Below are 72,089 nucleotides of genomic sequence, written 5' to 3'. Positions count from 1 at the left end.
GCAAGTTCTCCCTGTGTCTGCGTGGGTTTCCCCCGGGTGCTCCGGTTTCCTCCCACATGCCAAAAGACTTGCAGGTTGATAGGTTAATTGGCCATTATAAATTGCCCCTAGTATAGGTAGGTGGTAGGGAAATATAGGGACAGGTGTGGTGGGAATATGGAATTAGTGTAGGATTAGTATAAATGGGTGGTTGATGGTCGGCACAGACTCGGTGGGCCGAAGGGCCTGTTTCAGTGCTGTATCTCTAAACTAAACTAAACTAAACTACAATTTAAGCTCAGGCTTGTGATATTGGCTTGACTGGGCTTTTGGTGCTACAGTGATTCTAACCACAACAGTGCCAGGGTTTCTGAGAATGTCCAGCAGAATAGTTCCCAAGAGTCAAATTAGGAACAGAAGTAGGCCATTCAGCCCCTTGAGCCTGTTCCGCCATTTAGTGAGGTCATGACTGATCTGCATCCTAACTCCATCCAGCTGCCTTGACTCCATATCCCTTAATTAAGCTCATATATAATGTTTTTTGTGGGAGGGACTTCTACCACCTTTTGTGTGAAGGGGTGTTTCCTAACTTTTCACCTGAATGGCCTGGTTCTGAATTTAAAGTTATATCCCGTTGTCCTAGATTCTCCCACCAATGGAAACTGTTTTCTCAAACTACCCTGTGAATTCCTTTCAAAATATTAAAAACCTCACTGCAATCACCCCTTAACCTTTTATATGCCAGGGAATGGAAGCCTAGTTTATGCAAATTCTCCTCATAATTTAACCCGTGGAGCTCTGGTAACATCTGGTTTGAATGTGCTGCATTCCTTCCGAGGCCAATGTATTCTTTCTTTGGTGCCCTCATCTGTACCTAGTCCTCCAGATGTAGTCTAACCAGGGCTTTGCATAGCTGTAGCAAAGCTGCTTCTCCTTTTATATTGTAGACTTCTAGATATAAAATGATTTTTTTTTTAAATACCTGGCCATTGCATTTTAGTGCTCTTTGTACATGGACCCCTAAATCTGTTAGGACCTCCACTGTTCTTGGCTTTTCCCCATTAAAAAAAATACTTGGATATATCCCTTTTGGTGCATAATTGATGACCTGCCACTTGCCCGTGTTGAGCTCCATCTGCCATAGTTTTTCCCACACACTTAAATCTATTAATGTCTCTTAATTTTATGCTCCTGTCTACTCTTAATTTGCCACTAATCTTTTTGTCATAGGCAAACTTGGACATGTAACTCTGTTGTGTTAACAAAGTTATTAAGAAGTATAGGGAATAATAGAGGCCCCAGCACAGACCCCTGAATCACTTTCTTCTGATTTGAGTAGATGCCCATTATCCCTACTCTCTGTCTACTTCTGCCTAACCAGGTCAATGATTTGCTTTCAATTCCATGCGCTTTAATTTTAGCTAATAGTCTCTTATGTGGAACCTTATCAAATGCCTTAGGAGGAACTGTTGGTGCAATGCAGGGGGCTGGGGTTGTGGCAAGTGATAATTCAACAGAACTGTTCACAATTTGGTACTGTAAAACTGGAAGCATTGCTGGCCCTTGGTCATTCTCTTTATCTTGCTTTTCAATTTCTTCTTTCTAATGTGGCACTGGGCTTTGCACCATTTGCAGGTCGAAATTATGGAGAATGCAACATACCACAATAAATCTGGAGACATTCTCTGAAGCATCTTGAAGGGTGCCTCCAGATCTATCCATGCAGCAGAACCTCTGCTTTGGAATGCCAATAGTTTGCTTTGACAAAGCTCTGGGTGAGCTGTGGCATTGATTGCAGCACTGTTCAGTGTCGGTGCTGGGGTTCCTGACAGGAGTCATAAGCCAAATGGTCAGAGTTACCTTGTCCACAGGCAGTCAGCCTGACACCGAACAGACTGGATTGAAGAGAGGGGGATTGAGCATTGGTACAGGATAAATGCATTATGACCACTGCCAAGAAACCTGCCACAGACATGCACAATCCTCTGCCTGTGTTCACATACAAACTGCACATTCAAGGAGTGGAAGCCTTTACTGCTAACAGATGGTCCAGGGTCATTGCATGGAGCATACAAGCCAAAATCTGTGCAGTCAATAATGCCCTGGACTTGAGAAGTAATTCCGGCGAGGCTCAGCTCTTTCTTCTTGTTAAGCTGTAAGCATTGGAAAGGTGATAAATTGGTTGTGCTTTTCCAAGAGGGCATCTGTGACATGCGGAATGTATCAATACACAGCAAATTTTCTGGCACTTCTAAAGTCACCTGGAACAGGCTGGATTGTCCCAGAGATGTAGCAATTAAGGGCACAGTAACCTTGGCAACCATAGGAAGTGATGTGTTTGACCTGATGCTGGGCTGCAACAGATGGCATAGCTCACTGCCAGACACGGCTTCTCATTTCAGTTGAGGTAGCAAATTCTATTGCCAACATCCTGCATGGTGTAAGGCCTCCTCTCTTTTGTCCTCTTGTACTAGCAGCTGCAGGTTTCTGTGCTCTTGACACTCATCTAACCCCAATAACACTTATTTCATCAATATGCAATGAAATAGGGCTGAAGCTCCTAAAAGTCAGTTGACTTCAAGATGTGGAAATCACGACAGCCATAAAAAAGGCTTACAAGCACACCAACAGTTGAAAAAGACTAACCAGAGACATAGATGTGGTCAACCCACAGCTTAAGAGTATGCAAGGAGAGGGAATGGGTGATCGCCAGACAGTCGAGAAGAAACAGGCAGGTAGTGCAGGAGACCCCTGACTGCATCTCACTCACCAACAGGCATTCAATTCTGAATACCGAGGAAGGTGATGGTTCATCTGGAGAGTGCAGCCAGAGCAAAGGCCATGGCACCATGGGTAGCTCAGCTGCACAGGGGTGGGGAGCACAAGGAAGACTGAAAGAGCGATAGTGATAGGAGATAGGAACAGACAGGCATTTCTATGGCCGCAGATGTGAATCCAGGATGGCGTGTTGTCTCCCTGGTGCCAGGGTCAAACATGTCACTGAATGGCTGCAGTGCATCGTGAGTGGGCAATGTGAACAGCCAGCAGTCTGTTGGTACCAACGAGTTAGGAAGAAAAAGAGATGTGGTCCTGCAGAAAGACTTTACTGAGCTAGTTAAGAAGTTAACAAGCAGGACTTCAGAAGTAGTAATCTCTGGATTACTCCCAGTGCCAGGCGCAAGTGAGTATAGAACTAGAAGAATAAGACAGATGAGTGCGTGGCTGGAAAGTTGGTGCAGGAGGGAGGGCTTTAGATTCTTGGGACATTGGGACCTGAATAGGCCGGATGGGTTGCATGTGAACAGAGCCAGGACTGAGTTCCTTGCAGGATGTTTTGCTAGTGCTGTTGGGGAGGGGTTAAACTAGTTTGGCAGAGGGATGGGGACCTGAGGGTAGACTCAGTTGGGACAAAATCAGAAACGAAAATGGAAGGCAGAAAATTAATGGATGAGTCTGGAAGGCAGAAAAGACAAAGGTTAGAAGATTTTTTAAAAAAAGTTTGGCTGAGCTCAAGGGTATCTACTTCAATGCAAGGAGTATAGCAAATAAAGTAGATGAGCTGAGGGCACAGATAGACACATGGCAGTATGATATAGCTATATAGCAAGATCAAAGCACATGGAATTGGGGGTAACATACTAGCATAGATTGAGGATTGGGTAACAGACAGAAAACAGAGAGTAGGAATAAATGGGTCATTCTCAGGTTGGCAGGCTGTGACCAATGGGGTGCTGCAAGGATCAGTGCTTGGTCCCCAGCTCTTCACAATCTATATCAATGATTTGGATGTGGGGACCAATTGTAATATTGCCAAATTTGCAGATGACACAAAACTTGGTGGGAATGTGTGTTGTGAGGAGAATGCAAAGAGGCTGCAAGGGGTTTTGGACATGCTGAGTGAGTGGGCAAGAACATGGCAGATGGAATATAATGTGGATAAGTGTGAGATTATCCACTTTAGTAGGAGGAACGGAGGTGCAGAATATTTCTTAAATGGTGAGAGATTGGAAAGTGTTGATGTCCAAAGAGCACTAGGTGTCCTTGTTCATAAGTCACTGAAAGCTAGCATGCAGGTGCAGCAAACAATTAGGAAGTCAAATGGTATGTTGGCCTTTATCGCAAGAGGATTTGAGTACAGGAGCAAAGAAGTCTTGCTGCAATTGTATAGAGCATTGATGAGGCTATACCTGGAATATTGTGTGCAGTTCTGGTCCCCTTGCCTGAGGAAGGATATACTTCCCATAGAGGGACTGTAGCGGAGGTTCACCAGACTAATTCCTGGGATGGTGGGGATTGTCCAATGAGGAGAGATGGAGGAGACTGGGCCTGTATTCTGCAGAGTTTAGAAGAATGAGAGGCAATCTCATAAAACAAAATTCTTAAAGGGATAGGGTAGGTGCAGAAAGGTTGTTTTCCCTGGCTGTGGGGTCTAGAACCAGGGGCACAATCTCAGAATAAAGGGCAAGCCATTTAGGACTAAGATGAGGAAGAACTTCTTCACTCAGAGGGTTGTGAATCTTTGGAATTCTCTGCCCCAGAGGGTGGTGGCAGGTCAGTCACTGAGTAAGTTCAAGACAGAGATTGATCGATTTCTAGTTGTTAATGATGTCAAGGGATATGGGGATAGTGCAGGAATATGGCGTTGAGGTAGGCGTTCAGCCCTGATCTAGAATGACAGAGCAAGCTCGAAGGGCTGAATGGTCTATCCTACTCTTATGTTCCTATGTTCCTCCCTTTGTTCCTAGAAGAGCAGATACGTAGGCAAATGCCTGAGAAGTGCAAAAACAATAGGGCACTAATAGGGGATTTTAACTACCCCAATATTAACTGGGATAGTTTTAGTGTGAGAGGAATTGAGAGAGCAGAATTCTTGAGGTGCATTCAGTAGAATCTTTTTGGCCAATATGTAGCAAGAGAGGGTGCAATTTTAGACTTAATTTTAGGAAATGAAGGCGAGCAGGTAGAAGGAGTGGCAATGGGAGAGCATTTAGGTGGCAGTGATCATAATTCAGTTAGTTTTAACATAATTATGGAAAGGGACAAGGATAGAACAGGAATTAGAGTTTGAAATTGGGACAAGGCCAATTTTACTAAGCTGAGGAGTGATTTAGTGAAAGTGGACTGGAAACAGCAACTTGAAGGTAAATCAGTGTCAGAGCAGTGGGAGAGATTCAAGGGGTTCAGAGTAAACATGTTCACACAAAGAAAAAGGGTGCGACGGCCAAATCTAGTGCCCCACGGATGTCAAAGAGTTTACAGGGTAAGATAAGGCAGAAAAGGAAAGCTTATGTCCAACACCGAGAACGCAATTCTACAGAAAGCTGAGGAATATAGAAAGTGGAGGGGTGAAATCAAAAAGGAAATTAGGAAAGCTAAGGGAGGGCATGAAAGAATATTGGCAAGCAAAATCAAGGTGAACTCAAAGATGTTTTATCAATACATTAAGAGTAAGAGGATAACTAAGGAAAGAGTAAGGCCCATAAAAGGCCAAAAAGGTAACCTATGTGTAGGGATGGAAGATGTTGGCATTGTTCTTAATGAATACTCTGTGTCTGTCTTCACAAAAGAGGGGGACGATGCAGATATTGCAGTTAAAGGAGAGGGGTGTGAAGTATTGGCTGTGAGGGAGAGAGGAAGTATTAATGGAATTAGCATCCTTGAAAGTTGATAAATCACCAAGGCAGGATGAAATGTACCCCAGGCTGTTAAAAGAAACAAGAGAGGAAATAACGGAAGGTCTGACCATTATTTTCCAGTCCTCTCTGGATACAGCTGTGGTGCTGAAGAATTGGAGGACTGCTAACATTGTACCCCTGTTTAAAAAGGGACCAAGGGATAGACCGAATAATTACAGGCCAGTCAGTCTAACCGCAGTAGTGGGCAAATTATTGGAATCAATTCTGCGAGACAGGATACACTGTCACTTAGAAGATTACAGATTAATCAAGGATCGTCAGCTTGGATTTGTTAAGGGAATATCTTGTCTGACCAACTTGATTGAATTTTTTGAGGAAGTAACAAGGAAGGTTGATGAAGGTTGATGTGGTCTACGTGAATTTTAGCAAGGCTTTTGACAAGGTCCCACATGGCAGACTGGTTAAACAAATTAAAGCTCATGGGATCCAGGGAAATGTAATAAGGTGAATACAAAATTGGCTTAGTGGCAGGAAACAAAGGGTAATTGTTGACGGATGTTTTTGCGACTGGAGGGCTGTTTCCACTGGCATTGTGCAGAACTCAGTACTGGGTCCCCTGCTTTTTGTGATATATATTAATGATTTGGACGTAACTGTAGGGGGCATGATCAAGTAATTTGCAGATGACACAAATATTGGCTGTGTGGTTGATAGCGAAGAGTATAGCTGTAGGCTGCAGGAAGATAGCGATGGATTGATCAGGAGGGCAGAAACGTGCCAAAATGCTTTCAACCCACAGAAATATGAGGTGATGCATTTGGGGAGGTCAAACAAAGCAAAGGAATACACGAATAATGGGAGAATACTGAGAGGTGTAGAGGAAGTGAGGGGCCTTGGAGTAAACGTCCACAGATCCCTGAAGGTAGCAGGACAGGTCGCTAAGGTATTTAAGAAGGCATATTGAATCCTTTCCTTTATTAGCTGAGGTATAGAATGTAAGAGTAGGGAGATTATGCTGGAACTGTATAATTCATTGGTTAGGCCACAACTTGAGTGCTATGTGCAGTTCTGGTCACCTCATTACAGAAAGGATGTATTTGACTGGAGAGGGTACAGAGGAGATTTTCAAGGATGTCGCTGGGGCTGGAAAAATGCAGCAATGAGGAGAGATTGGATAGACTGGGGTCGTTCTCCTTGGAACATAGAAGGCTGAGTGGAGATCTGTTTGAAATGTACAAAATTGTGAGGGGTCTGGATAGAGTGGATGTGAAGGACCTATTTACATGAGCAGAGAGGTCAATGCCTAGGGGGCATAGACTTGAAGTGATTGGTAGAAAGATTGGAAGGGAGATGAGGAAATCTTTTTCAGCCAGAGGATGCTGGGGCTCTGGAACTCACTGCCTGAAAGGGTAGTAGAAAGCCAGAAACTCTCAACTCATTTAAAAGGTGTCTGGATATGCACCTCAAGTGCCATAACCTGTAGGGCTACAGACCAAATGCTGGAAGGTGGGATTAGACTGGGAGGCACGTTTTTTGGCCAGCGCAGACATGATGGGCCAAGTGGCCTCTTTCTGTGCCATAAACATTCTATGATTAACTGAATCCAGCTTAGGATCGATTTGAATATTATTGATACAGCCTATTTGTCTACTGTTGGTACCAAAAACGTAAAGGTGAGGTTAAGAATCCATGAGTTCGGCACTCCCACCATTTAATTTGGGGAAAAGGTTCTCCAACAGGCAACAGATCCTTATTCAATGAAGGTCCCATTGCTTACAGGCAGCCACCCGGATGACTAAAAGTCATCTGACCCAATATGACACCTTGGGGAATTCGGGGATGGACATCACAACCAAAAGTTATCCCCCAGACTATTAATTTTACAACCAAAAATTGGCAGAGCACTGTTAAATTTCTCCCTTACACAATCTCTTTATAATTTATTAAGATCTGGAGAGATTGCAGTTATAAACTAATTCCACTTCTAATAGTTAAAAGTAGTAGTGATCAACATCATGAGAAGGGTTTAATTACTTTGACATTGTTGTTATGACACAAACACACAAACTTAATTGTGAAAAGATATAATCAGGTTCTAACTTGTAGTAGATTGCTTGGATGTTTGCTGTGTAGTTTAAAATTTAAACCAAAAATAGACCTCATTTTAAAAGAGAACTACCTCTATACCAATGACATAGGTAGGAAGAGAGATGAGGTCCTGAAAGCAGATTTTAGGGAGTTAGGAAGGAAATTAAAAAGCAGACATCCAAAGCAGTAATCTCAGGATTACTCCCAGTGCCACGTGCTAGTGAGCATAGGAATAGGAGGACTGAATGATTGAACACGTGGCTGGTGAATTGGTGTAGGAGGGAGGGCATCAGATTTCTGAGGCATTGGGAGCGGTTCTAGGGCAAATGGGACCTGTACAAGATGGACGGGCTACACCTTAACAGGACCAGAACTAACATCCTCGCAGGGAGATTTGCTTGTGCTGTTGGGGAGGGTTTAAACTAGCTTATTAGGGGGATGGGAACATGAGGGGTAGCTCAAACTGGAAGGAAGTAAAGCTGGTAACAGGAGGTAGAAAAGTAACAAGTGACATTAGAGGGCAGGTGAAACAAAGGCGAGCATCAACTAGGCTTAGAATGCAGAATGTCAAGAAGACAAGGTTAAGGGCACTCCACCTGAATGCATGCAGCATTTGCAATAAGATAGATGATTTAAAGGCACAAATAGAGGTAAATGGGTATGATCTAATTGCCATAAACGAAACGTGGCTAAAGGGTGACCAAGACTGGGAACTGAATATTCAAGTATATTTGACATTTAGGAAGGACAGGCAAAAAGGAAAATGAGTGGTGTTGTGCAGATAATAAAGGATGGGATCAGTACATTAGTAAGTGAGGATCTCAGATTGGAAGACCAAATTTGGAACCTGTTTGGGTGGAGCTAAGAAACAAATAGGGGCAGCAAACATTGGTAGGGGTTGTTTATAGGCCACCAAACAGTAGTGGTAGTGTGGGGCATGGCATTAGCATGGGTAATACAGTAATCATGGGTGACTTCAATCTGCATATAGACTGGGTAAACCTAATGAGCACTAATGCTGTGGAGACGAGTTTCTGGAGTGTGTTAGAGATGGTTTTCTAGAGCAGTATATTGAGGAACCGACTAGAGAACAGGCTATTTTAGATCTAATATTATGTAATGAGAAAGGGCTAATTAATAATCTTGTTGTAAAAGATCCTTTAGGATGAGTGACCATAATATGACAGAATTTTACATTATGTTTGAAAGTGAGGTAGTTCAATCTGAAGCCAGGGTGTTAAATTTGAACAAAGGAAATTATGAAGGTATGAGGGGCAAATTGGCTGAGGTGGATTGGGAAAATAAATTCAAAGGTATGACAGTACATAGACAATGAATAGTCTTTAAAGAAATATTACATAGTTTACAGCAACTATGCATTCCTTCAAGTCACAAAAACCCTAAAAGTAAAGGCAGTCAACCATGGATAACAAAGGAAGTTAAGGATTGTATAAGATTAAAAGAAAAGGCCTATAAAGTTGCCAGAAATAATAGTAAACCTGAGGATTGGGAGGATTTTAGAATACAGCAAAGGAAGATGAAAAAAGTGATAAAGAAAGGGAGAATAGAATATGAAAGTAAGCTAGCAAAAAATATAAAAATGGACTGCAAAAGCTTCTATAGGTACATAAAAAGGAAATGTTTGGCTAAGACAAATGTGGGTCCATTACAGGCAGAGTCAGGAGAAATTTTAATGGGGAATAGAGAAATGGCAGAGTGGCTAAATGATTGCTTTGTGTCTATCTTCACTGAGGAAGATACAAGAAATCTCCCAGAATTAGAGATCCAAGGGATTAGGGAGAATGAGGAATTGAAGAAAATTATTATTAGTAAGAAGGTTGTATTGGAGAAATTAGTGGGGCTGAAGATTGATAAGTCCCCAGGACCTGATATTCTACACCCCAGAGTGTTGAAAGAAGTAGCTATGGAAATAGTAGATGCATTGGTCATCATCTTCCAAAATTCTATAGATTCTGGAATGGTTCCTGCAGATTGGAAGATTGCAAATGTCACCTCACTATTTAAGAAGGGAGGGAGAGAGCAAACAGGGAATTACAGAACTTTGAGCCTTACATCAGTCATTGGGAAAATGCTAGAATCTATTCTAAAGGATGTGATAAATGGACATTGGATAAAAATGATCTATTTGGGCATAGTCAACATGGATTTATGAATGGGAAATCATGTTTGATGAACCTGTTGGAGTTTTTTGACAATGTTACTAACAGAATTGATAAAGGGGTCGGTGGACGTGGTATACTTGGATTTTCGAAAGGCTTTTGACAAAGTCCCCACAGGAGGTTGGTTAGCAAAATTAAAGCACGTGATAGGAGGTAATATATTGGCATGGATTAAGGATTGGTTAACAGACAGAAAACAGAGAGCAGGAATAAATGGTTCATTCTCGCGTTGAGAGGCTGGGACTAGTGGGGTACCACAAGGATTTGTGCATGTTCACAGATATATCAATGATTTGGATGTGGGGACCAAATGTATTATTTCCAAGTTCACAGATGACACAAAATTAGGTGGGAATATGTGTTGTGAGGAAGATGCAAAGCGGCTTCACGGGGATTTGGAAAGACTTAGTGAGTGGGCAAAAACATGGCAGATGGAATATAATGTGGAAAAATGTGAGGTTGTCCACTTCGGTAGGAGGAATAAATGTGCAGAGTATTTCTTAAATGTTAAGAGATTAGAAAGTGTGGATGTACAAAGGGACCTGGGTGTCCTTGTCAATAAGTCACTGAAAGCTAACATGCAGGTTCAGCAAGCAAATAAGAAGGCTAATGGTATGTTAGCCTTTATTGCAAGAGGATTTGAGTATAGAAGTAGTGAAGTCTTGCTTCAATTGTATAGAGCCTTGGTTAGACCGCACCTGGAGTACTGTGTGCAGTTTTGGTTCCCTTACCTTAGGAAGGATATTATTGCCATAGAGGAAGTGCAATGAAGGTTCACCAGACTTGTTCCCAGGATGGCAGGACTGTCCTATGAAGAGAGATTGGGGAAACTGGGCCTGTATTCTCTAGAATTTCAAAAAATGAGAGGTAATCTCATTGAAACCTACAAAATACTTAAAATGATAGACAGGATAGATGCAGGAAATATGTTTCCCCTAGTTGGGGAGTTTAGAACCAGGGGACACAATTTCAAAATAAGGGGGAAGCCATTTAGGACAGAGATGAGGAGAAATTTCTTTAATCAGAGGGTTGTGAATCTTTGGAATTCTCTACCCCAGAGGGCTGTGGAAGCTCAGTCATTGAATATGTTTAAAGCAGAGATTGACAGATTTCTAAACTCAAATGACATAAGGGGATATGAGGATAGTGTGGGAAAAAGGCATTGAAGTGGATGATCGGCCATGATCGTATTGAATAGTGGAGCAGGTTCGATAGGCTGAATGGCCTACTCCTGCTTCTATGTTTCTATGTCCCTATATATCTATCTAGATTGTCTCTAAACATCAGAGGTATTTCACTAATCTGTTGTGAGTAAGGGTACAAATTTCAACACTATTCCAATACAGAATTCAAAAAGTAATTGTAAATAGATTAAGAAAAATTTGTTGGTCATTTTTTCATTGTGTGGAACAGTGATTTATAAGATAATCAAGGTTGTAATTCACTATATTTGATTTATTTCATGGGTTCAGTATCTCTTGTTAAGATTCCTTCAAGTCATGGTCTTTGCTGATAATTTTACTTTGCAACACTACCCATTTCAAATAGGGTCTGCAACAACTTGTATTTATCTAGCACCTTTAATGTAATAAAATGTACCAAGGTGCTTCAGAGGCACCTTCCAAACCCACAACCTCTACCACTGAGAAGGACAAGGGCAGCAGTTGCAAGGGCACACCACTACCTGCAAGTACCCTTCGAAGCCACACACCATCCTGTCTTGGAAATATATCGCCGTTCCTTCACTGCTGCTGGGTCAAAATCCTGGAACTCTCTTCCTCACAGCACTGTGTACCTACCCCACATTGACTGCAGCGGTTCAAGAAGGCGGCTCTCCACCACATTCTCAAGGGCAATTAGGGGTGGGCAATAAATGCTGTCCTAGCCAGCGATGCCCACATCCCATGAATAAATCGAATAAAAGAACAAAATCTGACTCCGAGCCATATAATGCGATATTAAGGCAAATGACCAAAAGCCTGGTTGAAGACGTAGGTTTTAAGGACTATCTTAAAGGAGGAAAGTGAGTTAGAGAAGCATAGAGGTTTAGGAAGAGTATTCCAGAGTTTAGGGACTAGGCAGCTGAAGACACAGCCACCAATGGTGGAACAATTAAAATCTCCAGAATTAGAGGGGCGCAGGGATCTTGGAGGCATTACGATTACGACCGCAGAACAAGACACACACACACACACACACACACACACACACAGAGCGTGGGGAGAGCAGAGCGAGAGATCAAGGTCTCCTTATGCAAGCAAAAACAATGCCAGGTATGTCACTAAATCAGTTTTCAACATAGTGACAAGAAAGTAAGTCAATAAATTAGTCTTCTCATTTAAAGCTTCTTCACAAAATGCACATTTGTTGTTGCTTTTATTAGCAAGATAAATGTTTAATGCCTTTATCTTTTGAAATTTGCCCATCGGCCCCCTGGACCGAGCAAAAGTCGGAATGCAGTCCTCTGCCTGAAAATGTTGGACAACTCTGGATTAGATAGAATGGAACCAGAGGAGTACAATCCCACCCAACTGGATGATAGTGCAGAGACATTGGAGGAGGATGGTGTGATCAACTATGTCAAAGGCTGCAGACAGGTCAAGATGAACTAGTAGGGTTAGTTTGCCTTTGTCACAGTCACATAGGGTGTCATTTGTGACTGATAGAAGTTGTTTCGGTACTGTGGCAAGGCTGAAAACTGATTGGAGGATTCAAACATGGAGTTCTGGAAAAGATGGACATGAATTTGGGAGGTGACATCACATTCAAGGATTTTGAAGAGGAAAGGGAAGTTAGAGATGCCTACTGTTTAGGAGAGGTTTACAGATTTGTTTAAATAGCTTTTTCCAGAACAAAATGCATTCATAATTGAATTGCTCCAACTTTGCTTAGTTCTGACTGATTAATCATAAATGAATGATTATTTCATAGTCATTCCACCCTCACCTCCAATAGTGTCCATTTTTTCCTTACAACTGAAACACTGGGACATTTTTTCTATGTTAAAGGTGCTACATAAATGAAAGTAGTTAGTTATGACTACTTTCAATTATCAGTACAATACACACTTAGACATATTCAAAATTTAAAATGAATCATTTGTGGAATGAATAGAATAGCAGTTTTTATTTGTTCATGGGATTTGGGCATCACTGGCAAGACCAGCATTTATTGCCCATCCCTAATTGCCCTTGAGAAGGTGATGGTGAGTTGCCTTCTTGAACTGCTGCAGTCCATATGATGTAGGTACATTACAGTGCTGTTAGAGAGGGAATTCCAGGATTGTAAACCCATCGACGATGAAAGAACAGCGATATATTTCCAAGTTAATATGATGTATGACTTGGATGGGAATTTGCAGGGTAGGTGTTGTTCCCATGCACCTGTTGCCCTTGTTCTTCTACGTGCTCGAGGTTATGCATTTGGAAGGTGCTGTTGAAGAAACCTTTGTGAGTTGCTACAGTGCATCTTGTAGATGGTACATACTGCAGCTGTGGTGTGCCTGTGGTGGAGGGAGTGAATATTTAAGGTCACTAATAATTTGTTAGTGTTACATTTTTAGGTAAGATTGCCATAATCTATCTGTGGCCATGACACACAAAACGTCTCAGTGATGTGAAAGACCTGCATTGTGGTGAAATTGGTGCAATATCATACATATATCACAAGCTGATAACATGTATCTTTATATTCCAAAGGAGAGATTAAGCTATTCACCAAATTTGAATCAACCAATTGTCAAAAAAGATCTATCTGGAAAGATGGAGCATTTTTGGATATAGTTAATTACTTATCAAAAACAACCGTCATTGGCTTTCAATTACAAATTGACATAACAGGTTGGTTTAAATTAAGTTCTCTTTTCCTAATGTTAAGATATCCCTGAACCAATGCCCCTAAGAAAGTGGTTCATATTCATTAAGATACTCTGCTCGATTGTAGTACACTTAAATAGGAAATCTGTCAAAAAGCTATCCTGAATAGTACATTGAAGCAGCAGTATGTAGCACTGAGGAGTGATGGGATGTGGGTTCATTCCTACAGTCCCATAACTCAACCATATCCGTTGGGAAGCTGAAAGTGGAGACCAGGTATTGGAAAACAAGAGCAGACATCATTCCAGGCCTCCCTTGCACACGTAAATGGTTGTTTCATCGCATTGTTGCCCTGGGAATAGATCACCCACACGTACTCTTGGCTAGTAATGGGCATATCCAGGAAACGAGGAAAGCAACTAAACTGAAAAGGATTTCATACGCTCACAAAAAATATTTAAATAGCAAGTTGAGGCTTGATAGTTTTTGCAAGAAATTTATTTCCAGTAGGTCTTCATTCACATATTAAATACATCTCAGACCCCAGGCAGTCTACCTATTTGCAGTGCTCATATTAGTTCAAGTAATTGATACAGTAAAGGCACTACTACTGTTGCATTGAAACCAATGGATGAATATGTTGCAAATTTATATGGTACTTCAATCTCCAATCTTTTCTTAGCTTCCATATCGTGGCTTGGAATGTCAAACCAAGCATACAGCACTTTGAGGGAAAGAGTTTTGATAACTTGGCGAGTGGCAACAAGAATGACAATTCCAATGAGAAAGCGTGCAATGGCCAATGACACAACTTCCAGTGTTATAGAAGGTATTTCAAATGGGAGAGTTCCTGTAGGCTCATATGTTCGACCATACTGATAATTCATCCAAAAGCCGACTGTACATCCTGATGCAACACCCAGGATAATGGTGGTGTCTCCTCTGGTTGGGCTGTAATGATCTAATGCTGGATAGGTATAACTCATGAAAAAGGGCACAGCTACTGCAATGATGGGTGTTAAAGGACTGGTTAACTGGAAATTGTCAAGAATGTTCCAGAAAGGATACATAAGAGCCATAAGCACTGCAGTCATAAGGACTCCACAGATTACATCCTGAAAATTGAAATAAACAACATTAGAATACATTAACAGAGCAAATTTGTTAATAAAGTTACTTCAGTGGTATATTTTTTAAAAACTCAATAATAAAATTAACACATTTCTGAGTTGTTAGGTACAGAATGCAATAAAATCTTTACAACTAAAGTTAGCAATCATTGAGGTGCAGTTCTGGTATTGTTCTTTCCTGAATTTTATTCCCCCTTTTCTTTTAAAGTTGCTGATACTTTTTGAACCACAACTTCTAGATTGGGCAGTTTAGCAGGGTTGCTGGTAATCATCATGTATGACCACGGATGCTTTAAATGTTGGTGGGTTATATGGCAAGGGATGGCATTACAGCTAAACCTAATCCTATTCTTGCTTGAAAATGCACATATGTGCGCTTTCTGACAATGTTAATGGATAAGCAATCAACAGTGGGAACCTTAGGTAACATTTCCCCCATCTAGACTAGGGACACTGAGGTCAATTGCTATTCTGTCTGAGATCAGCTAATTCAGCATAGATTGGGAATCAAACCTGTGAGCTAGTTTCTGTGGCTTACTGCTATACCAAGCACTACCTTTTACCCAGTAGATTACTGGGGAGCAGAATTCAACTTTCTTTGGATGCAAATATCTGGCTCAGAATGCCTTTTAATAGAGAATATGATAAAAGTGCTTTAATATGCATTGATAACAGAATTTGCCCAGAGTTAAAAAGTATAATCACTGTACTAGTCAAAATAAAACTTGTTTTCAAATTATTTTTTGTCCTTTGACATACAATATCATCTTTTGGCCTTCTGTGCTTCTCTTAGTTTTTTTCATCTAGTGAGAGCTAACTTGGTAATAAAGGGAATTTATCTCTTACCAGCACAGTGTGCATTCCTGTGTAGAGCCTGCTGAGTGAGACCAGAGTAGACAGCATTGTAGAAGCCATTAGTCCTAATGCAACTGAATACTGTAAATCAGGCAAATCAAATCACTATTAATGGAATTGATTAATTATTCAGAACAGCAAGTTTCACAGAGTGGACTGATTAAAATATAGATGTGCTCTCCCAGCTTTATAGTAGTATATTAATAACCATATGCTAGGACCAATGTATCAAAAAGAAAATCCCACTATATTACTAAATTGCTACAAAAACACAAGTGTAAGGCCAAATGAATAACATTGTAACACTGTGAGGGGTTGATAAATGTCTGATAAGCAAATTAGCATACATGATGTATGTATGCTTATAACTGTCTCTAAAAGGAACAAGAGCATAATTATTACAATTACACTGGACAGACATTTGTTAATTTATGAAAAACTAAAATGACACATAGGTAACTAAAGTATTTTAATTCCGAAGAAGGGTCACTGACCCGAAACGTTAACTCTGCTTCTCTTTCCACAGATGCTGCCAGACCTGCTGAGTGAATCCAGCATTTCTTGTTGTTGTTGTTAAAGTATTTTAATTGCTGTCAATAGTGTAAGGGTCATGGGTACTATCATTTTGTAAATGGTGGAATGAGGCACTGCGCTGTAGATTAGCAAGGGTCAGGGATACAACTACACACAATACTGAGTTCACTTCGACCAGTATGGAATAGATTTTCCCCAAAGGTTGCTCAGTAAATGAGTCAAGCTGTGTGAGCCACACTGGCACAATTCCTAGTGGCCGGTTCAAGAACTCCATAGGAATGGCTTGGGACTTCATCCAGGGAGAACTTAAATGGGAGAAAAATATTCATCCAATTCTTGTGGTCTCTGGACTGCTGCATAGGACTTTTTATGCTGAGACCCAGCATTAGATTACTAATAAATTCCCACACATGGCACTGCTACTTCTGGCAAACTGTTAAGATGTTTCTTTTGTTTTTATTTCCTTGGCCAGAAAGACCTTAAGTTTTCCTGCAAATATAATTAGCACAGTCAATGAATAAATTATGGAAAGTATTTAATATGAATTAAACTTATAGCTGTGCAAGTTTGCTTGGCGCTCTGCTGCCATCAGATACTGAGTTAGCAAACAACTATTTGGCACATGCATATTGTTAAACAAAATAAGTTGATTAAATCAACTGCTGATCTGTTTCTTAAAGGCTGATAAAGATATTAAGTACACATTTATTGGACCAGACTCAAGCAGATTGACTTGTGCTTTAAGGTGAACAAAGGATAATATCAAATGGTTCCTTCATAAATTTTCAGTTTTGTTTTATGTTACCCATTAATGATCTTCTGTTGACTGGGACATTATGGTACTAATGTTATTTATTCCTGTTGTGTTTATTCAGTAGATATCATGAATAAGAATGATCTAATGGGATTTTTCGTGCAAGTTGATCCTTTGTAAATATTCATTAAATTAGTGCAATGCAATTAAAGGTAGTCTAACTAAAGTGGCATTTGTGTAGTTTAAGGCATTCATTTTCTGCCCAACATTTTGCAGTAAAGTAATATTTTAAATTCTAATGCACTCAGTGAATAGTCATTCTCAATTTAGCATTCTTTAATAACAGCTGTTTTCAAGATATCATTCCAAGTTATGGTATGATCACAATATTTTGACATCACCAAATAAACACTGTGACAAAGCCGTCTTACTGCAGGGGCTGAAGTGGACGTGATAAAAATGAATGACCTCAGACTTTGCAAGTCATTGTTTAGCCAGGTGGCAATTTTCATGAATTACTGTTTGTGGGAACTGTCACTCAAAAAACAAAAAGTAATCAATTTTATTTAATCCAGAAAAATTGTTCACAATTACTGTTTTTCATTTAAAAACAAGGATTTGGTGCTGAATATATATTACAACTCAGAAATACTTCGATTTTGAAACACATTTTAGATTGCATTGATTTATTCAGCTGATAATGACTTCGGCTGGAATTTTACGCCACCCCAGCGAGCTGGATGGTGGCAGGGGTGGGTGGTGTAAAATGGAGTGGGAGGCTCCAGGAGGCCTTCCCCATCTGCTCCCGCCTCTGCCCCACTTTATGTGGGCTGCAGGGGTGGGGCAAGAAATGTGCTGCCCGCCCCAGGCCAATTGAGGCTCTTAAGTGGCCACTTTACAGCCACTTAAGGGCCTTCGCCTGCCTCCACAGGTATTTTACCCGTGACAAGCAGGCATTCGGTAGACATGAAAGGCCACCCAGTGATACCTAGCAGCCTTGCAGTGCACCGGTGGGGGGTGCTCGATTGAAGGCCGCCCCCGCTTCCCCAACCACCCCCAGGACCCAAGACGCCCCCTCCTTCCCCGCAAACGACCACACTTGCCTCACCAAGCCACAACCGATCTGCCCGGCGAGGCAAACCAAACTTACCCCGGTCCTGGCTCCATGTCCTCAGCTGGGCTGCAGTCTCAGCAGTGGCCACCACTCCCAATGGCACTGCTGGGACTCGGGCTGGCAGCTCAATAAGGCGGGACTTCCTCCCGCAAGCGGGTGGAATTCCCAACTCTGAACAATTAAAGCCCAGGGACCCATAAAATGCAGGTCAGATCCCCGGGCTGGGCGGATGCAGGTTCACCACCAACTTTTATGTCGGTGGCCAGCTCCCGTCCGCCCGTTGTAAAATCCAACCCTTTGTTAGTTCGTTAAATGTAAAAGAAAGGCTTGCATTTATATGGCACTTTTCACGACCATCAGATGTCTCAAAGCACCATACGGCCAATGAGTACTTTTGAAATGTAGTCGCTGTTTGTAATGTAGGAAACGCTGCAAGCAATTTGTGCACAGTGAGCTCCCACAAACAGCAATGCAATGATAACTAGTTAATGTGCTTTTGTGACGGTGATTGAGGGGTAGATATTGGCCAGGACACCAGGGATAACTCGCCTGCTTTTCTTCAAATCTTTTATGTCCACCTAAGAGGACAGATGGGGCTTAGGTTTAACGTCTCTTCTGAAAGACAGAAGCTCCAACAGTGCAGCACTCCTTCAGTACTGCACTGGAGTGTTAACTTTGATCTTTGTGCTTAAGTCCTGGTGTGGGAATTGAACCCAAAACCTTGTGGCTCAGAATGCTACCAACTGAGCCAAGGCTGACACAATGATATGACTCATTTATAAATGGTCTATGCAAAAATTCATATTTTGTTCAAAGTCTAATTATATTTAGTTTAGTAAGCAATAGTCCATACCTCTAATTCAAATATTTATTAATACCACCATGTAACAACTTGCTTTTGCAAAAAAAAAGGGTTTTCTTCAGATAGCTTTATATTGAAGAAATAACTAGACTGAATAAAATGGATGTGGAATTGTAGTTAATTACTTTTTTTCTTCCTGTTTAACATGAAAGGATCAAAAATTACACACATACCCTGAAGGTTGTTATAGTAGTGTACTCATTCCCGAAGCTAATCTAGCGTGGATAGTTCAGAAAGGATAGAGAGAGATGTTGGATCATAATGGCTGAACTGTCCTCTTGGCTGGTGATATGAGGCATACAGAGATTTACTTTGTTTACGGTTCAAGTTTTCTGCCTTTGCATTTGCCAATCTGCAACTTCCCTCATTAAAGTGAAAGGGTGAAAAACTGTGAACTGGTGAGTATGGAATGTGAAACCAACCCCAATAAGGAGCAAGGCAGAAAATTCCATCATAATATTTATAAGGGAAAAAAGACAAGTTGGAAGAAACAACTGAAAATTGTTCCTGGATACCAGAAATACATATTTAAGTGAATGAATTGAGGCATGAATATTATTAGACCAGGAATGGAACACAAAGTATACATTTCCATTCGTACAAGAACAGAAAATACATTTTTTTTCCCACAGGGTATGAGATATGTTAAGAAGGAGTTAGCAAGAATAAGTTAGTGTGGTGTCAACTAACTCCTTTTGAAAGAATGCTAGGTAACAAAATTAGTTCAGAATGGGATTACAAATTATAAATGAAAATATAGATAGAGATAATTAATAAAAACTGCATGGAACAGAACAGTTTCTGAGCTGATCCAGATTTTTCTCGTCATTATTTAAAAATACTGGTGTGTTATTTCAGCTGCTGTAGAATCTGGTGCTCCTGTTTTGAAATCACTTCAAAAGCAGACAAGTGGCTTCTTTTAAAGGATCCCATCATGTCCAAAACAATAATTGTCAGTAAATACTGTGAATCAGATGCTGCTGACCTTTGAGAAATTCTGCTTGTAATACTGCAATTTGTCTCTGCATAAGCAAGGGTTGTTTTTGAGGGTAAACTATGGAAATAGATAGGTATTAAAAACAAGAGCAGAGACCCCTTTTAATGAAGGCTGCGTTTGCTGACAACACTACCACTAGGTGGCGCAGCAGTGGCACATGCGCTGCAATGGCACAAGTGGACTGGGCCGGAGAGGGGGCGAGAGAGCGGGCCGGAGCCGGGGTGGGGGGAGTGGAGGGGACGGTGGGGGGGGGGAGGGGAGCGGCCGCAGAGAACAGCGAGGGGGGGAGTGTAGCAGCCGGCGAGAGCAGTGAGGGGGGGAGCAGAGCAGCCGAAAGAGCAGAGCAGCGAGGGAGGGAGTGGAGCGGCCGGAGAGAACAGCGAGGTGGGGAGCGGAGCTTGACACATGGGTGAATACGTTAGCGTTGCATGGTTGTACGCGTAAAGCGCATGCGCAGAGGCTGACCAGGCGCGTTGCCCGAAGATGCACACGTCACGCAATGATGTCATCGGAGCATGCGCTAACCAGTCCTGGCAAGTCGGAACGCAGCGCACGCGCAGAGAGCAGGAGCCCGTCTGCGCATGTGCACAACTTGGCGCAGCCTGATGACGTCAGTGGCCAGCTGCATTGTCAGGAATCACTTTGTTTAATGAAGAATGAAACCTTCAACTGACCTTAAAGCTGCACGTTATTGTATGTCACTTGTGGTTTTATATTTGTGAGTTTCTGTCAGGAATATAATGTAGAGTTCCTACCTTGTATCTGTACATTGTAGCCATTAGGAACGTAAAGGAGATAGCAGTTGCTGCCATAGCATGGGTTGATGGCATTCCATACTCTGCATCAACTCTTGTTTCCAACTTTACAACTGGTGGGGATAATGGACGAGGCCACTTAATGATGTCTTTGGAGGCCTGCCCCAAATACATAATAATCTGTCAAAACAATTACGAAAAGGTAAGAGGCAGTACATGACAGTACATTGTACATTTTCATTATTTTCTGCATGTTTCTGCTTTGTTGCTTCATTTGGCACCTGTTAATTTATAAATTTCTAAAACTAATAAATACATTTGAAAGAAAGAGCTTGAATTTATATGATGCTTTTCACAACCTCAAGCCATAAGAACATAAGAAATAAGAGCTGGAGTAGGCCATATGGCCCTTGAGTCTGCTCTATCATTCAATAAGATCATGGCTGATCTTTAACCTCAAGTCCACATTCCCATCTGATGCCAACATCCCTCGATTCCCTTAGAGTTCAAAAATCTACCAATCACAGCTTTGAATGTATTCAATGATGGAGCATCCACAGCCCTCTGGGGTAGAAAATTCCAAAGATTCACAACCCTTTGAGTGAAGAAATTGCTCCATCTCAGTCCTAAATGGCTGACCCTTTATCCTGAAACTATGCCCCCCTAGTTCTAGACACTCCACCGGAAGAAACAGCCTCTCAGCATCTACCCTGTCAAGTCCTCTCAGAAACTTATGTTTCAGTGAGATCACCTCTCATTCTCCTAAACTCCAGGAAGTGTAGGCTGATTCTACTCAATCTCTTCTCAAAGGACAACCCTCTCCTCTGCAGACATTCCAAAGCACTTTGCATCTAATGAAGTACTTTTAAAGTGTTGACACTGTTGTAATTTAGAAAGTGCGGCAGCCAGTTTGCACACAAGGGGCTGAATTTTTTCAGCTCCTGACGTTGGGGTCCCTGGTCGGGGTAGTGGGGGGCGCCGGAAGGTCGCACCAGCCCGCCACAGAGCACTTTTTACCTGGTAGAGCTCAAAATCAGCTACACTATAACAGGAAAGATTGTTCAGTGTCAATTTGGAACTTTACGCACAAGAAATGTGAAAAGAGTCACATGAAGTCATGTCGTTTCCTGGCACTTTGCGAAATGCAGCCCCCTTTAAATATGTTAGTTTATGATCGTCAATACTTGGACAGTATGAGCTATTAGGACATTTACAAAAGTACAAAAAAAGAGAGGTCACCACTCAACTTGAGAAGAAATATCAATGTAAGAACGAAAATAATACAAAACAATGCTGTTGATTCTGGTTATGAAATGCAACCTTTTGTGACCTAAATATTTGGTGTATGGTGTTAGATTTGTTCAACTTTTTTAATCTACTGGAAGTATTAAAATTATGAAAAACATATTCAGGGAAAATACCTACTAATTTTGTTGGAATCCTGAGGCTTTTCTCCATTTTGCTGTTCCAAGTATTAACTTTTTGAGAGTTGTTGATGCATAACAATGGAAGTCAAAACAAACAATTTTGGATATTATGAAGAGTGATATTGGAAACAGAAATGAACGATGCTCATCTGTCAGTTTGTAATATTTGAATTGGATTGGAAAAAAACCCTACTTGAAATAGTAGAGAAATATTATCACATTATTCAAAGGGTTAAGTTTATTATGCCCGTGTGACTTTGAGAGTAGTGCCTGTAGCTTAGGGGTTGGCTCACAAAACCAGCTGGAATCAGAAAGTATGCAGCTTGGGGAGTATTGACTTTTTCCTTCTAACTAAATATCACATGACTGGCCATGGCAACAACGCTGCTATTTTCATGAAAAAATAAAGAGAGTAAATAGTACCCAGCCTTCTGTAAATTGACAGGCTGCAGTTATTGGTTTTGTTGACTGTTCTTATTCGAAAAATATATATATACCTAGGGAAATTTTGTGCAGTGATTTTGTTTAGTTTCTACAAATAGAAAATCACCTCAACATCAAGCCTGATAGCCCATTGCCTTTCATTGAAATGTTTCATTTTGGACATTAAATTCCAGCTGTAATTAGTATTCAGAATGTACTTTTACTTCTTGTTTTGAAATAATTCTGTTAGATGTTCATCAGATTGCATCCATATCACTATTGATTGTATAAAAAGAAAAGGCAGTGCAGACTTGGATATAGGATCACACTTTCCTGATCGCATTTTATATAATGCCTACATATAGTTTGGGTGAATAACAATGTTCAGCTTTGAATCACAGAAGGATCCCAGTGACTGCAAAACCATATGAATTCACAACTAAGAATTGCACATTATAATTCCAGTATCATAAAAGCCAACTCCTTGAAAAGCCAAATTCATCCTTTAACCCAGACAATGCCAGGGAATTGAGCATAAGGCTCTGTATCACCTTCCATATTAGACTAATAAGACTAGACAGACATACTACCTCAAGGACAACTGCCTACAACAAAATGATAAGGGAACATGCAGATACAGCATTATTACAGAATTTACAGCACATAATGAGGCTCTTCAACCTATTATCCCTGTGCCTGTGCTATTTCTTTAACTGGAGCTTCCCTAATCTCATTTTGCAGCCTATTCCCATGATGTTTTTACAAACAGGTGAGGAAGGGTCGAAAGGCTCCTCTCTTGTTCCCTCCTTGTTTGACCACAACACACACACACACACACTCAAGTAGGTTACAGAGTGAAGAATATATTGGTTGGATTATTGTCCAGAACAAATAAAATAATATATAGTCTGTGGAGTCTGGTAATTCAGTTGTTTTCCAGATGAACTTGTGGTCCTGAAGTTTTTGGCTGGTAGAGATAGCCACCTGGTGCAGGGTTTTCTTGGAGACAGTGATGTAGATGGTTTTCTTCCTGGGGTCTCTGTCTGCAGCAATGATAAACTTGGATGTTTTGCAGCCCACAGGCAGGGTTTAAACTTACAGCACTGCCTGGAGAGAGAGAAAGAGAGAAAGAAAGAGAGAGAGGGAGAAAGAGAGAGACAGACCCCTACCTGGATCCTGCATTGGTCAAAAAACAGGTGCTTGGCTGCTGTAGTGAAAAGAAACTGCAAGTTTTCACACAGATGGAGGGGCTGTCACATGATTGTCCAGTGTATTCTTTCATTTGCATCTTAAATAGTTCAAGTCTTAAGAATTCTAGTTTCTCTCTCGGGTCCCATTGTTTCAGTGTTTACCCTTTGAGGTTCGTCTCCACCAGTGTTAATGCTCCAAGATGGCTTTGAATGTCTTGTTAATGGAGGTAAAGGCAGTAGCTCATTCCAAATTCACAAGCCATCGGGCTGAATTTTACTGGCCCTCTGATGTCGGGGATCATTGGGGTTGTGGGGGGGGGGTGATGGTGGCAGGGTGGAAAATGCATCCAGGAGAGGCCCGCCATGCTCCCTGATGCCGGGATGGCCCCGCTCCATATTACCAGTGGTGGTGAGGCCTCGCGGCGCCTCCCCCCACCGCTAAACAACGGGAACCCAATTTCAATATTCAAAGCACTACCTACCTTGCCTCATTATGCATCCCGCTGCCTTTTAATCAACAGTTCTGTATATTCTGGTGAACAGGCGTCACTCACGTGCCGTCTTGGGTGGCACAGTGGTGCAATGGCTAGCACCGCAACCTCATAGCTCCAGCGACCCGGGTACTGCCTGTGCGGAGTTTGCAAGTTCTCCCTGTGACCACATGGGTTTCCTCCGGGTACTCCAGTTTCCTCCCACATGCCAAAGACTTGTGGGTTGATAGGTAAATTGGCAATTGTAAAAAAATTGCCCCTAGTGTAGGTAGGTGGTAGGAGAATTGAGGGAAGGTGGGGATGTGAGAGGGGAAAAATGGGATTAATGTAGGATTAGTATAAATGGGTCGTTGATGGTCGGCGCGGACTCAGTGGGCCGAAGGGCCTGTTTTGGAGCTGTATCTCTCTATGACCCTAATAAAAGCCAACGGGACAGAGGTTGCAGTGCTTGGAGCCTGTGAAGGGAAGTCTTGCGAGATGGGTCTCAACTCTACATATGTGTGTAGGGAGGGGGGATGGTATTACTGGGAGCACCACTCTGGCAGGCATCAAGGGAGGTGGGGGGGATGGTATTACTGTGGGCACAACTCTGCAGGTATCAAGGGAGGTGGGAGGGTGAGTGCATTAATGGGAGCACAACTCTGCGGGCATAAAGGGAGCTACTGAGCACCCTCCCTCTGCAAAGGGGAGCACTCTGTGCCATTAAATGCTTGCGTGAGTGAAGGAACAATGGCACTCCAGGAACCCTGTGTGTGGGGAGGATGCCAAAAACAGTAGGCATTCAAAGATAATCTGGCTGGTGGGCCAATTGATACAATCTGAAAGTGGTCATGCGGTGCCCCACTCTTAATGGAAGCTAAGATGGGCAATGCCATGCCATGCAATGCCACATAGTTGCTGCCTGAAAGTACACGATGTACCAGTCAGCATCATTCTTTGCCCTGTTAGGTACCTTCGAAGAAGTGAAGGAATCAAATTTCATTACAACTTGGAGGTGGGGATGGTTCACCCTATATTCATTGATCTGCTTGTCGTGAGGGACCATATGTGCCACAGGCAAAACCAACAGGCAGGTGCAGCCCATGTGGAAGCCCCCAGTCGTGAGCAGCAAGGCGAACTCGCCACTACTGATCGCCGCACATCTACAGGTCCCACATGACATACCTGCAGATGTCAGAGCGCCAGTGTCAGAGGCGACTGTGGATGTCGAGAGAGGTGGTGACACATCTCAGTGCCCTGCTCAACGATGACCTGCAGCCAATGGGCTTCAGTGGGCATCCTATGATGTGACCATCAAAGTGAGAGCGGCTCTTAACTTCTATGCCTCTGCATCATTTCAGGGACCCACTGGAGACCTTTGTGGGGTCACACAGTCAACAGTGCACTGCTGCATCAGGTAGGTCACTGATGCCCTGCACCAGAGGGCTGATGACTATGTTGGCTTCAGGATGGACCCTGGGAGCCAGGCCCAGAGGGCCATGGGTTTCAGCTCCATCGTAGGATTTCCACAGGTGCAAGGGGTCATAGACTGCACCCATGTGGCCATCAAAGCACCCGTCGGGCGACCAGCTGCGTACATAAATGGTAAGGGCTTCCACTCGCTCAATGTGCAACCAGAATGCGATCACCGGAAACGCTTCATGCAAATCTGTGCCAGCTTTCCAGGCAGCTGGCATGACGCCTTCATCCTGCGATAGTCCCAGCTGCCATTGCTGTTCACTGAACTGGCTCAGATGGCGACAAGGGCAACCCCTTGCAGACACAGCTCCTGACACCAGTGACAAACCCCACCATTGATGCAGAGGAGAGATACAACACCAGCCACGGCGTGACAAGAGCCACCATTGAGCAGGCGTTTGGCATGTTGAAAATGTGCTTCCGCTGCCTGGATAGATCAAGTGGTGCCCTGCAGTACGAGCCGGAAGGGGTAGCTCGTATAGTTGCTGTCTGCTCTGCTCTGCACAACTATGCATTCAATAGTGGGGGGCCCTTGCAGGATGAGGAGAGACGTGAGCAGGACTCATCCTCAGACAGTGAGGATGCAGAGGAATTACAGCAGGAAAGGTGCATGGGAAGACAGCAGAGAGCATCCAGATGCTGCATGCAGGGAGAGCAGCGAGCAAGGGATGCACGACAACGCCTTATTGATCAATGGTTCTCCACACCATAAAGTCCATCATGTGCTCTGCAAGCCACACAGCACCCTCGTTGACCTGTTGTGCAGCAGCATCTGCAACATCTTTATCTCCACCATTACTGGCAGCAGCAGACTGAGCCATTGTCCATGTTATTGCATCTGTGGAGATGCACTGAGTAATGCTGGCATGGCAATGATGTTATTCCATACATTGGCGGTTCTGAAAGGCCAATGATGTAATGGGAGGAGACACGATTGGTACATGCTGGTACACTTCATTCACACAGTAAAAGCAACACACGACAGTGAAGACTATTTAGTGATTGACCTTTTTACAGTGTAGTGTCACCTGTGCAGATCCATTTGTGTCATGGTGTTTTTTTGAAACTCTTGCGAGTACTCCTTCGCGGTGCCACCTCTGCGCTCACAGCCTGACTGGAGGAAGGCTGCTAATCCGAAGGCTGTGGATGACTTTGGCGTTAGTCCTCTATGTGCACAAGGCCTGGAGGGTCCCGGCTGGCTGGGGGAATCCAGTGTCAGCGTATAACGCTCCTCAGACGTCGTGGCTGCTGGAACTTGACTCACTGGTGGAGGGACGGACAGGCCAGCATCCACATTAGAATCACCTTAGGAGGCGACCCCAGATACGGTGCACTGGCTCGCCTTGCCTCCTCCATTTCAGGGCTCATTTGAACCCCTCTCATCTCCTGGGAAGGGCCCGGGGCAGGGACAGTCTCCATGCCCGGGTCCCTCTTTCATCTTGCCAGTATTGCGTGGATCTCATAGCCTGGACGAGGGATTGCAGGTCAGCGCGTATAAATGGAATCTGGCTCACCAAGAGGGCCGCGGCCGTCTCAATGGATGAAGCCATGCACTCAGTTGCCTGGGACGTGGCAGCTGTCATGGCCTGGATGGACTTCCCCATTGTCTGCTCAAGGCTACGCATGGCCTGTGGCATCTCCATCAGATATTGCCACGACTGCTGCTGTTGCTCCAGCATGTCCTGTGCTGTCCACAACAGAGGGTCTTCAGCAGCCTGGGGCTCTGAATGGGTGTGGCCACCCACAGTCCTCCGACTGTCAGGGGCCTCGGCTGTCTCAGCCTCAGTCAGCTGCTCGGGTGCGTGTGCAGTGCTCTCACCAGCTTGTGACCCAGACTCTATGGCCAATCAGATTCCCACCAAGGTGACTGGATCTGCGCTGGTGGAAGGTGCGGGAGTGTCATGGGACACTGCGTCCTCTGAGGATGTCTCTTCCTCTGAGGTTTGGGAGGAGTCCTGGGCCGCTGGGGTCGATTCAGAGCATTGGCCTGCAAGATACAATGAGAAGAGCACACTGTGAGTCTTTATGGTACACATGTAACAGTTATTAAAGCATCGTCTCAAACAATAACATTTTCACAGTGATCATTGTGTATATCAAATGGCTGTATGTTCACCCAGGACCCCGAGCTCAATGTCACCGACTGAACGGTTCACATGTATAGCTGCAAGATCCAGGGCCTCCTCCTCAGCCTGTGTCAGCGGTCAGACGTCTGGCACTCCTCCACCAGTCCTATTTGCCTCCCGAGCATTGTGGGCCATCTTTGCCTGGAGGAGCATGGAGGCAGATATTCAGCATGGCAAATCAACAACATGATACATGTGACAACAGGGGTGCTGGGCCCAAAGGTGGGGATTTTTCAGTGTGCACTACTGAGTGAGCCTGTCATGTAGGTGCCATGCTCTGAGCAGCAGACAAGGGTGAGTTATTTCATACATTCATCCATTGATGTCATGTCATTCCTCCTTGCCCAACTTCCATGTCTTTGGCATGGCAGTGGCACACATGTGCCACTTTGTGTGGGCACACAGGTTCAGTGGAACCATGATACAAAGTGCCACCTACTTCTGCGGAGCTGAACAGATCATTCAGCCTCGTGACACTGTACCCAGTCAAGCCGGATGGCCCCATGCCGAGTTACCTCTTCTGCCACCTCCAGCCAGGCTGCCTTGGTCAGGTGGGAGGGCCTCTTCTTACCATCGCTGGGGAAAAGGACTTCCCACCTTGCCCGCACAGCCTGGAGGAGAGTGTGCAGGGAGGCATCGCTGAACTGTGGGGCCACCCTGGAGCACCCCTCTGACATCTTCGGTATTTTGCCTGGTGCAGAAAATGAACAGTGTATTCAGCAGCACAATACTTCATTCACTTCTGGATGCAGGTTTCTTCTTTAGGCTTTTAACACTATTGCAGGACTGGCTGCCTTTTAGATAGGACCCCAGCATCTGATACTCAGCTGACCTGACCCTGATCACGGTGCCTCAAATCCCACCCCCTCCATGTCATTTGGGGTGGGTGGCGCGTTGCGCGAAGTTAATGAGCTGCTGCGCTGAATATTGCGGTGGCTCCACTCTGGGCGGACCGCCATTTTGAAAGCTCGCCACTGAAATCAGCGGCGAGTTAGTAAAATCCAGCCCATTGTTCTGGTGGGATATTTGTCTCCGCCTCGATACCTTCGGTATGTTCGGTATTTCAATGCAAATTGTGGTGGCCATTTTTGGTTCTTCCTTTTTAAAGGTTAATTCAAGCTGTTTGTCATCTGCTTTCTTTTCAAATTTTTATTTAGGCTTGGATTATTAATCATCATTCAGCATAGCACGTGTTCAGGACACCTCCACACTACGCAGAATGAAATGACGACAGAAGCATTTCATGATAAGGTTGTAGGTAAAAAGAAGAAACTGTACATGCACATTCATCCTCAAACACTCACTTCTCAATCTCACACTGCCATAGTTATGCTCTGGTTTAATTTTCATCTGGGATTATTCTGAGTTCAGTTAGACTCTGGATAAAGCATCAGCTATCACATTGTTTTTTCCTGCAATGTGGATAATTTTTACTTGGTAGGGTTGCAAAAGCAGGTTCCATCAAAGTAGCCTTGCATTTTGATTTTGGAATTTTTCTACAAAGGTTAAAGGATTATGGTCGGTATAGACTAGTCTCCCTATATCCATTTTGGACATAGACCTTAAAATGATGGAAAGGTAGCAACATTCCCAGCGTTTCCTTTTCCACAGTGGAATACCTCTTTTGGTGTCAGTTTAATTTTTTAGAGAAGGACCTGACTGGTCTCTCAATGCCTGACTCATCATCTTGGAGCAGGATGGCACCTAGCCCTGTCACTAGCATCAACTGCCACTTTAAATGGTTGACTAAAATTTGGAGCTGCAAGCACCAGTTCATTGGTTAAGATGGTTTTTAGCCTCTTGAAAGCAGTTTGGCACCTCCTGACCACACTACCTTTGCTCTTTTCTGCAGTATATCTGTCAGTGGGGCGGCTATAATGCTAAAGTTTGGGACAAACTTGCGATAAAACCCACATATCCCCAAAAATTGCATTATTTCCCGTGTGGTCGTGGAGAGGGGAAAATACATCAGTGCCTGTACTTTTGCGTCTCTGGACAGCACTTGTCCCTGACCTACAGTATGCCCTAAGTAGGTTACTTGAGCTTTAGAAAACCCGCTTTTTGCAAGGTTTACCACTAGAACAGCCAACCGTAACCTTCGGAAGAGGGCTTCTAATTGGTTTAGGTGGTCCCCCCCCCCCTCCCCCAGGTCTTAACCTAACACTAACAAATCATCCAGGTACACTACACAGCTGGGCAGGCCAGTCACTATCTGGTTCATCAGCCTTTGGAAGGTGGTTGCGGCATTACTAAATCCAAAGAGCCGTCTGAGGTGACAAAAGCTGAGATCTCTTTGGCTTCAGGTGTTAAGGGAACCTGATGTATCCTTTTAGCAAATCTATCTTGGTTATGTAGGTGGCATTTTCTACTCTATCAACACAGTCTTCCAGGTGGGGAATTGGGTAGGAGTCAGCTCTGGTCACTGCATTAACCTTCCAGTAATCAATGCAGAGCCTTGTTGAGCCATCGGGCTTGGGCGCCAGAACAAATGAGGAATTCCAGCTGTTCTGGCTGGGCTCAATCAGCTTGTGTTCCAGCAAAAAATGAATTTCCTCCCAAAGCTGGGTCAGTTTCCTGGGACCAAGGCGACAAGGGTTCTGCTTTATGGAAGGCGTTTCTCTTAGATCCATATTGTGTAGGGTTAGGGTTGTGCACCCTGGTTTGTCCCTGCAGATTTCTTTAAATGCTGTGAGCAGCCTTGTTAGGGCTCCTCTTTGTTCTGCATTTAAATAGGAGAGTAGTGTCTAATTTTCCTAACATTTTGTTGTCGGCTAACTGAAAAGTAGGGGGTTCAATTTGGGAATCCTCCAGACCTTCCTCCAACTCAATCTCAATGTCTTATTAGTCCTCCTCTTTCCTGACTGCCTGACAGACCTGAGCTTGTTTGTCCCCTTCCCAGCTTTGATACTGTTTTAACATGTTGATGTGGCACAGCCTTTGTTTTTCCCTGTGGTCTGTGGTGTCAATTAAATAGTTCACCCTGCCAGTTCTCTTTACCACTCTATAGGGGCCACTGAACTGGGTTTTCAGGGGTTCACACTGTATTGGGAGTAGCACTAACACATGGTCTCTGGGCCGAAATGTTCTGGCCTTGACAGGTTTATCTGCCTGCCTTTTCATATCAGTCTGGGAAGTTTTTAGGTGTGCCTGAGCCACTGCTCAGGCTCTCGTCAGCCACTCCCAGAACATGGAGATGTAGTCTAACATAGAAGGCTCATCCCTGTGTCCCACAAACCTCTCCTTGATTAGTTTAAGTGGACATCTCACCTGTGTCCACAAACTAATTCAAAGGGACTAAAACCAGTGGACTCATTGGGTGAGTCCCCGGTGGCGAGGAGAAATCCCAACCCTTTGTCCAAGTCATGGGGATACTCGTAGCAGTATGGCCTGATCATTGTCTTTAGGGTCTGGTGGTACCATTTCAAAGCCCCTTGTGACTGTGGGTGGTAGGCTGAGGGCTTTAGTTGGGTTATGGCCAGATTACCCATGACTTTTTGAAAGATACCAGATATGAAATTCGTGCTCTGATCCACTTGGATCTTGGCAGGCAGCCCATATCTGGTAAAGAATTGGGTTAGCTCCTCCACCATTACCTTGGCAAGGATAGTTCTTTAGGAATAGCCTCTAGGAATCAGGTAGCCACATCCATAATGGTGAGAAGATACTGGTAGCCCCCTTTTGTTTTCAGCAGGGTTTCCACACAATCCACCTGTACTCTGCTGAAGGGTTCCCCAAAAGCCAGTATAGGAATTAGGGATGCAAGTTTTATTGCAGATTGGGGCTTTCCCACAACCTAACACATGTGGCAAGTCTTACAGAATTCCACCACATCCTTGTGCAGTTGTGGTCAGTCAAAATGCTGCGTTATGCGGGCTTGGGTTTTTCGTATACTGACATGTCCAGCCAATAGAGGTTTGTGGGCTATTCTTAGTATTTCTGTACCCTACTGTGGCGGCACCACTCTCTGGTGAACCACTGTCCACTTTCGTCTGCAGGTCTATGAAGAGGTCTTCACTTCCTCATCAGCATCTCAGCCTTTAAATAGTAGCACTCTGGAACTTGCTCTGCTTCAGCTTCAGTTTGGGCAGTCTGTGCTAACTTTTTTAACACTGGGTTGGCTTGCTGAGCCTCGACCAAGGAAGACCTATTTGTCACATCCTTTGGGTCCTCTAACTTCCCAAAGAAGGTTTCAAATAAGCAGACAGTGGGGCCATCTATCTGAAGTGCCTGTTCAGCCTCCTCTGATGAAGCTTGTTTGGCCATGGACTGAGTCATCATACAATCAGGGAAAATGCCAGGGACCTTCTCCTGCAAATGCTCTATCTCCCTGACCTCTTTCACTCTTCTAAAACCACTGGGGAAGCTACCATCTTTGCTGCCGCTGGATCATTACCCAGGAGCAGGTCAACCCCATTCACAGGTAAACTAGGGACAATCCCCACGGTTACCGGTCATGAAACAAGGTTGCAATCCAGGTGCACCTGATATAAAGGTATGGGCAGATACCTTCCTCCGATACCATTGACTAGCACTCTAGCATTCAATGTACTCTCTGGGGAAAGGTTATGCCTTTACCCCACATAAGGGATTGGGTGGCCCCTGTATCCCAAAGTATGACTATGGGATTTCTGGCCTCATGCAAGGGGTATAGGGTCACTTTTTCTTGGGACACAAAATCCTGGTAACTCTCAGGGATTTTGTTAAGTTTTCCCACACTCTCAGCTGTAGGTTTACTGGGTTTTACCGCTGCAGTTAAAGCCACAGCCTGGTCTGCTGTGCATTCCATCAGGGCCCCTTTTCCTGAGTGGCAAATTGAATGTATTTTAACTTTTTTATTGGCTGTTGCTTTAAATATTTAAATTGATGAGTAGGGCTTGAAGCCCTTTAAAAATAGCATCAGTGCCTGTGCACAGACAGCTATGCTATTGCCGGGGACGGACAGCCTACCCCCTCCATGTCATTGGGGTTGGGGAGTGGTGGTCTGCCCCGGCTATTTAAATGAGCCGCCATGCTTAATAATGCGACAGCTCCGCGATGTGCAGCCCGCACAGGTGGGCAGCCATTGTTCTCACCCGCCGCCGATTTCGGTGGCAGAAGTATAAATTTCAGCCAGTGATGTGGATGGTTTTCTCTCTGGGGTCTCTGTCTGCAGCAATGATAGACTTGGATGTTTTGCAGCCTGCAGGCAGGGTTTGAACATACAGTGTTATGTGGAGAGAGAAAGAGAGAGAGACACACACACAGAGGCAGAGAGAGAGAGAGAGACCCCCCTCCCCCACCCCACTTGGGTCCTGCACTTGTCAAAAACAGATGCTTGTTTGCTGTAGTGAAAAGAAACTGCAAGTTTTCACACCGATGGAAATACTGTCACATGATTGTCCAGTGTATTCTCTCTTTTGCATCTTAATTAGTTTAAGTCTTAAGAATTCCAATCTATCTCCCAGCTCCCATTATTTATTATTTATTTATTTTTTTAACATTTTATTTTATTTAGAGATACAGCACTGAAACAGGCCCTTCGGCCCACCGAGTCTGTGCCGACCAACAACCACCCATTTATACTAACCCGACAGTAATCCCATATTCCCTATACTAGGGGCAATTTACAACGGCCAATTTACCTATCACCTGCAAGTCTTTGGATGTGGGAGGAAACCAGAGCACCCAGCGAAAACCCACACAGACACAGGGAGAACTTGCAAACTCCACACAGGCAGTACCCAGAATCGAACCTAGGTCCCTGGAGCTGTGAGGCTGCGGTGCTAACCACTGTGCCGCCCATATTTTCAGTGTTTACCCTTTGAAGTTCATCTCCATCAGCGTTAATGCTCCAAGATGGCTTTTAAAGTCTTGTTAGTGGAGGTAAGGCTGGTAGCTCATTCCAAATTCGCCAGCCATGGTTCTGGTGGGAGATGAACCAGACATTTGTCTCCATTTTAATACCTTGATATGTGAGGTATTTTGATGCAAATTGCAGTGGCCATTTTAGCTGCTTCTCTTTTTAAAGTTTAATTCAGGTTTCAACTGATGGATTCAAAATCATCATTCGGCATAGCACTTGTTCATGACAGTTTTTATATTCTTCCCTTTTAAATGCTTATCCAATTTTCTCTCTTAAACGATTATTACAGCCTCTATATAGATTAAACAGTTGACCTTCTACCAAAAAGCCACATTTCCAACTCACCCCGTTACATTCTTAGTGACTAAACATTGACATCACTAGCATGATCCCAGGTCTCCCATTCCATTGACTTCCAGTGATCAAATGGACTCAAAATGGATGTAGGATAATAGATATAAAGGAAGGAAAGATGGCAGTGTACGTACTCCAGGCATCTGCAAGTACTGTTCTATAGCCAGTCCCTAGGAGGTGAGTTGGTTGAGTCGGCTTCAAATTTCATTCTCTCTCTGCAGGGAAATTGATTACCTTAATGACCATTCACAAAAAAAACTGGGCTAAGATCATGATAAGAAACATAGTTATCTTTATTCTCTAATTCATTCAAATTATATAGAAACAGTGGAGGTGTGAGCTGGAAGCCATGTACATCTGGCCACTTAGATTGCTGTTATTTCCATAGGGTGCAGAGCCCATACATGTAAATTCAAGTTTTCACATGTTTTGAAGTGATTTATGACTTTAACTCCTTATAGGGACTAAACCAAATCAGGCGTACATCCCTATGAATCTCCTTTAATTAAGTTCAAACTAGACAAATTCCTATAGACACTTATTTGGGTCCAAAGAATTGAACTAGTTTTCCCTCAAAGAAAGAAAACTAACAGAGAATATTACTATCTTTCGGATAGCTTATTTAAAAAAAAATTATTATGGCTAAGTCATAAATATCCCAGATATTATAAGGGTCTGGGAAACTCTCCTCAATATGTATCTCTCCACTTAAAGAAACATAGAGAGTGGGTTATTCTAGTTATATACAGAATGCGACATGAGACGATTTATAACTTTTATATATTTATTCTAGAATTAAACATGCAATACACTTTTAAGTGGATAATTATATCACAATAACAAATATTACTAAGAGATGTAACACATAATCTTATTTCTAACAAAGAATCCAAAAGTTTAACCTTGCTAATGTTACAGCAAAATATCTTAGAATATCCATCAAAATTTAAAGTAAACTTTAACCTTAAATTTCCTGAGTAAGCCATGGAGTGAGAAGTATTGATGAGGATTCAACACTTCCAATTTTTGCTTCAGAAACTCTCATGTTTATACTGTTTCTAAGGTATCATATGACCTTTTAGCATATAGGTGTTACCTTTCTGTGTGTGTTTTTCCTGCTTTCAAGATCCATATATGGGAATATCATTAACTAACATCTCCACTTAATGTTTTGCTGGAATTCCCTGCTCTTGAAGTTGTGAGCATTTATCAGGTCAAAATGTTTATAATTGTGTTTACTTGACTTCTTGTTCCTGTAAGTACGATTCCATTTATTGTTTTATCATCTATAATTGTGTTTTTATGGTAGGTTGAACCCTCTTTGTGGGTTTAATTGAAGTTTAATTTTAAGTTGCACTGAGGCATTTGATAAGCAGAGTTTCCAGATGTGAAACACCATACCACTGCCACAAAGCCTGCACTATAACTTAGTGTAAATCCCAGTTCCATTTTTGGATTTTGCACTCAATATTTTCTCAGGTTCAGATTCACCAGCCATTCCGGTAAGTGGCCCTTTCATCCCCCTACAATCTAGAATACACCAGAACCTATCCAATATCTAGTTGAACAATGGTGAATCCCAGGGATCGTATATATCTGCACATCGACTACGGAAATGTTTTATTCTCTTTAGAAAGTGGACACTCTTACCAGACTGAGAGTCAGGCTTTGATCCAACAAATGTTTCCTTTAAATAAAACAGGCGCATAAACAGTATATGGTAGAGAACAGTAAGTCATACATTTCACTACCCTCCTCAATACACAAAATACCAAACAACAAGACACTCGCTTTCTCTCTAAATATAACTGAGGTCATCTAGATGTGCCAACACAGAGCTCTTCAACTTCCAGCTGCAAAGCTGACACTGACTATAGACAGTCTTCTCAGAGGCTTACCACAGAAATATGATAGCAACTCCTCTGAAGTATACTGAAACTGAAAGCATGACTGCTTTTCTCATACAATCAATAGCAATTCACAGAAATCTGCATTCCTCTTATTAATATTAAATGGATAACCAATACTGGATTATGGCAAAGCAATCTGCGATTGATTGTGATATCGCTGGCCATTCAAACAATTCACACCTCAGGCATCCCATTGTGTTTGCCTCAGCAACACTCCTTGTTCAATCTACTGCAGTCAACCTGTCTGGTCTCTGAGTTGATGCGTTGACTTTGCAAAATACCCTGTGTGACCTTACGCTTTAACTCCTTACATGCTATTTCTGGTCACAGAAAATAAAGCATAACATTTAACATAAACAAAAATCCATTTTTGTCACAATTACTCCATTCTAATTAATTTCCACCAAATTTTCGATAAATGATCTTTAAATTGATTTAAATGACATGCCAACAGTAGGTAGAGATGCTTAACTCTTCCTTTAGCTTCAGTATAGCTTTCACAAGGATTTATACTGATTTTATGCTACCACAGATACTGTAACACCTTTTTTCAACAGATTTTTACTGCCTAATTTGTAACAATAATATTTATATATATTGACATTTTTCAAAATTGAAATTTTCAAGAATTTTTTCACAGAGCAATAATGAACTGTGCAGTACACAGAAAAAGTGATTTCTAAGCACTAAAACAAGGATGATGAGCAAGCCAGCTCAGCAGCTTTTCACAGTCAGGGAAGTCAGCCAGTTACCATAAGTTATACATGACATTCTCGGATGTTCACGTCCTATGTCTGAATCAGTTCTATTAATTACTCAATCATTAGCCTGAGGGGGATTGGTTTACTTCTGTTATTAATTCATTTTATAACAATGTAACAAAACTTTAGTAAGACCACAACTGGAGTACTGGTGTTCAGTTTTGGGCTCAGCATTATATGAAAGATAGAAGCAATACATAGGATACACAACAGATTCACTAGGAAGATGCCTGGGGCAGGATTTCCCCTGTGGGCTTCTGAACCTCACTGTCAGGCTGAAATGTGGATCAGAAACCTGCACTATGTGGGAAACAGTTACTCACTGTGATTTTCTCCAGGGCGGCCAATTAATGGTCAGAGGGCAGGCTTGCCATCCAATTAAGGACAGCTGGCAGGCTCTCAAAGCTGAAGGTAAATAAGAAGCCTTCCAAGTTTGAAAGGTGCATCGGGTTGCAATGGAAGGTAAGTAAGGGAGAGGGTGCTTCAAAATGGAGGCACCCTCTCTTCAACTATCTTAAAGTTTAAATTTTAAAAATGGGCTTTGTAGCCAGGCCACCACTATGGTGATGGGGAGGGACGGGTGAGGGAATTCTTCTACAGGGTGGCCTATGCCTGCTGCTGCACCCAAGCAGCCAGGGAGGACCTGTAGGCGCGCCTGGAGCACTGGCCCCCCTGCTCTGCCAATGGGAGGCCACCTCCAATCAGTTAAACTGGGCTCCGCTGCCTTTGGAAACCTAGAGGCTGACAGGAAAATCCCAGAAACATGTGCCTGCCTCCACGAAAATGACCTGGAGGAGAGATGGAGTTGGTGAACCTGCAGGCAAGCCAGCAGGCTATTTTTAGTGCCTTCCCACCTCCGATCCTGGATCCAGCAGGGGTCAAAAATCAAGCCCCTGGTAAGAGGAAATACAAATAAAGAAAATACTTCAAAAATTAGGATTTTTAAAAATTAGAGCTTGTTAAATTTTTTCCTCAGTCTTCAGCTCAAAAACGTTTTGTGCTGCAAATTGATGGAAGTGCAAGATAAATATGGAATGGCAACAATGGTAACTTATGGTAACTGGCTGACTTCCCTGACTGTGAAAAGCTGCTGAGCTGGCTTGCTCATCATCCTTGTTTTAGTGCTTAGAAATCACTTTTTCTGTGTACTGCACAGTTCATTATTGCTCTGTGAAAAAATTCTTGAAAATTTCAATAGGACCAGCAGCCTGTCTCCTTAACCTAGTCATTAATAGGGTCCTTACGCTGTTAAGTACTAGCCCTAATTTTCTGCTGTGGGTTCAATCTGTATCTATTAGGTAAATGCAACAATTTCTTGAAATTCACAGGTAAGTTGATGGTGAGATTCCATTCTCGCAAGTCTAATCATGGAACAAATCATCCAGTAATTTTTGTGGTGATTTGCAACTCATGGGTATCTCCTCCTCACCAAATATGGCTGAGTTATAACTAACAGCTGCATGCATATTAAAGTCACCATTATTTTTAAAGCAAATCCTAAGCCTTTCTGTAAATTATGATGCTTAGGCAGAAAGGTGAGAATTGTCAGTGTAAGAATGGGACATTTCGCCAGTTTTGTCACCTAATGGCAGCATTCAGTATTTCTAGGTCAAGAATAGTACAATCAGATGCAATGTATAGCTCCTTCTGCACTGCCCTGATAATGCACATTGGCTGTAATCTCCAAACAATACTGCTGCTACACCAGTGTGATTTTATCATTTGCCACGTAATCCAACCTAAATAATACTGTCAATTTCTCATATTGTAGCAGGTTTAGACCATGGTCCACACCTAATGGGAATGAGTGTGAGTAATGCCCACCTTCATTTATGAAGGACATTTACAGCCAGGAGGAATTTTTATTTCCTTGGTATTGCTGAATTTGAGCCATGTCGTAAAGGTCGACTAACTCATTCAGTATCTATTAACAACAATAACTTACATTTATATAGCACATGGTTGTCCAACATACAGCCCGCGGGCCAGAATCCGGCCCGCCAAAGGTTTCCAAATGGCCCGCAAATGTAAACTGTACCCCACCATTCCTCATCCTCGCCAAGGGTCAGCAATGTGTACATACATGGACACCAGTGTCCACGTTAAAAGATTTTGAAGGCTGTGACTGGTAATTTCAGGGATGAGAAATTTCCCATTGGATTCTTTCTGACCAGACTGGCTTTAAAAAAAAATCACAACTGTCAGTTTCACAGTTGAATTGGAATTTCTAAGCTCAGATCTTTATCTAATGCTCATTAACACTCCATTCCATATTCACAGCTGACAGTTGCTGAAAGTGGGAACAGTAGTTTCCGAACTTCAGACAGATTCGTGGTTTTCCGGTGGGCTTTTAAAAAAAATCAGAACCTGCCGGAAAACTCTGAATCTGTCCAAAGTTCAGAAAATGCTGCTCCTGCTCTCAGCACCTATCAGGACATCTTCAGGGTTTTCCGGTAGGTTCCAGTTTATTTTTAAAAGCTCGCTGGAAAACCAGGAATCTGTTCGAAGTTTGGAAACCGCTGTTCCTGCTCTCAGCAATGGTTGGGGGCGGGGGTGGTGGGGAGCAGAGGGGGGGCAGAGAGAGAGAGGGGCAGAGAGAGAGGGGGAGAGAGGGGGCAGAGAGAGAGAGGAAGACAGAGAAAGAGAGAAGGGGACAAAGAGAGAGATTGGGGACAGAGCGAGAAAGGGGGGACAGAGAGAAGGGGGACTGCACAGAGGGGAGGATGACACAGCGAGGAGGAAATGACACAGAGTGGGAGACAACATGGGATGGGGGGATCACAGAGAGGGAGGGGGAGATACAGACAGAAAGAGAGAGAGAAGGGAGAGAGTGCAATCAACATCACTCCTGACAGATGGACATCTATCCGGAATACTCTGCATTGCTACAACAAGTATGCGGGTCAACATTGACTACTTGTACAAGCAAAAAAACACCAGGTATCTCACTAAATCAGTGTCCACCATAATGAAGAGAAAGTAAGTCAATAAATTAGTCTTCTCATTTAAAGCTTCTTCACAAAAATGCACTTTTGTTGTTGTTTTGATTAATAGTAAGATAAATTTTTAATGCCTTTATCTTTCCAAAATTGTCTCATGACCCCCAATGTAATACAAAAATTGTAATGTGGCCCCCACTTGTAAAGGCTGGACACCCCTGGTATAGCACCATTAACATGGATAAAACACCCTGAGGCAGTTCATAAAGGCAGAAGGAAAAACGTGCATACTGATCCAAAGAAGGTGACCAAAATCTTGATCAAAAAAAGTAGGTATTAAGGAAGGGCTTAAAGGAGGAGAGCGAGGTGAAGAAGCAGAGGAGTTACAGAGCATGGTGACTATATGGCTGAAGACACTGCTGCAAGTGGTGTGGTAAAGATATACATAAAAGTCCAGTAAAAGGAATGGAGAGCTCAGAAGGGTGGGGGTGGGCGTGGGGTAGGTGTAGGGTTGGTGGAGGTTACAGCAATAGAGGCAAGGCCATGAAGGGGTTTAAACATAAGGATGAGAATATTAAATTGGAGTTGTTGCGGGGTCAGAAGTTAATGTAAACTAGCAAACAGTAGGGTAATGGTTGAATGGAACTTGGTGCAGGGTAGGATCAGGCAACAGAATTTTGGATAAGCAGAAGTTTTAGAGCATGCATAATAGGAGGCTAACCAGGAGGAAACTGTAATAGTCAAGTCTGGAGGTGACAAAGGAAAGGCCTGAGGTATGGGGTGCTATTATAAAAGTCGAAACAGGTAGCTTTTGTGATGAAGAGGCTATGGGGTCAGGACCTTAGCTCGGGGTTGATGAAGATGCCATGGTTATGGATCAGCTTGGCACAGTGATTGGGGACAGAAATGGAATTTGTAGCAAGGTTACACAGTGTGTTGCAGGGTCTGAAGACAATGGTTTTGGTCGTCCCAAAGTTGGACTGAAGAAAATAAAAGCACATCCAAAACTGGATGTCAGGCAAGCATTATGACAGCACAGAGCCAGTGGAGGGGTAGAGAGAGGTGGGAGAAAGGTACAGCTGGTGTTGTCATGATACATGTAGAAGCTGACTCTATATTTGTTGATGATGTTGCTAAGGGGGCAGCATATAGATGAGGGAGCGGAAGTCCAAAGAATAGATCCTTGGGGAATCCAAAATTAATGGTGTAGAGGTGGGAAAGGATGGAGATACGTTGGCTACAATCAGAGAGATAAGAGTAAAACCAAGCAAGGGCTGTGTAAGCAATGTTTAACCGTTGACTCTCATGCCTTCTGAAAATCAAATATAAATTTTCAGAAGGGCATGACATTAGAAGATGAGACTAGAAATGATATAACTGCTTTAAAATAAAAAGAGAAATATTAAATAAACTAATCAAACTCAAAGAGGATAAATATTACTTGACCAATCTCAATAGGTCACAGAGTGGACAACAGTAATGCAGTAGATAATATAGTATACAAGATATCCAAAAGGCCTTCAATATTCTCTCTCTTTGGCCTCCTTGTCTCGAGAGACAATGGGTAAGCGCCTGGAGGTGGTCACTGGTTTGTGAAGCAGCGCCTGGAGTGACTATAAAGGCCAATTCTAGAGTGACAGATTCTTCCACAGGCACTGCAGATAAAATTGGTTGTCAGGGCTATTACAGTTGGCTCTCTCCTTGCGCTTCTGTCTTTTTTCCTGCCAACTGCTAAGTCTCTTTGACTCGCCACTCTTTAGCCCCGCCTTTATGGCTGTCCGCCAGTTCTGGCGATCACTGGCAACTGACTCCCACGACTTGTGGTCAATGTCACTGGACTTCATGTCGTGTTTGCAGACGTCTTTAAAATGGAGACATGGACGGCTGGTGGGTCTGATACCAGTGATGAGCTCGCTGTACAATGCGTCCTTGGGGATCCTGCCATCTTCCATGCAGCTCACATGGCCAAGCCATCTCAAGCACTGCAGGCTCAGTAGGGTGTATATGCTGGGGATGTTGGCCACCTCGAGGTCTTCTGCGTTGGAGATACGGTCCTGCCACCTGATGCCAAGGATTCTCTGGAGGCAGCGAGGATGGAATGAGTTGAGATGTCGCTCTTGGCTGACATATGTTGTCCAGGCTTCGCTGCCGTAGAGCAAGGTATTGAGGACATAGGATTGATACACTCGGACTTTTGTGTTCCGTGTCGGTGCACCATTTTCCCACACCCACTTGGCCAGTCTGGACACAGCAGTTGACGCCTTTCCCATGCGCTTTTTGATTTCTGCATTGAGAGACAGGTTACAAGTGATAGTTGAGCCTAGGTAGGTGAACTCTTGAACCACTACCAGAGCGTGGTCACCAATATTGATGGATGGAGCATTTCTGACGTCCTGTGCCATGTTGTTCGTTTTCTTGAGCCTGATGGTTAGGCCAAATTCATTGCAGGCAGCCGCAATCCTGTCGATGAGTCTCTGCAGACACTCTTCTGTGTGGGATGTTAACGCAGCATCGTCAGCAAAGCCCCTGATGAGGACTTTCCGTACTTTGGTCTTCGCTCTTAGATGGGCAAGGTTGAACAACCTGCCATCTGATCTTGTGTGGAGGAAAATTCCTTCTTCTGAACACTTGAGCAGCAGGGAGAAGAAGATCCCAAACAGTGTAGGTGCGAGAACACAGCCCTGTTTCACACCACTCAGGTAAGGTAAGGCACCACATAATAGACAAATGAATATGCTCAGAGCTTGCAGAGTCTGGGGAAAGGTAGCAGAATGGATAGCTAACTGGCTGCAAGACAGAAAGCAAAGAGTAGGGGTACATAGTAGCTATTCAGAGTGACAGAAGGTGGAAATGAGGTTCGACAAGGACCAGTGGACTGGTTTGTCAGTGTGATCTGTTTCTGTGCTGTATATTCTATGTATTTCTATGTGATTTTCTCCCTTCTTTCAGGTTTACCCATGTCATTCACCAGTCCCTGATCAAACAGAAGAATTAAAGTCATAGAGTTATACAGCACAGAAACAGGCCCTTCAGCCCATCGTGTCTGTGTCAGCCATCAAGCACCTATCTATTCTAATCCCATATTCCAGCATTTGGCCCATAGCCTTGTATGCTATGGCATTTCAAGTGCTCATCTAAATACTTCGTAAATGCTGTGAGGGTTCCTGCCTCTACCACCCCTTCAGGCAGTGTGTTCCAGATTCCAACCACTCTCCGGGTGAAACATTTTTTCCTCAAATCCCTCTAAACCTCCTGCCCCTTACCTTAAATCTATGCCCCCTGGTTATTGATCCCTCCGCGAAGGGAAAAAGTCTCTTCCTATCTATCCTATCAATGCCCCTCATGATTTTGTATACCTCAATCAGGTCCCCCCTCAGCCTTCTCTGCTCTAAGGAAAACAACCCTAACCTATCCAGTCTCTCTTCAAAGCTGAAATGCTCCAGCTCAGGCAACATCCTGGTGAATCTCCTCTGCACCCTCTCCAGTGCAATCACATCCTTCCTATAGTACGGTGGTGCCCAGAACTGTACACATTCTTCCAGCTGTGGTTTAACTAGCGTTTTATACAGCTCCATCATAACCTTCCTGCTTTTATATTCTATGCCTCGGCTAATAAAGGCAAGTACCCCATATGCCTTCCTAACCACCTCACCTACCTGTGTTACTGCCTTCAGTGATCTATGGACAAGTACACCAAGATCCCTCTGACCCTCTGTACTTCCTAGGGTCCTACCATCCATTGTATATTCCCTTGCCTTGTTAGTCCTCCCAAACTGTCCCACCTCACACGTCTCAGGATTAAATTCCATTTGCCACTGCTCCGTCCATCTTACCAGCCCATCTATATCATCCTGTAATCTAAGGCTTTCCTCCTCACTATTTACGACACCACCAATTTTCATGTCATCTGTGAACTTACTGATCATACCTCCTATATGCACGTCCAAATCATTAATGTACACTACAAACAGCAAGGGTCCCAGCACCGATCCCTGCGGTACACCACTGGTCACAGGCTTCCACTCGCAAAAACAACTCTCGACCATCACCCTCTGCCTCCTGCCACTAAGCCAATTATGGATCCAATTTGCCAAATTGCCCTGGATCCCATTGGGCTCTTACCTTCTTAACCAATCTCCCATGTGGGACCTTATCAAAAGCCTTACTAAAGTCCAGGTAGACTGCATCAACTGCTTTACCCTCATCTACACATCTAGTAACCACCTCAAAAAATTCAATCAAGTTTGTTAGACACGATCTCCCCCTGACAAAGCCATGCTGACTATCCCTGATTAATCCCTGCCTCTCCAAGTGGAGATTAATCCTGTCCCTCAGAATTTTTTCCAATAGTTTCGCTACCACTGATGTTAGACTCACTGGCCTGTAATTACCTGGTTTATCCCTGCTACCCTTCTTGAATAATGGTACCACATTCGCTGTCCTCCAATCCTCTGGTATCTCTCCTGCGGCCAGAGAAGATTTGAAGATTTGTGTCAGAATCCCTGCTATTTCCTCCCTTGCCTCACATAACAGCCTGGGATACATCTCATCTGGACCTGAGGATTTATCCACTTTTAAGCCTGCGAAAATAGCTAATGCTTCCTCCCTTTCAATGCTAATATGTTCAAGTATATCACAATCCCCCCCTCCCTGATCTCTACACCTACATCGTCCTTCTCCACAGTGAACATAGTGCTCCCAGAACCTGCTAATATTGCTTTACAATACACCACTGGGAATTGTTCCTCAGTTTATTTGTCCTCTCCAGTTTTACATTCCATATCACATGAATTCCTTATCTCCACTCAGCAAATATTTTTGACAGACTGGCTGCGATTAGGTGATAGCCCTGTAAACTCATCAGCTATCATACTGTGAGACAGAAACACCCTGTGGCAACAGGTCAATCATCTTCAGATGTTTCCTGAAAACCAAGATATTTTTAGACAGCATTCAGTTACTCCCTAAATGCAATTTAAAAGATATGATGACTTTATGGACCTCATAAGCCTGTGTCACAGATAAACTCTTGGTTAATATTTTTAGGAAGTGTGCCCAGCATCGAATGTCATGAACAAATAGTCTGCATAATAAGCCAGAGTGAAGTATTCTCATGGTGATTCTTACAGTAAAATGTTAAAGTATCATATTTATTATGGATAATTCCAATACTCTATTTGCCAAGAAACTGCATGCCTGTGTCAGGGTTTCTGTGCAATGGGAGTATATAGGAATAACACAATGGAATTTCTGTGATTGGATTTTTGGATCTAGTATTAGTTTATAGCAGGTCTAGCTGTATATTTAATTGCATCTAACTGCACAAATTTTGCAAGATAGTACACGAAGATAATAAACCCAGAGAAGTACTGAAGAAACCATCAACAATCCTCTAGTGCAGATCCAACATCTTTCCAACATGATCTTACCTGGTTCTGAGAACAGCAGATGTGAAAAGCAAACAATGTAAATGTTTACAGGTGTGGTACTGTGTCTGATTCCTTATGGCACCTTCATGTGCTGAGCATATTTAAAGTACCTAAGGAGAAGTTATACTCTGGTTTGACAGACACTAAAACAGAAAGAGCACTGGAATTCACTTGTGAGTTTATGAGAGATTCATGCAAAGTACAATTAAATATGAAAAAAATATAGTTGCTAGTATTTTTTCCCAATTTTTATTTGTTCTTGTACTACGATCGGTATAGTTAAACAATCATAGATATGTGTGTCCACTGTGGAATTAAAGGAAAACTGATGGATTCAAGAGCAAGTTCTTTAGAGCATCAGCTGCCTGGAGTTCTATGGCACAGCAACTCATTAATAATATTTTATGTCGATTTGAGGAAAGAAAACTGATCTTTTGGTTCCAGAAATACTAAGACAGGCATCAGTAAAATTACAGTAGTAGGCTCTTTTGTAAATTCAGCTAAATACGCCTCTGCTGAAGTTATCATTTTACTTGTGGAGATCAAGGGCTGATGTCAGCACATCTATCCAAAGATTTTAACGATGGAAGGTAAAGATTTTATTAACCTCAAGGCAGTATACTAATAGACTGCAGAGTGCTACAAGGTAATTTGGGCAGGCTTATCAAGCCACACTCTTTTAGAGTCAGATTCACTGAATTTGGTTTGGAAGGGTCACTTCTTTTGATGAATCTTACTTTCAAAAATAAACACACCTCCAAATGTTTAAATAGGGTTAAGCCTTGTCTCGTTCATTTTTAATCTTTTATGTCCCATTTTCCAGATATTGACAGCTCTATACTTGGATCTGTGACCTCCTATACATTGCCTTATAGCACAGTCAATGTCACAAATTTAGTCAATAGCAAGCACTAAGTGAAGGAGGCAAGGTGCTTTTCCATTGGCAAAGGAATTTTAAAAATAACAGAAGAATCGCACTGTGCTGATCAAGCATACTTTCAACCAATTGGTTCACCAGCAACAACAATGAGGTTACTGTGCAAAATGGCTTTAAGTCTGAAGAAGATTTTCAACTAAACGTCACAGTTTGGGAATACTGCACAGTGTGGATGGAGCAGGAAGGAAGAGGGAGATCAGAAGAATGAGAGGAAAATAGACACTTAAAAAATAACTAAGCTGTTCATCATGAACTCACAGTGAATGTTCTCCCATTCAAAATGACCAAAGCACCTGTCTAATCATTTCATACAGAGCATCATTATCTGATAGAACTTTCAGTTTTAATCTTTTGAAAGTTGACATTGGCATATTTGACTAGTTAACATTGGAAAATAAAGCTTTATTACTTTGCTACCAAGCTACATAATTTTTCATGAATTTATCCACTTGAGGTCGGTGGTGATGTAGGTGTGCCCTGAGCTCAACTATAAATTACTGAACCAAAAAGATTATTTTGAAAATTCGGAATTCGTTGCTTTCTGAAAGTCACAATGAAGAGGCCCTTTTATGTGCTGCTATTAGAGGTTGACTTTACTTTGCCTGCCCATCAATCTCTTGAGTATTTTGGAGGTTTGGTCTTGACTTTTGCTGCTAGCTTCACTCAGCTCTGTTCAAAAACCTGCTTGGGAACATGAATTTCCTGAAGGGAAAATCCCCAATAGTTACAAAATGTAGTGGAAGATGAGGACATGAAAGGGGCTCCTAGATCCAGGAAACAAAGAAGGCATACCTTTCCTACATGAGCATGGTCTATAGATGAAAAAGATCTTGGCCCAGATTTCAGGGTCAGTGCTGAAGGGTGACCCTCACTGCTGACCTTGACGAAAGCTGCCATAAAGATCCAGCAATCTCTGTGGTGTGGATTTCCCCTTTCCCGATGTCAGTTTGAATCTGGCATCAGGTCCAGCTGTCCAGCAACAGTGATCTCATCAAAAAGGGTAAACAACCAATCACACTGATGTATTTTTACAGAGAGCAAACCAGGAAGATGGTTGTGGTTGTTTGAGGTCAATCATCTGAGCTCCAGGACATCACTCCAGGAGTTCCTCAGGGTAGTGTCCTCGGCAACCATCTTCAGCTGCGTCATCAATGACCTTCCTTCAATCATAAGGTCAGAAGTGGGGATGTTAGTTGATGATTGCACAATGTTCAGCACCATTCGTGGCTCCTCAGATATTGAAGCAGTCCGTGTAGAAATGCAACAAGACTTGGACAATATTTAGGCTTGGGCTGATAAGTGGCAAGTAATATTCGAGCCACACAAGTGCCAGGCAATGACCATCTCCAACAAGACAGAATCTAACCATCTCCCATTGACATTCAATGGCATTACCATCGCTGAATCCCCCACTATCAACATCCTAGGGGCTACCATTGACCAGAAACTGAACTGGAGTAGCCATATAAATACCGTGGCTACAAGAGCAGGTCAGAGGCTAGGAATCCTGCGGCGAATAACTCACCTCCTGACTCCCCAAAGCCTGTCCACCATCTACAAGGCACAAGTCAGGAGTGTGATGGAATACTCTCCACTTGCCTGGATGGCTGCAGCTCCAACAACACTCAAGAAGATTGACACCATCCAGGACAAAGCAGCCCACTTGATTGGCACCCCATCTACAAACATTCACTCCCTCCACCACCGACACACAGTGGCAGCGGTGTGTACCATCTACAAGATGCACTGCAGCAACGCACCAAGGCTCCTTAGACAGCACCTTCCAAACCCGCGACCTCTACCAACTAGAAGGACAAGGGCAGCAAATGCATGGGAACACCACCACCTGCAAGTTCCCCTCCTGTCTAAGGAGCCTTGGTGCATTGCTGCAGTGCATCTTGTAGATGGTACACACTGCTGCCACTGTGTGTTGATGGTGGAGGGAGTGAATGTTTGTAGATGGGGTGCCAACAAGTGAGCTGCTTTGTCCTGGATGGTGTTGAGCTTCTTGAGTGTTGTTGGAGCTGCACCCATCCAGGCAAGTGGAGAGTATTCCATCACACTCCTGACTTGTGCCTTGTAGATGGTGGACAGGCTTTGGGGAGTCAGGAGGTGAGTTACTCGCCGTAGGATTCCTAGCCTCTGACCTGCTCTTGTAGCCACGGTATTTATATGGCTACTCCAGTTCAGTTTCTGGTCAATGGTAGCCCCTAGGATGTTGATAATGGGGGATTCAGTGATGGTAATGCCATTGAATGTCAATGGGAGATGGTTAGATTCTGTCTTGTTGGAGATGGTCATTGCCTGGCACGTGTGTGGCACAAATGTTACTTGCCACTTAACAGTCCAAGCCTGGATATTGTCCATGTCTTGCTGCATTTCTACACGGACTGCTTCAGTATCTGAGGAGTCACGAATGGTGCTGAACATTGTGCAATCATCAGCGAACATCCCCACTTCTGACCTTATGATTGAAGGAAGGTCATTGATGAAGCAGCTGAAGATGGTTAGGCCTAGGACACTACGCTGAGGAACTCCTGCAGTGATGTCCTAGAGCTCAGATGATTGACCTCCAACAACCACAACCACCTTCCTTTGCGCTAGGTACAACTCCAACCAGCGGAGGGTTTTCCCCCTGATTCCCATTGACCTCAGTTTTGCTAGGGCTCCTTGATGCCATACTCGGTCAAATGCTGCCATGATGTCAAGGGCAGTCACTCTCACCTCACCTCTTGAGTTCAGCTCTTTTGTCCATGTTTGAACCAAGACTGTAGTGAGGTGAGGATCTGAGTGGCCTTGGCGGAACCCAAACTGAGCATCACTGAGCAGGTTATTGCTACCAAGTGCCGCTTGATGGCACTGTTGATGACACCTTCCATCACTTTACTGATGATTGAGAGTAGACTGATGGGGCGGTAATTGGCCGGGTTGGACTTGTCCTGCTTTTTGTGTACAGGACATACCTGGGCAATTTTCCGCATTGCAGGGTAGATGGCAGTGTTGTAGCTGTACTGGAACAGCTTGTCTAGGGGCACGGCAAGTTCTGGAGCGCAGGTCTTCTGTACTATTGCCAGAATATTTTCAAGGCCCATATCCTTTGCAGTATCCAGTGCCTTCAGCCATTTCATGATATCATGCGGAGTGAATCGAATTGGCTGAAGTCTGGCATCTGTGATGCTAGGTACTTCAGGAGGAGGCCGAGATGGATCATCAACTCGGCACTTTTGGCTGAAGATTGTTGCAAATGCTTCAGCCTTATCTTTCGCACTGATGTGCTGGGCTCTCCCATCATTTGAGGATGGGGATATTTGTGGAGCCACCTCCTCCGGTTAGTTGTTTAATTGTCCAGCAGCCATTTCAGCTGTGGAGCATGAGGGCACATGCTGCTCCTGAGCATGGGAAGGTTGTATGCCCAATGTACTTACTGACCAGTCAGCAAGGCTCAAAGCCATAGTGTTGCTGAGGACCTGCCAGCACAGATACATGCAGCTCATGTATATGAGCCGTCTTTGCAGGAGAAACGGATACATAATGCCAGTGAGAAGGCCAAGATGGGAGGAGGGGTTCCCTTCCTACACATCATCATTACAATGGAAATGGGAGCCATGGACATCGCCAGGGTCACTGACCATTAGTAAGTTGGAGAAGGTGAGATGGGCATTCCTGGTGGAGAGGTTGAACAGAAACTGGAATGTGTACATTATGGAAGCATTAAACTCCAGCCTGTTCAACAGTGTGCCAATGACTGAGCTGCATTAGGAAGCCTCAGCACTACAGCGGCTTCTGCTCTCCTAGGCTAATTCTCAGATCTCTTCTTGGGCCTCCCACAGATACTGACATCGAGAGGCAAAGACTGATTTCTGCATCATCATTGGGCCAAGCGGTGCCAGAGCAGACCTCAGATCAAGCACCATGCGCAAGACCCTTGCAGGAGAGTACAGTATCAAACCATCCCTCAACCTTCTACATTACAAGAAATGCAACCTTAGTTTGTGTAATCTCTCCTCGTAATTTAACCCTTGGAGGCCAGGTATCATTCTACTAAATCTACGTTGCACTTCCTCCAAGATCAATATGTCCTTCCTAAGGTGCCCAAAAATGCTTGCAGTACTCCGGAGTGGCCTAACCAGGACTTTATATCGCTAAAGCATGAGTTCTACCCCTTTGTATTCTAGTTCTTTGAATAAAGACCAGAATGCTATTAGCCTTTTTGATTATTTTCTCTACCTGCTCATGACATTTTGATGATCTATGCTTCTGGACCCCCAAGTTTCTTTGGACCTCCACTATTTTTAGCATTTCACCATTTAGAAAGTACCTTGACCTGTCCTTTATAGGTTCAAAGTGTATGACCTCTATATTTGCCTATATTGAAATCCATTTGCCACAGTTTTGCCCACTTCCTTAATCTATCAATATCTCTTTGAAATTTTATGCTTCCATCGACACTGTTTCTAATGCTGCCTATCTTTGTGGCATCAGCAAATTTGGATGTGTGGCTTTCTATTCTATCATCTAAGCCATTAATGAATATGGTGAAAAGCTGAGGTCCCAACACAGATTCTTGCAGGACACCATACGTCACATCCTCACAATTAGAGACTTGCCCATTATCCCCATTCTCAGCCGCCTGCCATTCAGCCAATTTTCTAACCAGGTCAATAATGTGCTTTTAATTCCATGAGCTTCAACTTTAACTAAAGTCTCTTATGAAGGACTCTGTCAAATGCCTTCTGGAAGTCCATGTAAATAACATCCACAGACATTCCCCTGTTCACTACTTTAGTCACCTCTTCAAAAAATTCAATCTGGTTTGTCAGGCATAACTTACACTTCACAAGTCCATGTCAACAGTGAGAGCATCTATTTCCATCCCCATAACAGAACCCAATTCTGACTCATCTGCTGCTGAAATCCTCATCCAAGCCTTTGTGATCTCTAACATGACTATTCCAATGCACTCCTGCCCAGCCTCCCATGTTCCACTCTCTGCAAATTTGAGGTTGTCCAAAACTCTGCTGCTCCTGTCCTTACTCACACTGCCCCATTCACACATCACCTCTATACTCACTGACCTAGATTGGCTCCTGGTTAAGCAACACCTTGATTTTAAAATTCTCATCTTTACTTTCATATCCCTCCATGGCCTCGCCCCTCCCTATCTCTGTATTCTCCTCCAGCCCCACAACCTTTCAAGATATCTGCACTCTTCTAACTCTGGCCTTTTCGGCATCCCCGATTTTAGTTGCTCCACCATTTGTTGCCATGCCTTCAGCTGCCAAGGATCTAAGCACTGGAATTCCCTCCCTAAACTTTCCACCTCTCTTTCTTCCTCGAAAATGCTCCTTAAAACCTAAATCCTTGACCAACCTTTTGGTTATCTGCCCTAATATGTAGCTCGATGTCAAAATTTGTTTGATAACGCTCTCGTGAATGGCCTTGGAACGTTTTACTGCATTACAGGTGGCAGATAAATGCAAATTGTTGTTGTTGTTGAAACACTTGCATACTGGTTTCAGCAATGCAGTTATTTGCTTTAGCCTGCAGCTTGCTCTGACATCCGCAATGACCTTTGATCTCACTTTCCACAGATTTCTAACTCTCCTCCTTGGGCCTGCCACTATATTCTATCTTTCCCAGTCTTCCTAACTCTGCTTTACTTTCATATTATAAAAACAAGAAATGCTGGAAATACTCAGCAGGTCTGGCAGCATCTGTGGAGAGAAAAGCTGAGTTAATGTTTCAGGTCAGTGACCCTTCTTCAGAACTAGCAAATATTAGAAATGTAAAAGGTTATAAGCAAGTAAAGCGGGGATGGGGCAAGAGATAACAAAGAAGGTGTAAATAGGACAAAATGTACTGCAAAAAGAGTTGGGGGAGGGGGCCTGAGTAGGACTGGAACAAGGAATGTTCGACATATCCCACAAAAAGACAGGCATAACTAGGACCCATGCGGGTACCCATTGCAACACCTTTTATTTGAAGGAAGTGAGTTGAGTTGAAGGAGAAGTTGTTTACTTTCCTGTTTCTCCATTGCAGTAGCCTCTCCTCTGCCCCATCTCATTCTACTGTTTCCATCCTGCTTCATCCTTCTCCTTACATCTTCTCCCTTCGCCCTTTTATTGGCCCCATCTTTGCAGTCCTATGTTAGCCCTGATCCAATTATTTTGCACATTCTAACAATCCTTGTCGTGAAGACTGCATTTAGTCTTGACACCTCACATGCAATGCAGCAAGAAATCAACAAGTAATATATTAAAAATTGACATCTAAGGCACTTCCTGCCTAGAAAATGTTACTCTGTTTATGCCGGAAATTGCCTGCGTAAACTTGGAGCACTGTTATTACCCCATCCCACTAGTGGTGCAGTCACAGCACTCCCAGCTCTCCACCCTATACTGCAAAGAAACTTCTTTGATCCAACCATCTCTACTTTACTGCATTCAAAACTTGCTATACATATTGTTATTTAATTATATTTAATTATAAATAACAATATTTCAAATCAAAGTGTTTGAGAATGAGGACAGAATATATGGCTTTAGAATCGTAGTTGAATTTTGTTCGTGTGTGCTGGCCCAAATATCCACCTACTTGCTTCTTCTGAAGACTGGCAGGAGAAATTGGCCAATCCTCAAAAAACGTGTGCAAGGATCATGGTACGTAATTAATTCGCACCCATTCATTGCAATGCAGGCAGCACGTTAACCTTATGTTGCCGGGTATTTTAATTGATTGCTGTGTGGAGCCAGTGCTAACCGTGCTGTTCATTGACGGCAGAAATCAGCACATTCCCCGATATCTTGAGTGTCTAGCGCTACTTAAAGAGAGCCTGCATTCTTAAAGGTAAGGTGAACTGTGGCTGGAATATGTGGTGGGCGTCCTTTATGACCTGAATCTGCGCTGTCAAAGACTGAAGAATGGTTGAATATGGTAGAGACCATGCACCAGGATTTTCTGATAATGCACTGAAGACCTTGGTGGAAGAGATGGAATGGAGAAGAGATGTTCTGTATCCATAGGCTGCAGGAGGCTCTCCAGACACGTGCTCAGGAGGCAAGATATGGAGGTGGAGGATAATGCCAGATGTGTTCTCCACAAACATTGATGCAGTGCAGGAAGATGTTTAATAATCTCACATGAGTTGTCAAGATGAGTGACCTCATCCACTGCTCAGTTCACTACACCCCTATCAGTCACCTGCCAACAATCTCTATCAACCTGCAGTGTTACAAGCCTAACACCCACAACTCACAACTCACACAGCTATTCAACCATGACAGCTACATCACCTAAATGTATTACACAGCACTCAGTAGCACCTTCCCTGTTTCTTGCAAGAGAAGGTGGCGCATAATAGGAGGCAGCAGGAAAGAATTGGAGGTGTGCCTGCATATTTTAACACCTATGGGGGAATCAGTGCTGGTCATCATGAGAAGGGACATTGCTGAGCTCATGGCCACTGGCAATGATGAGTATATCTACATATCTAATCTTCCTTCTCTCATCACACTTCTCCTTCATCCCTCAAGAAGGATGCAGATGGTGTAAGTATGTGCTTCTTACTTTCTCCTCTCCCCTCACCAAAACCCAACCCTTGTCCCTTTTACATTTTAGATACCAAAGAACTAGAACCTGCTCTGTCAGGAAGAGGAAGAGGTCAGTGAAATTGAAGAGATGCATCACTCAATCTTACACATGCAGCCACCAGCTCAGCTACTGACACTAGGCATATGACAGGGGTTTGGAGTGAAAAGGATTGTCACGTGGCAAGGCGCCAGACACAAGTACGCAGGAACCAGGGTGTGGGGGAAAGGACTGTGCAGGAGCCAGCTTACTGGAAGACCCCTCCAGCCCCACCCCATCAGCGCTGGTGTCAAATCAGTGTTGTATACAGATTGACATCAAAATTTGCCTTCTCTTCACGCTGCCAGCAGTTGTTAGATGTGTGCGCGCAAACAGCTTTACTAAGATGATGTAAAGAACACTTCTTCTCATAGGAAGTGTGCGAATACATCTCGGATACCATTTTCAAGCATTGGGAGGTTGATAACACCTAAGAAATGGGCACCAAAGTGCCCATTTTCTCCCACAAACTTTGGTCTTAACTCCCCATATGCAATGCCACAGGAGATTGGCCAATAAGAAAATCAAATTATTGTGTAAAAAGGACAGAATCTTTGATTTAAAAATTGGAAGTGAATTACATGCAAGCGCCTGGGTATAATTATCCCCTTCCAGCTAACTATACTTTACCTGAAGACTACCTTCAGGTCTTGACTCCCCATGTAGAGTAAAATATAGAGTGAAAATGCAATGATATGCATGGCAATCAGGCAGGAAAGAAAATGTGGAGCCTACAGAAGCAGGCCTCGCTGTAGGCTAACACTAATTAGATTGCTCATTTTTGACCAGGCATGTGCAATGCACTCTATGTGAAACAGAAGTAGCTTAATGTACACATTTGTAAAATCATTTAAAAAAAAGCAGCAATGTTATGATCTAAAACCAACATTCCAACACTTACTGATATACTGAGAGTTCTTGCCTTGCAATGCTTTGCCTTTGATGGTTAAATTGAAATAATATTAAAGATGTAGTACTTACTGCCCACACACCAACCAGCCTCCTAGTAACAAAAGGGTCAAAGTTCCAGTAGGTAAGTGGAAGGAATGTGATGTAAAAGATCTCCTGACCCAGTGCAGCAGCGAATCGGAACAAGTAGTAGAAAAAAAAGTTCTTCACCACATATCCTGGCTTTTCCTGTAAAAATGTAAAACTACATAAATCTTTGATGTTCATTACCTTTTTGAACCAATTGAATTTTTCTTTATCCCACGTTCAATTGATATCCCTTATCCCTTATCCATTCAATTCAGCTTTGCCCTCCTCAAGAGGTACAACTGGAAAAAAAACTTAAAGAAATTAAGTCAGCACACAGAGAAAAAGTGCAGATTAAATGTACAATAAATGCTTAACTTTAGTGGTTGAGATGCTTGTGTTGATACAATTATTGTGTTTTTTTGTCTCTGTATATTGAGGTTTAAGATAGCTTTAATCTTTCTGTGGCTTTTCCAAGGCTTGAAAAACTTATTTGGTAAGAACAATTAATTTGAATCTGCTTCAATGCATCTACAAAGGCCTTTGTTAAAGTGAAATACAATGTTAAAATAAGATCATTTTAATTTTATTAATTAAAACCAATTGGAAATATTTTGTAACGAACTTCAAAAAAAGGTTCCAGTGAGAAACTGAGGGATGGACTGCAACCATAGCATATTGACGGAGAAATTCCTAGGAGCTGCTTCCACTCTGCTGACACTACTTCGCCAGAAGCATGGCAAAAGCCTCGTATACAGGTGTAAACAGGGTTTCCGCCACACCTCCGGTGCAGCAACACTGGAAAAGCAGCAGCAGCCTTGAGGAATTTCCCAACAAATGTACCCTTTACTACTCAATACTAGTTTGCTGCCTTTTAAATTTGTAGTATGCTGAAATATTTTACAGCATCACTAATATAATTTGGAATAACATTATGTTATCATTGCAACATTGCAGTTTTGCCTGATTTATTACATAGTATTCTTCTTCTTCTTCTTCTTTGGCCTCCTTGTCTCGAGAGAAATGGGTAAGCACCTAGAGGTGGTCAGTGGTTTGTGAAGCAGCGCCTGGAGTGGCTATAAAGGCCAATTCTAGAGTGACAGACTCTTCCACAGGCGCTGCAGATAAAATTGGTTGTCAGGGCTGTTACACAGTTGGCTCTCTCCTTGCATTTCTGTCTTTTTTCCTGCCAACTGTTAAGTCTCTTCGACTCGCCACTCTTTAGCCCTGCCTTTATGGCTGTCCGCCAGCACTGGCAATCACTGGCAACTGACTTCCACGACTTGTGGTCAATGTCACAGGACTTCATGTCGCATTTGCAGATGTCTTTAAAGCGGAGACATGGACGGCCAGTGGGTCTGATACCAGAGACGAGCTCGCTGTTCAATGCATCCTTGGGGATCCTGCCATCTTCCATGTGGCTCACATGGCCAAGCCATCTCAAGCGACGCTGGCTCAGTAGGGTGTATATGCTGGGGATGTTGGCCGCCTCGAGGACTTCTGTGTTGGAGATACGGTCCTGCCACAGCAGCACGGAAACAAGCCTCTTCAGCTGCTTCATCAATGACATTCCCTCCATCATAAGATCAGAAATGGGGATGTTCACTAATGATTGCGCAATGTTGAGCACCATTCGCGACTCCTCAGATACTGAAGCAGTCCATGTCCACATGCAGCAAGACCCAGACAACATCCAGGCTTGGACTAATATGTGGCAGATAACATTTGTGCCACACAAGTGCCAGGCAATGACCATCTCCAACAAGAGAGAATCGAACCATCTCCTCTTGACATTCAATGGCATTACCATTGCCAAATCCCCCACTATTAACAACTTTTGTTAGAGTTTAATAAATTTTGTTAATGGATGTTAAATACCTATGAGCACAATTAACTATATAAAGAAGACACAAGCTGGGTGTTGTTAGGAGTGGTGAAGTAAGCTCTATGGCAAGCAATAAACAGTCTCCACCAAAGCATCCTAGTGTCTTCTTCACAAACAGGCTTGGAAGTTTCTCTAGCATTGGTAGCAGAGGATGGTTGCCTGAAAGTGAAGATTGGGGACAAAGATTTGTCTTCAGACAGGAGATTAGAATTGGAGTTATTTTTTCTTTTGAGAAGGCTATCATTGGAGTTTTTTTTTTGAAGAAAAATGACTGAAACCCAGGTGTAAGGTGTCGGGATATGATTTTCCACCACTATTTCGTGAAGCCGAACCTTATGATCAATGGAAGAATGAAGTTCATCTATGGACATGGGTTAAGCCTTTACCAAAAAGGAAGCAAGGAATAGCCCTTGCACTTTCACTTCCCACCAGAAGCAAGATCAGGCCAAAGTGTTCTTGGAGCTAGAGGCTCATCATTTGGACAATGAGGAAGGTTTGAACAATCTCTTAAACTTTATGGATAAAATTTATGTGAAAGATGACTTATTGTGTGCCCTTGAGGTGTGGTCGGACTTTGATAAATTTACGAAAATGGATGGATCTTCCATAGAAGAGTATATTATGGAGTTTAACCAACTATATGCAAGATTGCAGCAATTCTTTTTGGAACTTCCTACATCAGTACTTGCCTTCAAACTGTTGGCTTGTGCTAGGATATCGAACATGGATAGGCTCTTGGTATGAACCAGAGTTAGATTCAAAGAAAGAGATACGCTGTTTGATTAGATGTCTGATGCCCTGAAAAATCTTTTGGGAAAACATTCCTTTCTGGCCGCTTTCATGGTGCAAATGGGCTCTTCAGCAGTGACACCGAAGGTGGAGGATACAATGCTAGCAGCATTTCGAGGCCGTTAAAATATGGGGCCCAAACGTCAGTACGAAAGGAGAAGCACACGCAAGACGAATGTGGATAGAGACTCTTTTGGCAGCTACAACAGACAGCAGGAATTGGGCAATTATGGCAGAAGGATGAACCCCAGGAATAACCAAGGGGTGGTCAACAGGTATTTCCGATGTGACTCAAAGTATCACTGTGTTGCATTGTCCAAAAAGGAATAACAGGGTTTTTTGAGATGACACAAGACGCAGAAGGTTCAGAAGGCAAGGATGACACTACTGATCAATCAGAAGGAATTGTACTGGTCGTGCGAAGCTTCAGTCCGGTAATGAGTGTACTAGTCGCAGATTTGTTCAATTGTGCAGTACTAGACAGTGGGTGTATGGTCACAGTATGTGGACTGGACTGGTTAAGGTGTTACATGGATTCTTTAAGTAAGGAAGACCAAAATAAGGTCATAGAATATGACAGTTTTACCTGTTTTAGGTTTGGGGATGACAACATGTTGAAATCACTAAAAAGAGTGGTAATTCCATAGAAAATAACAGGGGAAATCAATTTTATTAGTATGGATGTAGTATCCACTGAATTTCCTTTGCTGTTAAGTAGACTGTCTATGAAAAGGCTCAGATGAAATTGGATATGGAACATGATAAGACAATTGTCTTTGGGAAATCTGAAGCTTTGCAGTTTACACAGTCGGGGGATTATTGTATTCCTTAAGTGAGACCTAACACTCTTAGCAGGGGGTAGGGATTTAAAGGAGAAAAGGCAAATCATTTCAAAACTACATCAACAGTTTGCACATCCATCTTGTCATAGGTTGAAGATTCTGTTAAAAGATGCAGGGGTAATAGATGATGACTACACTAAACTTATCAAGGATATCAGTGAAAAATGTGATATCTGTAAAAAATACTTGAGGACACCATCGTGACCCATGGTGAGTCTCCAATTAGCAAGGGACTTTAATGAAACTGTAGCGATAGACTTGAAGGTATGGAATAAAGACAAAAACATTTTTCTTCTACACTTTATAGACATAGCGACTAGATTCAGTCTGTCAATGGCCATTTAAAGTAAAGTCAAAAAAGTAATAGTGGAAAGATAATGGAAAGATGGATAGGAACAGAACTGGGAGCACCAGCTAGATATCTAACTGATAATGGAGGAGAATTTGCCAATGATGAGTACAGGAGTATGTGTGAAAATATGAATATTGTAGCAATGCACACAGCAGCAGAAAATAATTTTAGTAATGAGATTTGTGAGGGAAATCACGCTGTGATTGGTAAAATGCTCTGAAAAATTTTAACCAACCAACCAAATTGTGAATTGATGACTGGTGTGGGCAGTACATGGGAAAACACACTTCAAACGGTTCTGACCTACAGCCCCTATCAATTAGTTTATGGCAGGAATCCAAAAATAGCTTCAGTTATGTGGGATCATCCCCCCGGCTTTAGAGGGGACTACAATTAGTTCAATTTTTGCAGAATATTTGAATGCCATGCACGCAGGGAGAAGAGCATTTATTAAGGTGGAAGTTTCAGAAAACATCAGGAGCGCTTTGGGGTATCGGATCAGGCCATCAACAAAGAATTTTAATACCAGGGACATGGTGTATTACAAAAGAGAAGGGCAGAAAGAATGGAGAGGCCCAGGAAAAGTTATACACACTGATGGCAAAATGGTAATTTTGCAACAAGGCAGCCAACCGTTAGAGTACATTGCTCATGGCTTATACGTGACGTATATGCCAGAAGGGGCTAGTGATTGGAGGGAAGCCACCATCATAGGAAGGGCAGGAAAGGCCACAGGAAAATACAAATATTGGCTGAATGTGCAAGACAAGGGACAGGATATTAGACCTATAGATTGGCAGAAGGAAGTGAAAATGTGGAAGGCCCAGAAAAGGTACTGTAAGTTCAGACAGTGGTGGTGGTGGTGTTCTCATGCATCTGCTGCCCTTGTCCTTCTAGGTGGTAGAGGTCGCGGGTTTGGAAGTCCAAGGAATTGGTCACGAACTTGTGAAAGGAAGTCTGGTTGCAGGTTGTAGGAGGAACACCACCATCTGCACGTTCCCCTCCAAGCCACACACCATCCTGACTTGGAATTATATTGCTGTTCCTTCACTGTCGTTGGGTCAAAATCCTGGAATTCCCTTCCTAACAGCACTGCTGGTGTACCTACACCCCAAGGTCTGCAGTGGTCCAAAATGGCAGCTCACCACCACCTTCTCAAGTGCAATTAGGGATGAGCAATAAATGCTGGCCTGGCCAGCGACGTCAAAATTCCCTGAACGAATATAAAGAAAATTGTCCCAGCAGGTCCATGCCAGTGTTTATGCTCCACATGTGCCTCCTCCCACCCTTTGTCATCTAACACTATCAACATTTCCTTCAGTTCCTTTCTCTCCCATGTGTTTATCTCGCTTCCCCATAAATGTATCTGTGCTACTTGCTGCAACTACTACATGTCACAGTGAGTTCCACATTCTAACCACTCTCTGGGCAAAAAAGTTACATGAATGAATTCCCTATTGGATTTTTTGGTGATGACCCTTAAATTTGCAGTCTCTTGTTCTGATTGCCTCTGCAAGTGAAAATGCCTTCTTTACATTTACCCTGTGAAAATCTTTCATAATCTTAAAGACATCTATCTGGTCATCCCTCAGTCTTCTCTTTCCTAGAAAATAGAGCACCAGCCTATTCAAACCTTCCTGATAGGTGTAACTTTCAATTCTGGTATCATTCCCGTAAATGTTTGTTTTTTGTGCTTTCTACAGTGCCTCTATATCCTTTTTATAATATGGAGACCAGAACTGCTCACAATACTCCAAGCGTGGTCTAACCAAGGTTCTTTCCAACTTTAACATAACTCCTCTGCTCTTCAATTCTATCTCTCTAGAAATGAACCCCATGACATTTTTTTTAATGGCCTTATTAACCTGTGTTGCAGGTGTGTATCTGTACTCACAGATGTTTCATCTCCTTTACCCCTTTTCGACAAGTTTTTCCAAGTAATATGTGGCCTCCTCAATCTTCCTATCAAAATGTACCACCTCACACTTAGCTATATTGAAGTTCATTTGCAAATTGCATGCCCATTCTGCGAGATTATTAATGTCTTGCTAAATTTTGTCACAGTCCTCCTCTATACTAACTGTACTCCTCAAATTGGCGTTGTCTGTAAATCCTGAAATTGTACTTCCAATTCCTGAGTCCAAATCATTTATGTAAATTGTGAACAATAGTGGTCACAACACCAACCCATGTGGAACACCACTTCCCACCCTTTGCTCTAAGCTACTTATATATCCAATTGAATTTTAATATATAAAACATCCCATTCTCTCTGATCTCACCAAAGCTCGGCATACCCCTACACATAAGGAAAAAAAATTGATAAGGTCTAAATATATTTATAAAGAAACCTAGCAGAACCAGAATTTCTCCTCTATGATTATACCTATAGATTTAGTAACATAATTTATTTAAATAGAAAGGTATGCATCCAAAATATTAATTTGTCTTTTTTCTTACAAACACTGACTTAACAACCTCTGTATTTCCAGCATTTTATGCTTATGTTTCACAATGCAAAGTTTAGCTTTTGCAGAGGGTGCACTATTTGAGTCCATTTACACATTCTGCACATGCTTTGTTAAGAGTTTTGGTCATTACCTCCTTAAGCACACATAATGCAGGATGTCTCCAATAAGTAAGGGAGCTTCCTCTGAAATTTGAAGCAAATTGCTCTGTGGAGTGAATGGACAAGTTCCTGTCTGAACAGACAGGTGCACTTTTGCAGCCAAAGCTAGCATATTACACAAACCCACAGACTTGCATCATTTTAATTTTAGCATTTGAAGCCTGAACATGTACATATGCACTGTGGGGTTGTAAGTGAAATGGGGAATTGTGCAGATATTGTAGATAATAATGCTCGTATGCTTCTGCAAATGTGCATCTTACCACATAATCTTTCCATGCCCAGGGAATGTGATGCCGCAATCTCAAACTAAATAATCATAGCTTTCTCTTATCATGAGTTATAGACTTTGCATTAGATTGCCAGGCTTGTCTCAAGTTGGAGCACACTTTCTTCTCAGTCAGAAGGTCACAGGTTCAAACCCTACTCCAGGGCACATAAGGAGGGACTACTGCACTGTTGGAGATGCCATCTTTCAGATGAAATGGTCAACAGTGTGTAAATATCTCATGGCACTATTTAAAAAAGAACAGGGAAGTTCTCCTGGTTTCTTGACTAACATTCATCTCTCAACCAACACCATTAAAACAGACTATCTGGTCATTTAACTCATTGGTCATAGAGTCATAGAGTTACACAGCACAGAAACAGGCCCTTCGGCCCATTGGTGTTTATTGAAACTTACTGTGCAGATGTGACAACACCTTTAAAAGTACTTTATTAACTGTATAGCACTTTGGGATGTCCTGGAAATGTCGAATATGCTACATAAATCTAAATCCTTTCTTTCTCTCTACAGGAAGGATGGATACTGTATATGTGTTTACAAAAATTATTCTCACCTCTCTTACAATGCTAGCCTCAATTTAATTTATTGATACAACACTGGGCTTGCGTACCAACACTTTGTGCCATTGAGCAAGAATGGTAGTTATCGGGTTGTATCTCTGACATCAGGATGGCTGATTTATGGTGAGTGAATATGCCAAAATTGTTTTTATTATGTGGGTATTCTGGGGATTGAATTGCATCATTCTATCCTTGTTATCTGAAAAGTTAAGTGGTCTTGACTGTGAATTACATGTGGAAAGTTTGAAATCTCAGCTGGGACATCAGAAGGTGTTGAGTAAAGGCTAGATTTCTCCCATTAGACCTTTGTGAGAAAGAAGAGGAAAAAATGGATGAATCAAGCTGATGAGAATGGATAGAGCAATGAGAGCAGGCTTCTTGCCCACCCTTTTATTGGGTGAAATGATGTGAGGAACGTGGAATTAAAAGGGTAAGGGGGAACATGACTAAATATTTTGAAGCTGGCACAGACCAGCGAGTACCAGATTCAAAGTTCCCAGCTTTACGAGTCATGATGACATCAGAGATCCATCAGTATCTTTCAATAGGTATAAAATATCATTCAGAGCCCACTATATGAAGTGTAACAATGTTGCAGCTTTGTCTTTAATACTCTAAATTGTCAGAATGATTGTCAGACATCCAGTACTGGATGAACAGAAATCTCTTCCGACTAAATATTGGGAACACCAAGGCTATTGTCACAAACTCTGTTCCCTAGCCAGTGACTCCATTCCTCTCCCTGGCAACCGTCAGAGGCCGAAGCAAACTGTTCACAATCTTGGTATTATGTTTGATCCTGAGATGAGCTTCTAACCACATATCCCTGTCGTCACTAAGACCAGTTAAATCCACCTCGGTACCATTGCCCGACTCCGACCCTGCCTCAGCTTATCACAGAATCGTTACAGTGCTGAAACAGACCAATCAGCCTATCATGTCCACACCGGCTCTCTGAAAGAGCAATGCACTTAGTTCCACTCCCCCCGCCCTTCTCCCCATAACCCTGCACATCCTTCCTTTTAATATAACAGTCTAATTCCCTTTTGAATGCTTCAATTGAACCTACACTCTCAGGCAGTGCATTCCAGACCTTAACCACTTCCTGCGTGAAAAAGTTTTTTCTCAGGTCACCTTTGCTTCTCTTACCAAACACTTTAAATCTGGGCCCTCTTGTTCTCGATTCTTTCACCGATGGGAACAGTTTCTCTCTGTCTACTCTGTCCAGACCGCTCATGATTTTGAATACCTCTATCAAATCACCTCTCAGCCTTCTCTTCTCCAAGGAAAACAGTCCTAACATCTCCAGTCTATCTTCATAACTCCCCATCCTTGGAACCCTTCTCGTGATATTTTTTCTGTGCTCTCTCCAATACCCTTATATCTTTCCTAAAGTGCAGTGCCCAAAACTGGACGCAATACTCCAGCTGAGGCCAAACTAATGTCTTATAACAAGTTAAATATAACTTCCTTGCTCTTGTACTCTATGCCCCTACTAATAAAGCCCAGGATACTGTATGCTTTATTAACTGCTCTCTCAACCTGTCCTGCCACCTTCAATAACTTATATACACACACACCCAGGTCCCTCTGCTCCTGCATCACCTTTAGATTTGTACCCTTTATTTTATATTTTCTCTCCATATTCTTCCTACTGAAATGAATCACTTCACGTTTCTCTGCATTGAATTTCATCTGCCGCCTGACTGCCCGTTCCACCAACTTGTCTAAGTCCTTTTGAAATTCTACACTATCCTCCTCACAGTTCACAATGCTTTCAAGTTTCGTATCAACAAACTTTGAAATTGTGCCCTGTACACCAAGGTCTAGGTCATTAATATATATCAGGAAAAGCAATGGTCCCAACACTGATCCCTGGGGTACTCCACTACAAACCTTCCTCCAGCCTGAAAAACATCCCTTAACTACTACTCTTTGCTTCCTATCACTCAGCCAATTTCATATCCATGTTGCTACCGTCCCTTTTATTCCATGAGCTATAGGTTAGCTCACAAGTCTGTTGTGTGGCACTGTATCAAATGCATTTTGAAAGTCCATGTACACCACATCAACAGCATTGCCCTCATCAATCCTCTCTGTTACCTCCTCAAAATACTCCAGCAAGTTAGTTAAACATGATTTTCCCTTTTGAAATCCATGCTGGCGTTCCGTAATTAACCCAGATTTGTCCAAGTGACTATTAATTTTGCCCCGAATAATTTTTCCTAGAAGTTTCCCCACCACTGAAGTTAAACTGACTGGCCTATAATTGCTGGCTTATCTTTGCATCCTTTTTTGAACCCTTATCTATGTCTTAAACCCTCATTCATGCCTTTTGTTACCTCTAGACTTGTCTATTCCAATGCATTCAAGGGTGTCCTCCCATGTTCTACCCTCTGTAAACTTGAGGTAATGCAAAACTCTGCTATCTGTGTCCTAATTCACATCATGTCCCGTTCACCCACTGTTGCTTGTTGTCTTAACCTCTGTGTTAGATGTGTCAAGAAAACTTGCTCTGCTAAATGAGGATTTTTAATTCATTGGTTGGAAATCTACATTAAACTTTTAAAAAGGAAAGCTGGAATCCTACATTTAACTTTTCAAAAGTGGGCAGCCAAGATGGCCACCACAATTTGCATCAAATTACCTCACATTTCAGGACATTGATTTGGAGACGCATATCTAACAAGGCTTCCATCCAGGACAATGGCTTGTATAGTTGAGTAGATTATCCAGTATCACCCTCTTTAGCAGGCCATTCAAAGCCATCTTGGAGCATTCACTACTGGAGACGTAGGTAAACAATGAAACATTGGGTTTTAGATTCATTAAAAAAAAGTTACTGAGAGAATCATGTGACAGTCTCCCCAGTCTGTGTAAAACTTGGAGTTTTTGTTACACACAGCAAACAAGCTTTTGAGAGCCAACCCATGCAAGACCCCGGAGGGGCTGTCTCTCTCTCTCTCTCTCTCTCTCTCTCCAGATAACATCGCAAGTTTCGAAATCTGTCTGCGACTATGGAACATCCAAGTCTACCATTGCTACAGACAGACACCCTGGGGGAGAAAGCCACCTACATCACTGTCTCCAAGAAAATCCTGAACCAGGTGGATCAGCTACAAGTGCACTTCCACCAGCCAGAGACTTTGGAACCACAAATTCAGTCAGAAGACAACTGAATTACCAGACCCCACAGATTGTATATTATTTTTACTTATTCTGGACTCTAATCCAACCCAAACTATTCTTCATCACTCTGTAACCTATTTGTGTGTGTGTGATTCTTGTTTAGTTTAATTTAGAGATACAGCACTGAAACAGGCCCTTCTGCCCACCGAGTCTGTGCCAACCATCAACCACCCATTTATACTAATCCTACACTAATTCCATATTCCTACCACATCCCCACCTGTCCCTATATTTCCCTACCACCTACCTATACTAGGGGCAATTGCTAATGGCCAATTTACCTATCAACCTACAAGTCTTTGGCATGTGGGAGGAAACCGGAGCACCCGGAGGAAACCCATGCAGACACAGGGAGAACTTGCAAACTCCACACAGGCAGTACCCAGAATTGAACCCGGGTCGCTGGAGCTGTGAGGCTGCGGTGCTAACACTGTGCCTGTGTGTGTGTGTGTGTGTGTGTGTGTGTGTGAAAGTTGGAGTGTAGTTTTATTATTTTACTTAGATCGGGTTTAGATTTTAGAGTTTAGATTGGAGCGGCACAGTGGCGCAGTGGTTAGCCTGGCCGATTGGTTCTTTTATGATCATAGCACATAAAGGGTTAAACACTCACTGAATTGGTAAGCACATTCACTGTTAAAAGAAATAAACTCTGTTGCGGTGAAACAAGAGAGGGACAAGAGGGGAGCCTTTCATTCCCTCCTCACCTGATCATAACAGCTGCTACTATACACAAAGATGGGATCAATAATGCAGTAATGTGAACTTTTTATTTAAGTATGGTCCTGGATGTACAGACAGGTCTTCACTGCATAGGTACTTACTTATGACTGCCCCCAACCCAGTGGCCACATGGCGTGCCATACCACAGCTCCCACACTGCCAGCCTGACAACACAGCCACACTTCTCAAAGGTGTACACACATAACACCCATCACCCTGTGCTCACTGACCTATATTAGCTCCCGGTTAAGCAATGCCATGATGTTAAAATTTTCACTCTTGTTTCCAAAGCCATCCTTGAACTCATCCCTCTCTATCTGTAATCTCTTCCAGCCTCACAGCCCTCAAAGATGGGTTTTATTGTATTAGTCTGTCCACTGATCAGCGTTCATTGTGTTTAATTGTTTAAGCCTAGTTTGAAACTGAAACTAAAACAGACAGGCTGCAATGTTCTAGAGGAACAGAAACTATATTCTGAGAAAGACATTGCACTGTGATCTTGCAAGTGCTGAGATATTTTAAAGTACTGTAAATAAACTTGTTGTTGAATTGGAAGTAGTGTCATATCTGCATTGTTCAGAGATAAATCAGATATATAAAATATCCAGTAATCCAGTGAAAACACAACAGGCATTCCTCTAATTCAGGCCTCTTGAGTATCCCAGATTTTAATTACTCCATCATTGGTGGATGTGCCTTCAGCTGCCTAGGCTCTAAGCTCTGGAATTCCCTCCCTTAGCCTCTCTACCTTTCTACCTCCCTTTCCTCCTTTAAGACACTCTTTAGAACCTACCAAGCTTTTGGCTATCTGCCCTAATATTGCCTTATTGACTTGGTGTCAAATTTCACTTTATAATGCTCCGATGAAGCATCTTGGGATGTTTTATTATGCTGAAGATGCTCTATGTGTTGTCATGATGCTGTTGATGTTGATTTTTTTTTACCATGTGCTTAACAACTGACTTGCCGTTGCATAGACCTACTCAGAAATCAGCATTATCACTGCCTCTGGAACTTTTTATGCACATTTCTGGGACTCAGATAGCATATTGCATGACACACAATCAAAGCAGAAATCCATAGAATTTGTTGTGCACATGTCTTGAATATGTGCAAATTTAGAGACAATTCTCTTCCTGAAAGAAAGGATTTATAGATAGTAAATAATCTATTTGTTTGAAAAGTGTTGAAAGATTTTAGCCCTAAAAATTCTGGGAGTGGGGGTGGTGGTGGGAGCATGGTAGCAAGGGGGTTTCTTCCACTATCCTATCATATCTCTGGCTGGAGATCAGTGGAACCCCCAGGAAGTGGCGTAAAGAGCCAATTATACTTATTCTCTGACCGTTCCATCAGTCTGTCAGCAAAGTTATGGCAGAAGCTGTGAAAACCCTTACAGAATTTCAGAGTCTTTGTGTGCATTTCCCAGTAAAGCTACTCGCAGTTTCACAGATGACCAGTACAATTATGGAGTAATAGACACATTTCACACCAGATAATTCTTGGGCTGTTGCCAACTGCTGTAACAATAACACAGCATTTTGTATGCTGAAAAATGACTAAGAGGGATTGTAATGGCGACTAAGTATTTTGGAGTCTGTAGTGCTGACCATTTATTGAAAAAATACATAATGTACATGTAATCAATCAAACCAATCACTTTCTTGTGATACTATTTCCCAAAATATGAAACAATCCCACTGAATCACTTAACAAACAGACTGTGGCTCCATTCAATGTCTCATCTGTAAGACACCACTGCCAGTGATGCAGCATTCCTTCCTTCTTGCATGTGGCTGTCAGCTTAGATTATTGATTTCAGATTTCGAACAAATTGAATCCACAACTTTCCACAAACCACAACCAAGGAAGTTACGATGAACTTTTATAAAACACTGATTTGGCCTTAACTGGAGTATTGCGTCCAATTCTGGGCACCGCACTTTAGGAAGGATATGAAGGCTTTCGAGCAGTGTTGTCCAATACACTCACCACATGTGGAGAATCGGCCACAGACATGTGGTGAATTGATGCTCTTTATTTTTAGAGCCACATAATAATGAGTTGTGTTGAAGTTCCAGTGGTGGGTATGAGTATGGGTGTCACACACTAGACCACTATTTGTCGTCTGTTCCTAACTGAGCAAGGAAGGATCAACCACTTTGTTGTTAGCAGGAGTCACATAATTGGTCAGACCGCGACTATGTTTATTAGAATATAGTTCAGTTGTTGGGTTTCGAGTGACCTGGAAGCTAAAGGGCTAATTGCTCAATGAAACAAGAAAAATAGTCTGCCGTTTGTTTCCTTCTGTGGTCCTGTTCTCTCTGGGTGCCTCTGAATGATGATATATTTAGATCTGTAGGACCACCTGACAGATAAGCATAGTGAAAGCAGGGCTGGCCTTCAGAAGGATGGCAGTCCAATTGCTCTCGAAAGAGAGACACAGGGGATGCTAACTTAAGAACTTGGTTTTGTTTAGCTGGTAGTTGGTGGTTTTTTGCAAAACAGTTGAGGTGTATGAGCTGCATAGCTGCCAATGAGGGTTGAAATGTGCAAATGAGTTCTGATGAAAGGTTATCGACCTGAAATATTAACTCTGTTTCTCGCTCCACAGATGCTGCCAGACCTGTTGAGTATTTCCAGCATTTTCTGTTTTTATTGTACTTGAAATGTGCAATTTTGGCATGCTGGGGTGGTGCAGCAACATCCAAATGTGTTCAGTCTTCATCTTAATAGATCTGTTGAAACAAGCGATTGAAAGGAATAGGGTGCTATTGATGTAAAGGAGAGATGACAAGAGGTTGGCCATGAGCGAAAGGTCTATTAAATGTTCGGATACTGTGTTCGGAAATGTCAGATGACAGAGTGTAAGCAAAACAAGAGTCAAAGTGCAGAAGCCAATACGTAGAGATTTGTCAATACTTTTCCCTCCCCAAGTCTCCTAATGTAACAATTCTGATAAAATAGAGACAGTTTACTCTTGAAGAAATTTGTTTTTTGGCAATAAACTGGAGCATACTGTCAGAAACCGAACACTTCAGTTAACAGATTGTCACCACCCTTTAAGAGTGTATACAGCAGGCTTGCTTTGTGGAACAGTTGGATTGCAAAACTCTTTTAAAGCTGTTCTCCTGACTCTGGTGCTGTATTGGTCTTGATTGCTGATGGTTTACAACCTCAAACCTATTTTCAAAAGATTGTGCATTTGTTTTATTAACATTACATATATTTTGTATTGTGTGGCAAATATCATGACCTGATCACCACAAGTTTGGCAAGCATTGAAATCCTATTTGACAACAGTGCTTTAGAGGCAGAAAAGATTTACGAGAATGGTTCCAGGAATGAGGGACTTCTGTTACATGGCTAGATAGGAGAAGCTGAGGTTGTTTTCCTTAGAGAAGGTTGAGAGGAGGTTTGATGGATGTGTTCAAAATTGTGAGGGGCTGAGACAGTGTAGATAGAGAGAAAATGTTCCCATTGGCAGAAGGGTCCAGAATCAGAGGAAACCGATATAAGATGAACGGCAAACCAACTTGAGGAAAACGTTTTTATGCAGCAAGTGGTTAGGATCTGGAATGCACTGCCTGAGAGTGTGGTGGAGGTATTCAATCATGGCTTTTAAAAGGGAATTTGATAAGTACCTGAAAAGAAAAATATTACAGGGCTGGGGGAAAGGACAAGAGAATGGGACTAGCCGAGTTGCTCTTGCAGAGAGCCAGTACGAATACACTGGGCCGAATGACCTTCTTCTGCTGTAACCATTCAATGATTTTCTATACTAAAATACACACAAAATACTGTGGATGCTGGAAATCTGGAATAAAAACAGGAAGTGCTGGAAATACACAGCAGGTCTGGCAGCAGAGTTAACCTTTCAGGTCAGTGATGCTTCATCAGAACTGTCACTGAAGATAACTGCCGATTGGGAAAATATTAATATTGAACCAGAAATATGTGAAAAGGAGCTCAAATAAAACTTGATTAAAAGTCAGTTTGCGGAATAAAACTGTATTTATCAAATTTTATATTGTAAACACATTATATTGCGAACATTGCTTGGCTGAATTGGCAGGGCAAGATTGCTTGGCCATTGCCTATGAATGAGTGCCAAACCTAGGCCAGTCAGAACATCGTAGAAAATCATTGAACAAAAACAGAAAGTGCTGGAATACAGCAGATCTGGTAGCATCTGTGGAGATGTGCAGAAACTCCACAGATGCTCCACGAATAACCTCGTGAACTGATTTGGCTCAGGGGAGATTAAACTTGTTTTTCTCACCATTATCAGTCGCCTGATTTGTTTTATTCGACTCCTCCCATGGCAAGCCCTACTCGTCTGCTTGTAAGCTGGCTGACTGGAAAGATCTGTTCTACCAGTTTAAGAATGTCCCAAGATCCCATTAGAGCAATGAAACGCCTTCTGGCTAAGCAACACTTGGTGCAAAGTCCAGAGCGAACGGCAAGGAAGATATAGAGGAAAAGGGAAGTTCATTTGAACGAATCTATTAAAAAAAAAAGCCCTGCAGGTATTAGGAAAAGAAGGTGAAATGCATATAATCACCAAAAGCACATTTCTCACCTTTATTGCGCGTCCACTCACTCCATGACCGTCCTTTCTGTCCTGTCCCTGGGGGTGTTGATGTAACCCATTGTTTCTCCAATTTCCATTTGTGCATTCACTTGTCCTGATGACACTTACTTTGTCCACGGACCCCTGACTCCCAGTCGCGTTGCCATGAGAATTGCTACAACTGCCGGGAAGTCGTTCTTCAACTTGGAGGAATAAACCACAGCATCTCTGGAAACTGGCAACCAGGTGAGGGTCCTGCAGAGACTGGAGGAAAGCAATCATCCTTTTTTCAAATAAAAAACTCCAAACGAAGGTCCTGGAGATCAATCGAAATGTGTAAATGGGTATCTAGACTTCCGGGGGTACCTTTTCACCTCACGCTGAAAGGCTCCGCTGTGCCTGAGTCTGACACAATAGGTTTTTTTTACTATATGAGGAAGTAACAGGTAGCTTTTATTTGGCTCTACTGCAGTCCTAGTGCCCACAATTTCAGGCAGGAATTTACATCATGTGCGCTACTAAATGCCACCTTATTATTTGCCTTCTGGCAACTTGTGATGAAATAACTATTTTATATAAATGTAGGATATGCTATCTCCTGAATGTGGAATTTGTTACCACATGATGAGGTTGAGGTGAACAGCATAGTTGTTTTAGAATCATAGAGAGATACAGCACCAAAACAAGCCCTTCAAGTCCACGCCAACCATCACCCACCCATTTATACTAATCCTACATTAATCCCATTTTTCCCTCTCACATCCCCACCTTCCCTCAATTCTCCTACTACCTACACTAAGGGCAATTTTTTTTGTCACAATGGCCAATTTACTTATCAACCTGCAAGTATTTGCCATGTGGGAGGAAACCAGAGCATCCAAAGGAAACCCACACAGTCACAGGGAGAACTTGCAAACTCCACATAGGCAGTACCCAGAACCAAACCTGGGCTGCCAGAGCTGTGAGGCTGCAGTGCTAACCACTGCGCCACTATGCTGCCAGCTGTTTTAAGTGGAAGCTGGATGAGTACATGATGTAGAAAGGAACAGAAGGTTATGCTGATAGGGTGAGATGAAGTCGGATGGGAGGAGGCTCCTGTGGAGCATAAACACCAGAATAGACCAGTTGTGCCAAATAGCTTGTTACTATGCTGTACATTCTATGTAATTCTTCTGTGACCTGCAGTGAAATTCCATCAGCACAAGAGCATTTCAGTTCAATCATGCTGTTCAAAGGAGGGAGCTTGCAATCTCTTACTGTCTACCATGGTGCCTGCTGCCAATACTGATTTTCACCCCAGAGACAAAATTAAACTGTCCCTATGGTAAATATAAATATAATAAACATGGAGTACAATGTATTTGAGGGTGGAGAAGATCACTCAAACAATTTCATTTGATTTTTAGATTTAGATTTAGAGATACAGCACTGAAACAGGCCCTTCAGTCCACCGAGTCCGTGCCGACCATTAACCACCCATTTATACTAATCCTACACCAATCCCATACTCCCACCACATCCTCACCTGTCCCTATATTTCCCTTCCACCTACCTATACTAAGGGCAATTTTATAATGGCCAATTTACCTATCAACCTGCAAGTCTTTTGGCTGTGGGAGGAAACCAGAGCACCCGGAGGAAACCCACGGTTTTGGTTGGTGTATATTCACATTTTAA

At 42.8% G+C, this 72,089-nt stretch overlaps 1 protein-coding gene across 1 annotated transcript; it reads right to left on the bottom strand.

Moving 5' to 3' along the window:
* Positions 1 to 14,244: 14,244 nt before the first annotated feature.
* On the bottom strand, positions 14,245 to 54,656 carry LOC137374867 (sphingosine-1-phosphate phosphatase 2-like). Its single transcript, XM_068041433.1, has 4 exons — positions 54,594 to 54,656; positions 20,700 to 20,879; positions 15,675 to 15,764; positions 14,245 to 14,813 (listed from the first exon to the last, which is right to left on the bottom strand). Exons 2-4 carry the CDS (start codon positions 20,871 to 20,873, stop codon positions 14,268 to 14,270), a joined length of 810 nt encoding a protein of 269 aa, XP_067897534.1. The 5' UTR covers positions 20,874 to 20,879; positions 54,594 to 54,656; the 3' UTR covers positions 14,245 to 14,267.
* Between the last annotated feature and the right edge of the window lie 17,433 nt (positions 54,657 to 72,089).

Source organism: Heterodontus francisci, chromosome 11 (assembly GCF_036365525.1).
Source record: "Heterodontus francisci isolate sHetFra1 chromosome 11, sHetFra1.hap1, whole genome shotgun sequence".
In the NCBI taxonomy this organism is placed as follows: domain Eukaryota; kingdom Metazoa; phylum Chordata; class Chondrichthyes; order Heterodontiformes; family Heterodontidae; genus Heterodontus; species Heterodontus francisci.
The sequence above is the reverse complement of the archived record's forward strand: the minus strand, read 5'-3'. Positions and strand labels throughout refer to the sequence as shown.

Coding starts and splice junctions, on each gene's coding strand:
- LOC137374867 (XM_068041433.1), bottom strand. CDS start 20,873: ATGTATTTGGGGCAGGCCTCCAAAGACATCATTAAGTGGCCTCGTCCA. Junction 15,765..20,699: donor CTACAATGTACAGATACAAG/GTAGGAACTCTA, acceptor CCTGATTTACAG/TATTCAGTTGCATTAGGACT. Junction 14,814..15,674: donor CAGGAATGCACACTGTGCTG/GTAAGAGATAAA, acceptor TTCAATTTTCAG/GATGTAATCTGTGGAGTCCT.